This window comes from Schistocerca serialis, chromosome 4 (assembly GCF_023864345.2).
Source record: "Schistocerca serialis cubense isolate TAMUIC-IGC-003099 chromosome 4, iqSchSeri2.2, whole genome shotgun sequence".
Taxonomy (NCBI): domain Eukaryota; kingdom Metazoa; phylum Arthropoda; class Insecta; order Orthoptera; family Acrididae; genus Schistocerca; species Schistocerca serialis.
Window position 1 is genome coordinate 887,036,103 of NC_064641.1, and position 72,089 is coordinate 887,108,191.

General features: G+C 39.4%; 1 protein-coding gene across 1 annotated transcript; it reads right to left on the reverse strand.

Moving 5' to 3' along the window:
• Positions 1-18,591: 18,591 nt before the first annotated feature.
• On the reverse strand, positions 18,592-55,077 carry LOC126473558 (leucine-rich repeat-containing protein 38-like). The gene is made up of 4 exons (XM_050100691.1): positions 54,925-55,077; positions 54,198-54,444; positions 44,989-45,263; positions 18,592-18,985 (listed from the first exon to the last, which is right to left on the reverse strand). Coding segments are annotated over exons 1-4 (723 nt in total). The 5' UTR covers positions 54,927-55,077; the 3' UTR covers positions 18,592-18,786.
• Positions 55,078-72,089: the final 17,012 nt, after the last annotated feature.

The window sequence follows — 72,089 nt, forward strand, 5'->3', positions numbered from 1 at the left end:
TCAATGCTCGTGCTGCGAGTCTAAAAGAGTGACTTACACACAGACACGAACTCGTTTTTATGTGTGGGTACGATGAATTGCACTTACCTTTTACTCCTCTTAGATATGTTGAAAGAGACGTATAAAGCCTAGCTTGTGAATACGTTATCGATTATCCACAGGAAACAGAAGTAGAACTAAAAGATGAGTAGGGCCACTCAGTACAACTGACGCTTGACAAAAGACCTGCAGAGACAAAAACAAAAAGAGGAACTGAAGGAGGTATCGTACAAAGTCGCAACATGACCGCAAGCCGTCGCACATGCCCTTCTGCAGCGCTCGGCAGAGGTGAATCAAGGTTATGTTTGTTTCTGTTTCGTACTCATTATCAGTAGCGACTGCTTTAGTTTCGAAGTAGACAGAGGCAATCTGTTTACTTTTGTCAAAAGTAAAAAAAGACATATAAAATAACTCTTCCATATGTATTAAAAACAACTAAAAATGTTTTAATTTTTCCTCTTTTTCTGTTTTTTTCCTTATTTGTTCAATTTTTTCAATGTTTGATACGAAATTAATTTTTTTCCGCCGTTTGACGTCCCTGAAATTTTCACGTCCTAGGCGGCCGCCAAATCTTGCCTAATGATAGAAGCGGCCGCGATTAGTTTGAGAGGCACTCACATGCCTTGCTCATACTGTGGTATCAAGCAGTCAGGCCTGCAAGATGAGTGGTCTGCCAAGGAAGTGGATTTATTCTTACTTATCGCAAAACATCAATGACTGATTATGAGCTCTAGTGCTCAAAATTAAGCTACAAATTATTCTCATGTTTGAATATTACGCAACGGAAACGGATAACGCACGTCTGACTATTAGTAATTTACACAACTCTGATTGTTCACTACGCACTGGCAATACCACATTTTCTTTCTTAATCAACGGCTTTTATCAACACGTGGCCATCGCACTCAATGTGAATGGCGCACACATAAATTCTGGGTAGCATGACGACACACTATTTGAAGAATAAGGCCACCAATCTTTTTCTTTTCACTACCTTTTTTATTCCGATAAATTCTATTATGGTTCAAAGATAACCTAAACACACCATTACATTTTATACAACAATTACACATGAGAAACTCCGCCCAGTGGCTTTACATTGGAGATTCTCTACCTTATGGTCTCGCAATTATCTAACGCTACAGTGCACTTTCTGGATAGGATGGTGGATCTTTTGCTATATCGCACACTCCGACTCTCACACCCATCATCACGAAAATTTACTCAAAAAGGAACATGCATAACCCACTGCCTCTGAACCTATCTTCCTACTCTCCCATGCAAACCACACATACTTAAATTACATGAAATACATCACACTGGCAACATAAAATACGACACAAAGAATAGCCACAACCTTAGAATCACATCACTTTCAGCTTTCCCACTTCAATCAGTATTCATCCCAGTTTCACCCGAGACTGCACCACTTCGTAAATTTTCTTTCCTACTACGAACTCCGGAGGATATACAAGGTGTTACAAAAAGGTACGGCCAAACTTTCAGGAAACATTCCTCACACACAAATAAAGAAAAGATGTTACGTGGAGATGTATCCGGAAACGCTTAATTTCCATGTTAGAGCTCATTTTAGTTTCGTCGGTATGGCTTCATTCCAACGTGATCAAATTGCAAATTTTCACAATCAACATGTGTGGGCTGACGAGAATCCGCACGGAACTGCGCAATCACGTCATCAACACAGATTTTCTGTGAACGTTTGGGCAGGCATTGTTGGTGATGTCTTGATTGGGCCCCATGTTCTTCCACCTACGCTCAATGGAGCACGTTATCATGATTTCATACGGGATACTCTACCTGTACTACCCCCATGAACCATGGACCTTGCCGTTGGTGGGGAGGCATGCGTGCCTCAGCGATACAGATGGCCGCACCGTAGGTGCAACCACAACGGAGGGGTATCTGTTGAGAGGCCAGACAAACGTGTGGTTCCAGAAGAGGGGCAGCAGCCTTTTCAGTAGTTGCAGGGGCAACAGTCTGGATGATTGACTGACCTGACCTTGCAACACTAACCAAAACGGCCTTGCTGTGCTGGTACTGCGAACGGCTGAAAGCAAGGGGAAACTACAGCCGTAATTTTTCCCGAGGGCATGCAGCTTTACTGTATGGTTGAATGATGATGGCTTCCTCTTGGGTAAAATATTCCGGAGGTAAAATAGTCCCCCATTCGGATCTCCGGGCGGGGACTACTGAAGAGGACGTCGTTATCAGGAGAAAGAAAATGGCGTTCTACTTATCGGAGCATGGAATGTCAGATCCCTTAATCGGGCAAGTAGGTTAGAAAATTTAAAAAGGGAAATGGATAGGTTAAAGTTAGATATAGTGGGAATTAGTGAAGTTCGGTGGCAGGAGGAAAAAGACTTTTGGTCAGGTGAATACAGGGTTATAAATACAAAATCAAATAGGGGTAATGCAGGAGTAGGTTTAATAATGAATAAAAAAATAGGAGTGCGGGTAAGCTACTACAAACAGCATAGTGAACGCATTATTGTGACCAAGATAGACACGAAGCCCATGCCTACTACAGTAGTACAAGTTTATATGCCAACTAGCTCTGCAGATGATAAAGAATTTGATGAAATGTATGATGAGATAAAAGAAATTATTCAGGTAGTGAAGGGAGATGAAAATTTAATAGTCATGGGTGACTGGAATTCGAGAGTAGGAAAAGGGAGAGAAGGAAACATAGTAGGTGAATATGGATTGGGGTAGAGAAATGAAAGAGGAAGCCGTCTGGTAGAATTCTGCACAGAGCATAACTTAATCATAACTAACACTTGGTTCAAGAATCATAAAAGAAGGTTGTATACATGGAAGAATCCTGGAGACACTAGAAGGTATCAGATAGATTATATAACGGTAAGACAGAGATTTAGGAACTGGGTTTTGAAGTGTAAGACATTTCCAGGGGAAGATGTGGACTCTGACCACAATCTATTGGTTATGAACTGTAGATTAAAACTGAAGAAACTGCAAAAAGGTGGGAATTTAAGGAGATGAGACCTGGATAAACTGACTAAACCAGAGGTTGTACAGAGTTTCAGGGAGAGCATTAGGGAGCCATTGACAGGAATTGGGGAAAGAAATACAGTAGAACAAGAATGGGTAGCTCTGAGGGATGAAGTAGTGAAGGCAGCAGAGGATCAAGTAGGTAAAAAGACGAGGGCTAGTAGAAATCCTTGGGTATCAGAAGAAATATTGAATTTAATTGATGAAAGGAGAAAATACAAAAATGCAGTAAATAAAGCAGGCAAAAAGGAATACAAACGTCTCAAAAATGAGATCGACAGGAAGTGCAAAATGGCTAAGCAGGGATGACTAGAGGACAAAATAAGGATGTAGAGGCTTATCTCACTAGGGGTAAGATAGATACTGCCTACAGGAAAATTAAACAGACCTTTGGAGAAAAGAGAGCCACTTGTATGAATATCAAGGGCTCAGATGGAAACCCAGTTCTAAGCAAAAAAGGGAAAGCAGAAAGGTGGAAGGAGTATATAGAGGGTCTATACAAGGGCGATGTACTTGAGGACAATATTATGAAAATGCAAGAGGAGGTAGATGAAGATGAAATGGGAGATACGGTACTGCGTGAAGAGTTTGACAGAGCACTGAAAGACCTGAGTCGAAACAAGGCCCCGGGAGTAGACACCATTCCATTGGAACTACTGACAGCCTTGGGAGAGCCAGTCCTGACAAAACTCTACAATCTGGTGAGCAATATGTATGAGACAGGCGGAATACCCTCGGACTTCAAGAAGAACATAATAATTCCAATCCCAAAGAAAGCAGGTGTTGACAAATGTGAAAATTACCGAACTATCAGTTTAATAAGTCACAGCTGCAAAATACTAACGCGAATTCTTTAGAGACGAATGGAAGAACTGGTAGAAGCCGACCTCAGCGAAGATCAGTTTGGATTCCGCAGATATGTTGGAACACGTGAGGCAATACTGACCCTACGACTTATCTTAGAAAATAGATTAAGGAAAGGCAAACCTACATTTCTAGCATTTGTAGACTTAGAGAAAGCTTTTGACAATGTTTACTGGAATAATCTCTTTCAAATTCTAAAGGTGGCAGGTGTAAATTACAGGGAGCGATAGGCTATTTACAATTTGTACAGAAACCAGATGGTAGTTATAAGAGTCGAGGGGCATGAAAGGGAAGCAGCGGTTGGGAAAGGAGTGAGACAGGGTTGTAGCCTTTCCCCGATGTTATTCAATCTGTATTTTGAGCAAGCAGTAAAGGAAACAAAAGAAAAATTCGGTGTAGGTATTAAAGTCTATGGAGAAGAAATAAAAACGTTGAGGTTCGCCGATGACATTGTAATTCTGTCAGAGACAGCAAAGGACTTGGAAGATCAGTTGAACGGAATGGACAGTGTCTTGAAAGGAGGATATAAGATGAACATCAACAAAGCAAAACGAGGATAATGGAATGCAGTCAAATTAAATCGGGTGATGCTGAGGGAAGTAGATTAGGAATTGAGACACTTAAAGTAGTAAAGGAGTTTTGCTATTTGGGGAGCAAAATAACTGATGATGGTCGAAGTAGAGAGGATATAAAATGTAGACTGGCAATGGCAAGGAAAGCTTTTCTGAAGAAGAGAAATTTGTTAACATCGAGTATTGATTTAAGTGTCAGGAAGTCGTTTCTGAAAGTATTTGTATGGAGTGTAGGCATGTATGGAAGTGAAACATGGACGACAAATAGTTTGGACAAGAAGAGAATAGAAGCTTTTGAAATGTGGTGCTACAGAAAAATGCTGTAGATTAGATGGGTATATCACGTAACTAATGAGGAGGTACTGAATAGAATTGCGGAGAAGAGGAGTTTGTGGCACAACTTGACAAGAAGAAGGGATCGGTTGGTAGGACATGTTCTGAGGCATCAAGGGATCACAAGTTTAGCACTGGAGGGCAGCGTGGAGGGTAAAAATTGTAGAGGGAGACCAAGAGATGAATACACTAAGCAGATTCAGAAGGATGTAGGTTGCAGTAAGTACTGGGAGATGAAGAAGCTTGCACAGGATAGAGTAGCATAGAGAGCTGCATCAAACCAGTCTCAGGACTGAAGACAACAACAACAACAACAACAACAACTCTACCTGTGCTGCTAGAACATGTGCCTTTACAAGTACGTTACAACATGTGGTTCATGCACGATGGAGCTCCTGCACATTTCAGTCGAAGTGTTCGTACGCTTCTCAACAACAGATTCGATTACCGATGGATTGGTAGAGGCGGACCAATTCCATTGCCTCCACGCTCTCCTGACCTCAACCCTCTTGACTTTCATTTATGGGGGCATTTGAAAGCTCTTGTCTACGCAACCTCGGTACCAAATGTAGAGACTCTTCGTGCTCGTATTGTGGTTGGCTGTGATACAATACGCCATTCTCCAGGGCTGCATCAGCGCATCAGGGACTCAATGCGATGGAGGGTGGATGCATGTATCCTCGCCAACGGAGGACATTTTGAACATTTCCTGTAACAAAGTGTTTGAAGTCACGCTGGCACGTTCTGTTGCTGTGATTTGAAGAGAAGTAATAAAATGATATCTAACATGGAAAGTAAGCGTTTCCGGACACATGTCCACATAACATATTTTCTTTCTTTGTGTGTGAGGAATGTTTCCTGAAAGTTTGGCCGTACCTTTTTGTAACACCCTGTATGCACGTCTTCCTGTGCAATGCAAGCCAAGAGGCGTTGCTGGATAGACGCCTGACTCATCTTGCTTCACTCTCAGAGTATTAGAGTTTGAATCCAGCGTCACACGGAAACATAACACGCAAAGTAATATTAAGAACATATTCGTCACATACGCGAGTCCTCAACTGATACCATGGACGAGTACTTCTCTTTATCCTTTGTCTCATACACAGATTGAGACTCACACAGTACTCACCACGTGGAAGTACTCGTCTCTAATTTCAAGTCCTGCGCACGCCACTTCTTAAATATTACCAACTTATAGTACACACGCTAGTAATTCAGCTTAACTTAAGCACTCGGAAGTATTTCAACTTATTGCTACACGTGGTTTCATTGTGACCGTTGGTCACTTCCGAAGATTACTACGATCCCCTTAATATTACCTGCCTGACATTTAATTCTACCCCCAAAAGTTCCTGAAATAGAGAAATAATTATTCCAAGCTACTCTTAAGTATTTCACATGCATACCATTTTCTCCACTCTTTTGTCTTTACGGAGCACACCTAAGACAGGTCTTACCAACACAAGATCCAGCGCCAGAGTGCTGGAACATGGCCGTTCTTCAGGTCAGCTCGCACCTCCGTCGAGGTGAGGGAGCAGCATCTTGCCGTATTGGTCAGCCACATTTCAGGCGCTCAAAGCTCAGGTAAATTTCATCTCTTTGGTTCCACCAAAGGTGACCAAAGGACCGTCTCAAAGATGATCATATACTCACATTCACTATCTGCGGTTAGCAGACGACCATACATTCATTCATTCGCAGATCTCATCAAACTGGACGTAGGGATTTATTTTGTGGGAGTGCACATGTGATCTATTAAATAAATAAATTGCCATTCTTTCCTACACTGGTATCCGGCTTCAGTGTATTAAGTGAAATTGAGTTATTATTACAAAAACTATGTTGTTCTAACAAGACTAATGAAGAATGTTGTACCTATTTTCAATGTCGGGCGGTACTGTACACTTTCAAGTTTGCATTACTTGCCGCTGTGATGGTTGGAGAGGAAGCTAGTATGTGTCCATACTGATGGTGAACACTGCAGCGCCCTTAGCGACCAGATTTTTTTTTTTTCATTAACGTTCAGCGTAAACACTGAGTGACTGGTAGTTCCAAAGACTGCGTTGGACGCTTGTTAGATGCTATGAACCGACGTGTTGCATTGGGGTATTGCGCACGGTGGCCTAAATACGGGGCAACCACATGTCCTCTCTTGCTGTAAGCATAGCATACTGCACTCTGATGCGAGCAGTAGTTACGGCTAAGCGTATTAACGACTGTTCGGTCACGACTTGCGTGATGTTGCACTGCATTGTCTACTCCGAAGTGGTTTTGTTTTCAGCGTCATGGAGGAACTGTATTTAAGTGCTGTTTGTCAGTACCTAGCGACGTTGAGGGGGTTTTACACTAATTACTTCTCCAATAACTATTCTATAACATGTCGTAACCTCATTGGTTCATGATGGGCTTCTTACAGTGGAGGATAAACTGTCATCATCTGTTGAATGCTGAAAAAAAAATGGCTCTAAGCACTATGGGACTTAATATCTGAGGTCATCAGTCCCTTAAACTTAGAACTAGTTAAACCTAACTAACCTAAGGACATGACACACATCCATGCCCGAGGCAGGATTCGAAACTGCGACCGTAACAGCAGCGCGGTTCCGGACTGAAGCGCCTAGAGCTGCTCGGTTACAGCGGCCGGCTCTGGTCTGTGTAGTACTTTTGTAAGCACTTCATCATCAGGGGGAAAACATCTCGGATAGGAGGTTCAACGATCACATAGATAATGTTGTGGGGAAAGCAAACCGAAGGCTGCGATTTATTGACAGAAGACTTGGAAATTGTAACAGGTCTACTTAAGAGACTGATTATACTACGCTTGTCCGCCCCCTTCTGAAGTATTGCTATGTGGTGTGGTACCCGCATCAGACAAGACTGACGGAGCACATCGATAAACTCCAAAGAAGGGCAGCTCGTTCTGTATTATCGCGAAATAAGGTAGGGAGTGCCACGGATATAATACACGAATTGGGGTGGCAAGCATTAAAACAAAGGCGTTTTCGCTGTGTCAGGACCTTCTCATGGAATTTCAGTGACCAACTTTCTCCTCAGAGCGTGAAAATATTTTGTTAGCGCCCATGTACATCGCGAAAAATGATCATCATAATAAAATAAGAGAAATTAGAGCTCACACGAAATGATTTAAGTTTTCGTTTCTCCCGCTCTCTGTTCGAGAGTGGAACAGTAGCGAAGTAGCTCAAGGTAGGTCAACGAACCCCCTGCTATGTGCTTAACTGTCAACTCCAGAGTAATCATGCAGATGCAGATGATACCTCACAGGCTTGTCATTTGAAGCAAATCCTTGTAAATGAGCTACCGAGAATGAGTAAGATGGCGCTGGTTAAATCAAAGGCGATCAACTAGTACATAAGTTTACTGTCCATTATGTTTGGACAACAAAATGCAGGTTTATGAAAACGATAAACTTCTAGAAACTAAGAGGGGCCGTAGCTTTTGCACCACCTCATATAATTCTCTGCTAAAAGACGGCAAATGGTTCAAATGGCTCTGACAAGGGGGAGGCCGCCAATTGTGAAATTCAGATTCGATTCATACTGCGCATAATAAAAGCTCATGGCCAGAGGTGTAATGTGGCAAAGCACCAAGATGCACTTCTCAGCCGTTGTCGAGAAAATCGACAGTTAAAAGAAACCGTTGCGGTGAAATACTCTCTACGATTAATGATTTTCTACAGCGTCATAGCGCAGCGGTAAGCGCTGGGGTTCGTAATCCGAAGGCCGCCGCATCGAATCTCGCGCCATGCAATATTTTCTTATTATTAGTTTTTTGCAATTCAAATATATATATATATATATATATATATATATATATATATATATATATATATATTAATGAATTGCTTATGCATGTTGGTGAAGGCGGGTCGCTCTCCAATTGTACCGCCTCCATTTTTCCGTTTGTTTAACAGGGTGTACCAAAGCTCTCACGTCCGCACTGATTTTCGACGTTGTTGTAAGTTGCGCTAGGGACCGCATCTACCTTCTTTCGAAGTTAGCAGGCAACTACGCTGTTATGGGGCGGCTCGTTTCGGCCCATTCAACATCTGTCCTTCAATTGCAACGAGCGAGTAACGGAGTTTATATTTCAAACCTGCCACAGCAAGTTTGTGTTCGTGGGGTCTCCATTCTAATTCGAACGTTTGACTTACGCTGTACGTATTCGTTTCTACGTCTTCCGTTAACTATACGTGGTTAACATTATAAAGACAATTAATAACATTTGTGAAATACAACTTTGTTTGCGGAAAACATAATGATGTTCGAAGTCGCCAGTTTTTCCACGACAAACGACTTTCAACAACTTATTATATGTATAATTGTTGCAACTGATTGCCGGGATATATATATATATATATATATATATATATATATATATATATATATATATATATATGAATTACAAAAAACAAATACTAAAATAAACGTTGCATTGGACGAGATTCGATCCGGCGACCTTCGGATTACGGACCCGAGCGCTTACCGCTGCACCACCAGGCTGTAGAGAATTACTAATCGTAGAGAGTATTTCACCGAAACGGTTTCTTTTAACTGTCGATTTTCTCGACAACGGCTGAGAAGTGCTTTGCCACATTACACCTCTGACCATGAGCTTTTATCATGCGCAGTATGAATCGAATCTGAATTTCACAATTGGCGGCCTCCCCTTGTGAGCACTATGGGACTTAACATCTGAGGTCATCAGTCGCCTAGAACTTAGAACTACTTAAACCTAACTAACCTAAGGACATCACACACATCCATGCCCGAGGCAGGATTCGAACCTGCGACCGTAGCGGTCACGCGGTTCCAGACTGAAGCGCCTAGAACCGCTCGGTCACAGCGGCCGGCCAAAAGACAGCAGTTATGCCCTTGATGAATAGGATCTTGAATCATTTGCCTGATAGTATGGCAAAAAATCAAAGAGGTGAACTTCACAGGCCTCCTTCATTTCGTCGAAACTTGATCAACGTGCTGGCAGCGAAGAGGCTGGTGATAGCGTACCTTGAGCCTTGTTCTGCTGCCTGATAATCTACAGCAGCTGCAGTGACTGTTGTCGTTGTTGACGCAGCGGCCTTTTCCTGGGGCTTCTGCAGGTACAACACCACTTGCTGTTGTCAGAACTTTAAGAACTCCGGACCCGTGCTGTTTTGTTTTAGCACGGGTCGCAACATTTGTATCCCGCAAGATACAAACAAACACTACCAGTATCTGTTACACGCGCGAAACAAGAGACCCGGAAGGCACTGGGAGGGTTCGACTCCACAACCATTAAATGCAGATGGATTGGCTGGGGAACGTGACGGTCACATCAGATCCGTGCTTGCCTGGCCGTGGGGGCGGCGACTTCACAGGAAATGCTGCGAGCCAACTGATTTGTAAACACGGTGAAGTCGATCAACAGAAGAGTACGAGCCGTCTCAAGTGAAATTCAGTACAAAATTCAAGTACACAATGAGGTGGTCAACACTGGGCTGATTCGACGCGTTCTGAACAGCTGTCGGACACTGCAGGGAACTTTACAGACCACTTGACGCCCGAGTGTTTGCTCTGCAAGAGTCGGCGTCTGCTCGACTCTGCCTCCCAGCGAAATGCCCTGTGTTGGTCATATCGATGTCCAGTGGCGGCTCGGGATTATACAGTATATTCTGGGTGTTCACAAATTTTTACATTCAGATAAACGTGAGAGTGTGAAACTAATATCATTTGCTGTACAACAGTTATGCTTATCAACAAGTTCATACAAATATAGTCACTGCCAATAACAATAACAAGAGTAATTATAATAATAATAATAGTAATAATAAGATGCATAATTTATCTGACAAAAGGAATAATTGTTTTTGTAGAATTTTGTTGTTTTGTACATAATTAAGTACATTTTAGGACAGTAACGAAATAATGTGTAAGCTTTCGCAGTTCTCCATTTCGTATTTTTCTGTAAGTGGGAGTCTTCGTGTTTTTCCAATTTTTTTTTTCGGACAAATCTCCAAGATCCCCCAGAGAGGTGTTAGTTCACGAATTTATTTCTAAACTGAAAATCAGATATGTTTACGCTGGACGCACACAACAACTTGTGTTAACTGTACACTTCCCCGATAAATGTTCGCTTGTAGTAATGCTTATTTGATTTCGTCACTCAATTAAAGGATCTGTTCTAGGAGGCCCTATTCCTTTGCGGTTAACTTTTCCTTGTAATTTACTTTTCTATTTCCAGATTGAGATTTTCACTCTTCAGCGGGGTGTGCGCTGATATGAAACTTCATGGCAGGTTAAAACTGTGTGCTGGACCGAGACTCGAATTCGGGACCTTTACCTTTCGCGGGCAAGTGCTCTACCGACTAAGCTACCCAAGAACGACTCACGACCCGTCCTCACAGCTTTACTTTTCTGTTAGCATTTAAAGTACATTCAACATAGTTCATGTTTACACTGCACACGAAATCCCATTCCGCAAGGTAAACAACCAACTGCAAACACAAACTACCATTTGTGGTAATGATTAAACTCAAGTAGTAATGTCTACCAACATAGTCAGTTGACTACAATATAAATGAGGTGCTGAGGTCCATAAGGGCCTAAAGCACACCACCGTCGATCCCGCATTTAAGTGGATATCGGAGAAACTAGTGATACAGCTTTTCATGAATTTTCATATACACAGCACAGATAAACCTCACTCACCATAAGATCAACAGATTTCCGTAGCACGAATAAATGCTACAATCTCAAAATCGATGGTGGTGTGCTTTAGGCCCTTATGATTCTCAACGCCTCAAATGGATTGCTGTCTGATAAAATTCATAACTTAATATCCTATAACTCATTCAAAGACCCATAAAATAGGTTTACTGTCAGTATGCCTTTATTATATATTGACATCTGGACTGTGCTATCATCTAGCAGGATTTATGCCGAGCGAACGGCGATAAAAGTCTTCGACAGTATGCTACCACCTCCTGGCACTGAAATGAAGTTTTAGTTCAGTGACAAGGACTACCTGTGTACATCGTGAACCGTGCGTGTTGTTGATAAAATCCGTATGTATTTGCCCCGTAAAGCAATTACGCCATGCGAGTTGCGCACGCGCAAAAGCTCCTTAAAACATTCGCGGGGAAGCCCCTTAAAAGATGGGCAACTGAAGATTAGATTAGTACTTGTTCCATAGATCATGAATACGACACTTCGTAATGATGCGGAACGTGTCAGATTAATAAAAGGTGACTATACAAGATAAGACATCACACAAAATATTACATGACACTTAATATTATTAATTTTTTTGTGGGGGTTGGGGAAATTACCCACTTATTATATCCAAAAATTCATCTAATGAGTAGAAGGAGTTGCCATTAAGAAATTCTTTTAATTTCCTTTTAAATGCTATATGGCTATCTGTCAGACTTTTGATGCTATTAGGTAAGTCACCAAAGACTTTCGTGGCAGCATAATTTACCCCCTTCTGAGCCATGTTACATTTAACCATGAGTAGTGAAGATCATCCTTTCTCCTAGTGTTGTAGCCATATACACTGCTATTACTTTTGAATTCGCTCGGATTGTTAATAACAAATTTCATAAGCGAATATATATACATTGTGAGGCTACAGTGAAGATCTCTAGCTCTTTAAATAAGTGTCTGCAGGATGATCTTGGATGAGCTTCAGCAATTATTCTGATTACACACTTTTTTGCAATGAACACTCTTTTACTCAATGATGAGTTACCTCAGAATATGATGCCATAGGAAAGCAGAGAATGAAAGTAGGCATGATGAGCTAATTTACTCAGATGTATATCACCAAAATTTGCAATGACCCTAATAGCATAAGTAGCTGAACTCAAACGTTTCAGCAGATCCTCAGTGTGTTTTTTCCAGTTCAACCCCTCATCAATGCATACACCTAGAAATTTTGAATATTCTACCTTAGCTACCGATTTCTGATCGAAGTCTATATTTATCAATGGTGTCATTCCATTTACTGTGTGGAACTGTATATACTGTGTTTTGTCAAAGTTTAATGAGAGCCCATTTGCAGAGAACCACTTAATGATTTTCTGAAAAACATCATTTACAATTTCACCAGTTAATTCTTGTCTGTTAGGTGTGATAGCTATACTTGTATCATCGGCAAAAAGTACCAGCTTTGCATCTTCGTGAATATAGAATGGCAAGTCATTAATATATATGAAGAACAGCAGAGGACCCAAGACCGAACCTTGCGGCACCCCATTCTTGATTGTTCCCCAGTTTGAGAAATCACCAGTTTTTTTGCATATTATGTGAACTGCTTATTTCAACTTTCTGCACTCTTCCAGCTAGGTGTGATTTAAACCATTGGAGCACTGTCCCATTCATACCACACTACTTGAGCTTATCTAGAAGTATTCCTTGATTTACACAATCAAAATCCTTTGATAGATCACAAAAAATCCCAATGGGTGACTTCCGGTTACTCAGAGCATTTAATATTTCATTAGTGAAAGTATATATAGCATTTTCCGTTGAAAAATCCTTTTGGAAACCAAACTAACATTTTGTTAAAACTTTATTTTTACAAAGGTGTGAAGCTGCTCTACAATACATTACTTTTTCAAAATTTTTGGATAAGGCAGTCAGAAGAGAGATTGGGCGGTAGTTGTTGACATCAGACGTATCCCCTTTTTTATGCAGTGGTTTAACAATGGCACACTTCAGTCTATCTGGGAACACACCCTGCTTCAGAGAGCTATTACATATGTGGCTAAGAATCCCACTTATTTCTTTGGAACAAGCTTTTATTATCCTGCTGGAAATGCCATCAATTCCATGTGAGCTTTTATTCTTGAGACAGTTTATTATCTTCCTAATTTCAGCAGGAGAGGTGGGTGGAATTTCAGTTGTATCAAATGTTGTGGGTAAGGCCTCTTCCATTAACTGCCTTGCTTCTTCTAATGAACATTTAGATCCTATTTTCTCTACAACATTTAAAAAATGATTATTCAAAATGTTTTCGGCTTCTGGCTTGTTGTTTATCAAGTTTCCATTCGCTTTGGTGGTGATGCCATCATCCTGTACTCTTGGTTGCCCTGTCTCCTTTGTAATAATATTCCAAATTGTTTTGATTTTGTTATCAGAGGTATTAATTTCAGACATGATGCACATGCTTCAGGACTTTTTAATAACCTTTCTTAATGTAGCACAGTAGTTTTTATAATATTTGGCGGTTTCTGGGTCATTACTCTTTCTTGTTGTTAGATACAGTTCCCTTTTGTGGTTACAAGATATTTTTATTCCTCTAGTAAGCCAAGGTTTTTTGCATGATTTCTTATAATTTGATTAACTACTTTCTTGGGGAAACAGGTTTCAAATTCTCTTACAAGTGTATCATGAAATAAGTTATATTTTAAATTAGCACCGGGTTTCTTGTACACCTCATCCCAGTCTAACTGCTGAAGATTTTCTCTGAAATTTCTAATTGTTGTTGTGTTCGCGACCCTGAGAGAGTCTAGAGGAGCAGTAGCGCGGTCGATTTAAGTGCCATACCTTTCAGATGGCAGTGTCTAAGTTACATTTAACAGCATTCAAAGAAAAATAACCAATAAATCCGCAAGGTGTCGAAATTTAGGGTGCTCACGTGCTTTTGTGCTCTTACGCAGCAGCGGGTACTGTCGATATCTTCACCCGATGGTAGATCAAACACCTCTGCTTCTTCGTCACTCAAGGATGGGGATACAACAGTTTGTGTTTTCATCAGGTTTCAAGCGATGTTGAGAGAGAAGTTATTAAAGGAGTAGGAGGAGGAGATGAGCATTTACCTGAAACGATTTGGGGGAATCACGGAAAATCTAAATCAGAATGACCGGAGATGGGTTTGAACCGTCATCCTCCCGAACGCGAGTCCAGTGTGCTAACCACTGTGCCACCTCGCTCGGCATTAAAGAAGGAGTCGTGGCAATACACATGATAAAGGAGAACAGTGTGGCTATCTGTCTAAACATCATGAAATATACAACAGGACATAAATAGGTGAGGGAACAGTTGCCAGTTAAGTTTAGAAAAGCCAAGGAATTCCTAAATTATAATGCCTAGACGGGAATTTCGATCCTGCACTTCCTGAATGTTAATACAGTGTCGTAACTGCTGGACAACCTGACCAAGTGACATAATAGAGTCACCCAAATAAATACATTATATTTATGTAACTGTCGGTACTCGACCTGTGATGCATATTGAAACCTGTTTCTTATATATTTCATATACAGTGTACATAGTTACAACACTAGGAGAAAGGATGATCTTCACTACTCAAGGTTAAATCTAACTTTGGCTCAGAAGGGGGTAAATTATGCTGCCACAAAAGTCTTTGGTCACTTACCTAATAGCATCAAAAGTCTGACAGATAGCCATATAGCATTTAAAAGGAAATTAAAAGAATTTCTTAATGGCAACTCCTTCTACTCATTAGATGAAGTTTTGGATATAGTAAGTGGGTAATTTCTCAACCTCCACAAAAAAGAAAATTGAGTGTCATGTAATATTTTGTGTAATGTAATATCTTGTATAGACACCTTTTATTAACCTGACACGTTCCACATCATTACGAAGTGTCGTATTCATGATCTATGGAACAAGTACTAATATAATCTAATCTGTACCGGTACCACCTTAGATTTTTGTTGGTACATGCATACTTCTAATGAATAACCCGTTCTACTCGGATATTTACATCACATAACTTGTCATTTCAAATTATTGGCAGTAATATACAATTTTTTAACTATTGGCATTAATGTACAATTTTTGAGTAGAAAATTAATACTTTTGGTAATGATTTGAGTACTTTGTCTTGTCCTGAATTTAAGTACCAAAATTTGCGTAATAGACAACCTATAATATTAATATGCAGATGCCTTATTATCTTAAGTCATGTAGATTCATAATTTATCATACAAAAATAGTGTCATTACAACTGGGATAAAACAGAGCTTGAGTGATCTTATATAATGTGCAATTGCTACAAACATGAAATAATTGAACAAACTTTAAGACAAGTACAAATTTAAATAAAACTGGAATAGTTTGTGAATATTATGCAAAGCATCACTTCTCTCAGAGAGACGAATTTTGAAGACGATTTTGATGACGACAAATTTAAACGAGAATACTTAAATGCTTAAAATTGATTGTGAGAATAAAATCTTAAAAAGCAAAAATTTATTTTTGCCAAATAATGGCGGCTGCGGCCATTGACTCTTTATTATTTTAAGCGCAGTTATAGTTCAGCTGTGTGTCAGTTTTGGTTCATTATCGTCACACTCTCAGCAACAGCTCATTGTTCTCTTTCTTCAGTTTTGCTTCGCACACTCTTGTTTTAGATGGTCTCAGAGTTTGTTTGTTGTGATATGCATTATTCAGTTTTTAGTGCTTTGTTGAGTTATTGTTACAAACGCCTGAAGTCAAGTGAAGCAGAAATGTTTTTTATTCGCGTTTTTACTCATGTATCAATATCCGAGGACAGAAGATCAACCCCACAAATGAGCTAAAAACCACTCTGCAAATAATATTAATGCACTAAATAAATATTAAATTTTCTAAAAGTTGCAAAGGTTTAATGTGATTTGTATGTGCAAACAAACAAATGATTATGATTTCAAACAAAGTTTCATGATATATTCAAGAGAAAGAGCTTCACAAATTGAGCAAATCAATAATGTGTTGGTTCACTTCTGGTCCTTATGCAAGCAATTATTCCGCTTGGCACTGATTGATGTGTTCGCTGTTGCCCTGGGGGATACCGTGGCAAATTCTTTTCCACTGGCGGGTGAGATCGTCAAAATCTCGAGATGGTGAGAGGGACCTGCCTATAACGCTCCAACGTACCCAGCTGGGGAGAGATCTAGCGACCTGGCTGGCGGAGGTAGGGTTTGGACAAGCACAAAGACAAGCAGTAAAAATTCTCGCTGTGAGTGTGGGCGGACATTATCTTGCTGAAATGTCAGTCCAGGATGGCTTGCTATGAAGGGCAAACACACTAGGTGTAGAACATTGCCGATGTACCACTGTGCTGTAAGGGTGCTGAAGATGACAATAACAGGGGTCCTACTACGAAAAAAAAATGGTACTGCAGACGTCACTCCTGGTTGTCAGGAATATGGTGGACGACACAGTCGGCTTAGTATCTCAGTCCTGTCCGGGGCGTCTCTAAAACACTTCATCACTGGTCATCCGGTCTTAATTCGAAGCGGGACTCGTCACAGGAGACAATTCTACTGCAATCAGTGAGATTCCAGGCCCAAGACGTGTTTAGAGATGCGCCGGACAGGAGTGTGAAGCCAACCAGACTGTCGTTGTGGTGTGCGTACTGTAAGACCTTCGGTACACACGCCATCAGATTATTTGACTTGTCGCTCTAACGAAGTAGGCGAGTGTCAGCAATATGTCTCGTGGTCTTATCGTGGCGTGTTTATCTTCTGCCGTTAGGTCAGACAATAGAAATGCCACTTGCACGCTTACAGTAGCAGATCGACGGAGACCAACTTTAAACAGAACTTGATTATTAAAATAATAAAAAGCATAGAAATTACTTAACTTGATTCTGGATGCTATTTACAATTGACAATCTGAAGTTCCTTTGGTCTTGGTACGTTAATCTTATTCTCACATATCTCTGATACCTGACAATGTGTCTATACATTTCTCTTCATGGCTTTGTACAGGAATATGATAATCTTATTAGATGCAGACTGAAACTTGACTATAGACTGGTACAGACAAATGAAGACTAATGCAAAATGGTACAGACTAATGCAGACTGACTAATCGGAGGTCTGGACACTTGTTATAATACCTCGCGCGTTCATGTATCACTGTGCGAGTGTGATCCGCGAGGAGAAAAGGTTCTACGTTAGCAGCAATCTCATTGGCTGCGTGACATATTGATACGTGGATCGGCGGAAGCAGAATTTGGTCCATCTCTATGACAGCGCCATCTCATAGTGCGTAGACGAGCGCTGCGCCTGCGCTGTTGTGCTTACCGGGGCGCGCTCTGGTGGGAAAGTTGTGTACGCGCTGACTACGCGGAACTATGTACACAACAGTCGTGCACCATACGGCCCGACAACCGAGAGTGATGGTCTGTAGTGGCATTTCTTTTCATAACAGGAGACTTTGGTTGTCATCCACGGCACCCTTGCAGCACAGCAGTGTGTCGACGATATTCTACGCCCCATTTTGTCGGCCTTCATGGCAAGCCATCCTGGGCTTACATTTCCGCAGGATAATGCTCGCCCACACACAGCAAGAGTTTTACTTCAGGTCTCCATGCTTGGCAAATCCTACCTTCGCCAGCAAGGTCGCCGGATTGCTCCTAGTTGAGAACGTTTGGATCATTATGGGCAGGGGCTTCCAACCATCTCGGGATTTTGATGATCTAACTCACCAGTTGGGCAGAACCTGGCACGATATCCCTCACGAGGGCACCCAACAACTTTTTCAATCAATGCCAACATGAATAACTTGTTGCGTAAGGGCCAGGTGTGGAGCAATGTGTCACTGACTTGATCAACTTGTGAAGCTCTTTCTGTTGAATAAATCATTCAGTGTTTCTCAAATCTGTTTTTTGTACGTCTACATCGAATCTAGTAATTTTGGTCTCATTCGTATATTCCCTAGCAGTGTGTACTTCTTTTTTTCGTCTTCTTCCTCTTCATGGAGTGTATGTCGTCCATTGGAAATTTGCACAAACCCACAGATAATATTACAACAAGAACGATGATATATTTCTGGCATTGATTTTATAACAAGTTAGCAGTCAATCAGAACATTTTATTTTATTGCTTAAGATTAATGGCCACTAGCTTGTAAACAAATAAAAAAGCACGGTGTGGTCAGCCTCCGTCTTGAGGCACATAAGATGTCATGATGACGATGATGATGATGAGGTCCCATCACACTAAATTAAGAGCCAAGTCGTTCGAGAGTTCGCAGTCCATACTGGAGAAAGCGTAGAGCAAGGTTCGCCCCTGCAGGCTGTCTGGCGTCTCGCACTGGGCGGTCAGTACGTGGGTCACGTTGCGCTCCTGGGCCCACTGGAAGACGGGCTGCAGCCCGCAGTCACACCGGAGAGGGTTCCGGCGCAGGCTCAACCTGCAAAGCACAATACCCGCACCCCATTACTTGTTGTTGTTGTTGTGGTCTTCAGTCCTGAGACTGGTTTGATGCAGCTCTCCATGCTGCTCTATCCTGTGCAAGCTTCTTCATCTCCCCGTATTTACTGCAACCTACATCCTTCTGAATCTGCTTAGTGTATTCATCTCTAGGTCTCCCTCTAAGATTTTTACCCTCTACACTGCCCTCCAATACTAAATTGGTGATCCCTCGATGCCTCAGAATATGCCCTACCAACCGATCCCTTCTTCTAGTCAAGTTGTGCCACAAATTTCTCTTCTCCCCAATCCTATTCAATACCTCCTCGTTAGTTATGTGATCTACCCATCTAATCTTCAGCATTCTTCTGTAGCACCGCATTTCGAAAGCTTCTAATCTCTTCTTGTCCAAACTATTTATCGTCCATGTTTCACTTCCATACATGCCTACACTCCATACAAATACTTTCAGAAAAGACTTCCTGACACTTAAATCTATACTCGATGTTAACAAATTTCTCTTCTTCAGAAACGCTTTCCTTGCCATTGCCAGTCTACATTTTATATCCTCTCTACTTCGACCATCATCAGTTATATCGCTCGTCAAGTGGCAAAACTCCTTTACTACTTTAAGTGTCTCATTTCCTAATCTAATTCCCTCAGCATCATCCGATTTAATTCGACTACATTCCATTATCCTTGTTTTGCTTTTGTTGATGTTCATCTTATATCCTCCTTTCAAGACACGATCCATTCCGCTCAGCTGCTCTTCCAAGTCCTTTGCTGTCTCTGACAGAATTACAATGTCATCGGCGAACCTCAAAGTTTTTATTTCTTCTCCATGGATTTTAATGCCTACTCCGAATTTTTCTTTTGTTTCCTTTACTCCCCATTTCTTAGCCTCTAAGTAAGTAACACTGGTTTAGCTTTACGGCAGAGCCCTGTGAAGGAGGACATCCAGATGTCTAATTTGCAAATATTACTTCAACTACAATACTGCTGAATCTCGGAACTAGTGTAGCATCTATTGCGACAGAAGAAGAAAACAGTAGCAACAGCCCAGCAAGCCACAACAGCCTAGCAGCCAACATACTAGGTGTGTTCAAAAAATAATGGGAATTTTTGTTTTGCGGAAAGAGTTATTCATCTACATCAATGTCATTACCTTGAAAATATCCCCAGGTTCACATTACACACTTGTGCCAACGCTATTTCCAATCGCCAAAACACTTCTGGAACTCGATCTTTGGGACAGTGTTTAGTTCTTACAGCTACGCGTTTCTTTATCAAGCCTGTGCTTGCAAAACAACAGCCTTGCAAAACAACAGCCTTTAAGATTTTCTTAATTTTTGGGAAAGGAGAAGTGTCTCGCGGGGGCCACGTCTGGTGAATATAGAGGTATAAATATAGTTTTTTTTTTTAACCAAAAATACGCCAACAAGAAACGACGTGTGAGCAGGTACATCATTGTACCAGTACGGCCCTTCAAAGACCATGAAATGTTTCGCCACAAATCCGGGTGTTATTTTCGGATTGCATCAAGCAAACGGCATTGAATCTGTAAGCAGTACTCGTTTATTCACCATTCGGGTTGTGTCAAGAACTAATGGTGCACTATGCCGTTAAAACCCGCAGACCGCAGTGAGCATAAACTTCACTATTGACTGCACTCGTCGATCTGTTTTCGGTCCTGTGAATCCAGAATTCTTCCAGCGGACGATTGTCGTCATATCCGTAAACTCACGTTTCGTCGTCTGTCATGACATTTTTCAGTGGTTTTGCATCATTGTTAACTTCGTCTAGCAATAGACAGCCGCCGCTGATTTTGTTCGAAATTCAACAATTTTGTAACAAATTTTACTGTCACACATTTCATACCCAAAACATTCGACAAAAATGTCGCGGCATGAGCCAGTTGATATGGCACTATCACTAATAACTTCTCTGACTATGATTAGACGATCGTTCATAGTCTTTTCTTCCGCTTTTTTCACGGTTTCATCATTGATTATGTGCTGCTGTGTCTAGTGCGTTCGTCATGCTGGACATCTTCATGGTTTTTTTTCGAAACACTGAGACGACTCGCAAACCGTTGTTTTACTCTTATCAGACTCACCAAAAGCAGTATTTAATATTTCCAAAACTTAACTGCACTTTACCTCAGTTCGTATAGCGAAATTTTATTAGACATCCTCTGACCCAATTTTATACAAAATATATAACCACAGATACCACTATAACGTGCAATCTTTCTGGCAGCTGAGAAAGACTAATTCATTGCAGTGTGGAAGTGCTGTAACAAATACGTCTGAAATAGCCACATGCTGAATCGCTGTATCGGGTGGTGGGTCCTCGGTTCCTATTTGAGATAAGAACAAGGAGTAAAAAATTTTTGGTTTAGCTCGGACTAGTGGCCATTTCATTTGTATGGCCATTCAAACATCTGTCTTTTGTTGTAGCTATGTTACAGTATATTAAAGGAAGTTTGAACGACGAATTGGCAAATTGTGCAAATCGATTAATTCCTCTCGCAAAAGATTTTAATTTGACGGAAACTAATGCTCCGCTGATGACAGCATTTGAATGTGCACCGTTCGTATTTTACGTGCAAAAACAAGCAAAAAATGAGGTTTTTGAAGCACGCCACTTCTATACTTTAAATTTATACGAATCGGTTCGTACTTTGTACGAATGTATAAAGTCAAAAAGAATTTTTTTTAATCCAATAATCTTTATCCGTTGTCGAGATACGATGATTTGCTTAAAGCGAATCCAATGAATAAAAAATGCATTCTCCTGCTAAAATTGGAGACTCGCTTTCAAAAATTTAACTTCATTCGGATTTTACGTGCAAAAGACATGTTCAAATATTGTAATTATTGGTCGATTTGTTTTTTGTGAAGCTACACTCCATACAAATACTTTCAGAAAAGACTTCCTGACACTTAAATCTATACTCGATGTTAACAAATTTCTCTTCTCCAGAAACGCTTTCCTTGCCATTGCCAGTCTACATTTTATATCCTCTCTACTTCGACCATCATCAGTTATTTTGCTCCTCAAGTGGCAAAACTCCTTTACCACTTTAAGTGTCTCATTTCCTAATCTAATTCCCTCAGCATCATCCGATTTAATTCGACTACATTCCATTGCTTTGCACGAATGTATAAAGTCAAAAAGAATTTTTTTAAATCCAATAATCTTTATCCGTTGTCGAGATACGATGATTTAAAGTTGAGCTAAATGTAGACTGTAAATTTTGTACTTGGTGAACTGCTTAAAGCGAATCCAATGAATAAAAAAATGCGTTCTCCTGCTAAAATTGGAGACTCGCTTTCAAAAATTTAACTTCATTCGAATTTTACGTGCAAAAGACATGTTCAAATATTGTAATTATTGGTCGATTTGTTTTTTGTGAAGCTTTATCCATCGCCACAATACAAACAACATGGTTCGAAAGACAACTAAGGAGAAGCATATACCGGATCAGTCGTCGCTCGAGCTAACAAAATCTTCAATGAATACCAAGCTACGGCACTCTGACTTCAAAACTGTGGTAGAACAAAAGCTGATAACCAGAATGAAAAAAGGCTCTTATCGTAGAACAAAAAAAGATGGATATGTCCTGAGCAGAGTTAGTGTTGTAAAAGAAGTGGACTAGCTTTTCGACTTAACTGGCAGATTCAAAGTCATTTAAATCAAAACATCTTGACACATTCATTCTTTTTTACGAGTTAACCCCACGTCCCCAGCACAGCACAGTGAGCTCTTTTGGCTGCAGGGTGTTGGCACACCTGCGTCTTGCAATTTATGGGCTAAGGTCTCTGATCCTGAGCCCAAAGTCTAGAAGATACGCTGGCAACAGTAAACAATATGTAAAGTCATATGTATAAAGAGCGCACATGTTGCAGCTAAAAAAGTTTTTCTGAGGGGATAGAATTTCTGAGGGTCTATTTGTTCCTGGGGGGACGCTATATCAGTTTTTTGATTTTTTTTTTTTTGGGGGGGGGGGGGGGGGGAAGGCGATCTTTTTCAGTGAGGGGACCACCTTTCCTCCAAACTCACCCCCTGTTACAAATATGTTGAGAGGTGTAAGAACAATTAGTCACAAATTTATGTGCTTCCAAAGAGTTGGATGCATGTGCTACAGGAAGTATCCGAAAGTTGGGATCCATTTGCAATAGAACGTACCTCAGAGTGGGGTTTTATGATTCCTAAACTTTAATGACACATCGTGTCATATTGTATGACATGACAAATGCCATGTTGGATGGCGTAATGGCATGTGTCATGTTATACGACATTACATCATGTATCATGTTACTTTGCTTAACACGATGCATTACATGTATATGGTTACTAATACTTACTAGCAAAAAACCACAAATATGTCAAGATTATTTGATTCAAATGTCTTTGAAGCTGCCAGATAAATTGAAAACCTAGTTCTCTTCTTTTATATCCCTAACTTTGTCCATGACGTCTTCGCCTTTATGTTACGATAAGAGCATTTTTCATTGTGTTAGTAATAAATAGCCAACACTGTATAGCCTCAGCACTTAACGACATATTTACCAACACAAAAATTGCGCATAACAAACCCTGCATTACGTACTTTTAGAACACACATAGTAATAGCCTATACATCATGAACTCCTCAAAACAGTATGTGCAGGAGTCAGACACAAATATACATTCATTTATTTTCTTTAGATACATCCAGTGCATACAATGAACTCAGTCAACTGTCTGTCCTAGACTGACGATTGACTGGTTGATATTTTTTTCATTCGTAGAACAATACAAATCATATGGCTGTCATCAGTTGTTGGTATAATGTTCCCTATGAAATAAGCGTACATAAATTCTTACAATTTTTGCTGGTTGAACGCCTTTGATAAATCCATTAAAATTCTAGTCACACGGTCACCTTTGCCCTGTGCCTTAAGTCTGCTTTTGTGATCTGTGCAATAGCAGATTCTGTACTTCTTCGAAGTCAAAGCATTATGAAGGCTGTCTGCCTCGAGATTAAATGTTGCCTCTTGGCGCTGCAGATACGTGACATGTTAAATAAAGTTCGTAAATGTAGTGGAGGCAAGTGGGAATCATTCTAGCAGTGATACGGGTCGCAAATGTGGAAATCCGCTGATGAAAGCGACTTGAACAAAGGGCAGATTGTTATAATCCAGTGCCTGTTGTTGTTGTTGTTGTTGTGGTCTTCAGTCCTGAGACTGGTTTGATGCAGCTCTCCATGCTACTCTATCCTGTTCAAGCTTTTTCATCTCCCAGTACCTACTGCAACCTACATCCTTCTGAATCTGCTTAGTGTATTCATCTCTTGGTCTCCCTCTACGATTTTTACCCTCCACGCTGCCGTCCAATACTAAATCGGTGATCCCTTGATGCCTCAGAACATGTCCTACCAACCGATCCCTTCTTCTGGTCAAGTTGTGCCACAAACTTCTCTTCTCCCCAATCCTATTCAATACTTCCTCATTAGTTATGTGATCTACCCATCTAATCTTCAGCATTCTTCTGTAGCACCACATTTCGAAAGCTTCTATTCTCTTCTTGTCCAAACTATTTATCGTCCATGTTTCACTTCCATACATGGCTACACTCCATACGAATACTTTCAGAAATGACTTCCTGACACTTAAATCTATACTCGATGTTAACAAATTTCTCTTCTTCAGAAACGCTTTCCTTGCCATTGCCAGCCTACATTTTATATCCTCTCTACTTCGACCATCATTAGTTATTTTGCTCCCCGAATAGCAAAACTCCTTTACTACTTTAAGTGACTCATTTCCTAATCTAATTCCCTCAGCATCACCCGACTTAATTAGACTACATTCCATTATCCTTGTTTTGCTTTTATTGATGTTCATCTTATATCCTCCTTTCAAGACACTGTCCATTCCATTCAACTGCTCTTCCAAGTCCTTTGCTGTCTCTGTGCCTAGTAAAGAGTATCTCAGAAACGGCGAAGCTGCCGACTGTTCATCTGGTACTGTAGGGAGTACCTATAGGATGTGGCTTAAGGATGGTGAAAGAAGTAGGTGACAAGATGCTGTATGTCCACACCCCAACATGGAACATAAAGATTGGAGGTTTGCATGTTCTGTAAAGCTGGATAGGTGGCTATTGTGGCAGATCCAGTGACGGAGTAATGCTGGTGCAGGCACAAATGTTTCGAAGAACACTGTTTAATGCACATTGTTGAGCATAGGATTCCGCAGCAAATGACCCCTTTGTGTTTTCATGTGTTAACCCATGCCGTTTTCGCTTACGATTGCAGTGAGCACATCAAATTGAGATAGGTGTTGGATCAATGATAACTAATTGCCCAGTTAGATGAATAACATTTCTTGTTACATCAAGTTGATGGTCATGTCTGTGGACACCACCATCCAAGTGAACAGTGTCTCAAAACATACAGTGCACCACTGATGTAGGTAGTAATATGCTATGGGGGACATTCACCTGAAATTACGCGCAGCTAGTGGTAGTAATGCAAGGACCACAATAGCTGTGGAGTATGAGAACATTACTGCAGACCACCATCATCCCTTTATGCATAATGTTTATCCAAACAGCAATGGCATCTTTCAGCAGGATAACTGTCGGCATCACAAGTTTAGAATCATACTTCAGATGTTTGAGGAGCGTGATACCGAGCTCATATTGATGCCTTGGCCTCCAAATTCGCCTGATCTGGAACACTATTGGGAACCAGCCCATAATTTATGGGAATTAAGCAACATGTACATAGACATCGGGTACTACATACCTCTGGAATATACCAAGGACTTATAGAATACATGCCATGCATAATAATTGATGTATTGCATTCCTAAGACATAATCCCTCTTGTATTGCATTCCAAATGCAGAGTAACATTCTATTAAGAAGGTGGTCATAATGTTTTGGCTCCTCAGGTTATTTGTCATCAATTTATTGAAACGCTCCTACCATTATATCCTTATTACCTACTGGTTGGCAGTCAGTTTTGGCAATACTTCTTGCTGTATATTTGTTTCTTCTTCCTCTCCAACTTTTTTCCCCCAGCTGTACAGAAGTCATGAGTGGTGAGTAATTCCCCACTCATGATTTCACAGTTAGTTTTAGTTGCATTCTTTTGATAGTCAGTGTTCTATGATTGTTCTTTTAAACTGGATTGTAAAGATGTGACACAATACTAACAATAACAAAGGAATACCTTGAAATTTACTCACATACTAATCCAAAATAAAAATGAGTAGGAAGAAGATAAAAAAAATGTTTAGTACTAGCTCAGGTTGGACACAGATGGGAAAGAAAATCACTTACAGTTTTTTAAAAGGAATAATCATCCTGGAATTCCCTTGAAGTGATTAAGGAAAACCTAAATCAAAGTGATCGGAGCAGAATTTGAGCCTCGAACCTCAAGAATGCTCCAATGCTAGACCCTTGTCACTGTGCCACCTCACACAGAAAAATAAAAGTGGTGACAATAAAAAAGATATGATTGTGAAAAAAGTAATATAAAATCAACCATAGTGTCATTAATGAAAACGCAGGTTCTGACATTCAGGAACATATGAGAATATAGGAGGAAGAGGAAGCCTCACATACCACAGAAATATCCAGTATGTTCATGCTCTTTATTACGTTTATGTACATAGAACATTTTAGTAGGACATGGTCAAGTGTATCTGAGTGTTCACAGTAACACCAAAAACAGATCTTTCAATTCTGAATATGTATAATGGGCAAGGACATTCCCTGTCATATGCATTTAACAAAATCGTTTGTGAAAGATATGTAATTTGATTCCTTGGTATCTAGAAATAATAATGCATTTACTTTCTCGTAAAGGAGAAATATTACCTGTTTAGTCCCTTTAATGTACAAACCAAACCAAGTATTATCTGCCTTACCTGATGTCTATGATATATTCAGAGAGAAAAAATACCCTTTACTTACTTTGTTTTAAATCTTTGTTTGAAATGTATGGATTACATTTCTGCAATTATTATGATGCTGCTTTTTTCCTCACTCATGACTCAAGTCTAAAAAATTCATACAAAACTGACAATCCAACAGTCCATGTTGTACACAAAAGATATAAGCAGAATATAACTCACTAACTTATCTGCAACATGAAGTGCATTTTTTCCTCCTACTCACCATTTAAGGAAGCACAATGGTTATAACATGGGGCACATATTGAAGATCTACATCTACATACATACTCTGCAATCCACCATATGGTGCGTGGTGGAGGATACCTCATACCACAACTAGCATCTTCTCTCCCTGTTCCACTCCCAAACAGAACGAGGGAAAAATGACTGCCTATATGCCTCTGTACAAGCCCTAATCCCTCTTATCTTATCTTTGTGGTCTTTCTGCGAAATCTAAGTTGGTGGCAGTAAAACTGTACTGCAGTCAGCCTCAAATGCTGCTTCTCTAAATTTCCTCAGTAGCGATTCACGAAAAGAACGCCTCCTTTCCTCTAGAGACTTCCACCCGAGTTCCTGAAGCATTTCTGTAACACTCATGTGTATGGCACTCCAGATGATACCCTCACCTCTGATGAACACTCACCATTGAGGACAACATACTGGGTTCTATTACTTAAGAAGTCTTCGAGCCACTTACATACTTGGGAACCAATCCCATATGCTCGTAACTTATTTAGGAGTCTCCAGTGGGGCACCAAGTCAAACACTTTCCGGAAGTCAAGGAATATGACATCCATCTGATACCCTTCATCCATGGTTCGCAAGATATCATGTGAAAAAAGGGCGAGTTGCATTTCACAGGAGCGATGCTTTCTAAAGTTGTGCTGATGCATGGACACTAACTTCTCTGTCTCAAGGAAATTCATTGTATTCTAACTGAGAATATGTTCGAGAATCCTGCAACTAACCGATGTTAAGGATATTGGTCTGTAATTTTGAGGATCCGTCCTTCTACCCTTCTTATATACAGGCATCACCTGCGCTTTTTTCCAGTCTCTCAGGACTCTACGTTGGGCAAGAGATTCGCGATAAATGCAAGCTAAGTAAGGAGCCAATGCAGTAGAGTGCTCTCTGTCAAACTGAATTGGAATCCCATCGGGACCCGGCAATTTATTTATTTTCAATCCATTCAGCTGCTTCACAACCCCAGGGATGTCTATCAATATGTCCTCCATACAGGAATCTGTACGAGACCCAAACGGTGATTTGTTTGTACGATCCTCCTGCGTGAAAGATTTCTCAAACGCTAAATTTAAAATTTCAGCTTTCCTTTTGCTGCCTTCCATTGCCAGGCCAGACTGATCAGTGAGTGACTGGATGGAAGTGGATTCATTTACTAAGTGGGATGCTAACAACTGCTTATCTGATCTTTCTAGTAAGAATACTCTCCTAGCCTTCTTGACTGACTTTTTAACTTTTGTAACCATAGTCATAATGACAGCATCATGATCACTAATCCCTGTCTCAACACTGACACCGTCGATGAAGTCTGGTCTGTTCGTGGCTACCAGATCTAAAATATTTCTATTACACGTTGGCTGTCAATTTAGCTGCTCAAGACAGTTTTTGGATAATGTGTTCAAAAGTAATTCACACGACAGCTTTGTCTGTACCACCTGTAATGAATCCATAGACATCCCAATCTATACTAGGTAGGTTGAAGTCGCCTCCAACCAATATAGCATGATCCGGGTACTTCTGCGATACAGAATGTAGACTCCCTCTGAATGATTCTAGAACTGTCACGATGGAACCTGATGGGCAGTAATAACATCCCACAATTAACTTTGTTTCCCCTAACCATGGTAAACATGTCCAGATAACTTCACAATCACACTCTACTTCAACCTCAGTAGACACAATATTTTTGTCAACTGCAATGAAGACACCACCTCCTACGGTGTCTAATCTGTCTTTCCGATGCACGTTCCAACCTTCACTAAATATTTCAGAACTTCCTATCTCAGGGTTCAGACAGGTCTCAGTCCCGAGAATAATTGCTTCCTGGAGGGCAGTAAATTCAGGAACTTTATTCTGAACACTCTGAAAATTTACTGCTAATATCTTGATAGTTGAAGCGTCTTTACACTGAGCGCATTTTGATTTCCCTGCCTGCACGTGGACTGGTGAGTGTTCATCAGGACACCTCGCACTACTGCCTAGCCTAAAAAACCCCCATGTGCACACCACAAGTACTCTGCTACACGGGTAGCCGCTTCCTTTGTGTAGTGCAGCCCTGACCTATCTAGGGGTGTCCTACAATTCCCCACCCAATAGCGCAAGTCTAGAAATCTGCAGCCAAGACCGTCACAGAGTCGACGAAGCCTCTGGTTGAGACCCTCCACTCGGCTCCAAACCAAAGAACTCCGATCCACTCTGGGAACAACGCTGCAAATAGAGAGCTCTGCTTGCACCCTGCATGCAAGGCCAGTGGTCCTCACCATATCCGCCAGCCAAACTGAGGATCGGCTCAGAACCCAAGTGACAGGCATCATTGGTGCCAACATGAGCAAGATAACCAGGTTTCAAATTCCCATCCAGTTATCCTGATATAGGTGTTCCATAGTTTTTCTAAAGTGCTTCAGGAAATTGCTGGAATGGTACTTTTCAGACAACCACAGCTGACTTTCAGCTTCAAGTTTGTACAAGTGAAATAGTGATTCACATAATTTCTGGATTCCACATTCAAACTGTTGTGAATGATCATGAAACAACTGTAACAGCAATGACTACCAAAGTACGAAGGCATCCAATACAAGTTGTAATGTTTAATATGTTCAGTAAATTAGATAAAGACTGAGTAGTGTCATATCTCAAGGAAAAGTAGTTGCCAGGCATAAATGCAAAAATGGTTAAATTTGTTTTCAAAAGTTCCTTCAGAAAGAAAGATTCAGGAATACTGTTCCAGTTTAGTTCAGGCTCTGCTGCAGAGCTGAATGATATAGATTTTAGTGTCAATGCTGTTGAGAAATAGCTGAAATCATTAAACCTGAAAAAGTCTCCAGGGCATGATGAAATTTCCATAAAATTTTATATCCAGTTTGCAGCTGAATTAAAATCTCTTTAAGCCCTAACACATCATAGCTGCCACAAATCAGAAACTGTGCTCAGTAATTGGGATTGGCACAGGTCACACCCATCTGCTGAAAATTCGGGCTTATATGAAGGCATATAGATAGTCATTTTTCTCTCACTCGCTTTGTATGTGTACACTGCTCATACAAAACAGGACATCTACATTTCTCACATCACATCCTGCTAGCTACAGTACAAGACCCAGTAGATGAAGTATTTTTTCACTTCCAAAAAGTGTTTGACCAACACTTATTAATGAAAGTATGATTATACAGAGTTTCAAATGAAATTTGTGATTTAATTGGAGTTTTCTTGGTAGAAAGGACACAGATATTATCTTAGATGAAGAGTCACTGACAGATGTAACTTCAGGAGTACCCCATAGAAGTGTGTTGGGACCATTGTTGTACATGCTGTATGTTGATTACCTACTAGGATATATTAATATTAACATCAGACTTTTTCTGTAGACAATGCAGTTATCTGTGCTGAAGTATTATTAGAAATAAGCTGTATAAATATTCAGTCAGCTTTTGATAAGCTCTCACAGTGGAGCAACGATTAGCAACTTTCTTTAAATGTTCACAAATGTAAAATTTTCACTTCAAAAAGTGCAGAAATGTAGTATCCTATGACTACAAGATCAGTGTATCACAGGTGGAACCACTACACCTGCATGAATACCTGGTTGTAACAAATTGTGATGTCAAAGCATTTGGTGATGTTCAGTTAATTGGCATAGTATAAAAATAAAGAAAATAGTTTAGCACCAATCCTGATTTTTATATAGACTGCTAGTCATTTATAATGCAACAGCATAAAGGCAGTATGCAATCAATGTTTAATTGGTATGAAGTGTACTACTAGCTTTTTATGCAATTTCTGTGTATCTGTTCAATGTAGGTAGGAGTAAAGTCATCTACATACTGTCTCTAAGGAAAGATCATGCAGCAGATTTTGTATTCCAAAATCACATTTGAATGCTGTTTGCTTCTAAAAAAAAGTGTTATGCTGCATGTAAGAAGAAGGAAAACCTACCAGTGAATGCTGAAATTTGATAGCAGTAGGGTCCTTGCCTGTCAGAGCTGCAGCTTATCATTCTCTCAAGCCATTGCTCTCATTGGTAGGGATTCCATTACTGTCACACAAATATTGAATCAGTAGGTTCAGGAAGCCCATGGTCGTGTCCATCTAGAATCTCAACAGCCTCACATGACTAGCACCTTAGAGGCTATGCGAGATTGTATGGGCTCATCAGGAAAGGGGCTCATGAATATCATCACAGACAGTGTGAAGATATTGTGGGCATTGTGGACTGTCAACCAGAAGCAGAGACTGATGCACTGACAGTCATGCACCTCAAGACTACATTGGATGCAGTAGGGGCACCATGTCATCTTTCCAATTTATTGTTTCCTGTACATCAACACAATAGGAAGTATCATGTATAGAAGCTTTGATAAAAATGAATGTTGCTGGATTGCATTCATCATCATCATATGGGCTAGCACCTAGCGTGATGGTATGGGATACCACTGACTACTTATCACCCCAAAGCTGGTAATATGGACAGCTGCCCTTATGCCCTTAAATTCTTGATGTATTGAGGCTGGTCACTGTATCCTATTTTCCAAGTCTCCATGATATTATCTTTCAACAAGATAATGCAAGACTACACTTTGCCCATTCCATCCTGCCCTACCTTTATACAGAGAATATTTCACTGTTGGCCTGACCAGCACATACTCCAGGTCTCCCACGCACTAAAAACATCTGGTCATGGGTTACCAAGAGACTGGCATGCCAGGACTTCACCAGCCATTGTAACTGATGAACTTTGCATAGAGTTGTAGCGGCAACAAATGACCTACTCGTGTATGTCACCTAAGCTCAGTTCAATTCTGTGCATAACTAGCTTAGAGCCATTATTTCTGCCAGAGATGGGAGTTCCATGTAATAAATTTCACACCCTGTACACCTCCAGGTCAACTACAAACAAATTTAATGATGTATTCTTCTTACTGCACTGTATACGTACAATAAGTAACATTCTGTTTATTGTCTATACCACCTGAAACTGCAGTTGTATTGACCAGCAATTTATGTCTGTGATTTTCCAGATAGTATCTGCTATAAAAAAAATTGTCTGCAGATGTTAGTAATACAATCAGAGCGAACAAAATAATGGAAGGGCTACAGTCAAAAGTAAATTAGCATTCTTTGATCCTCACAAAATCAGATTCTGATGAATTAACAATCAAAGCTAAAAAGTCAAACAGAACAATTTCTTAGCACTCAAAAAAGAGAAAGAGATTGTAGATCAGACAGAGAAAGAAGAAACTGAATGTGTAGCAAAAATGAAATTTCTAGATGTGGCTATTGATTATTGACTGAAATAGGATTGGCATGTTTTGACAATAGCAAAAGTATTTTCGTGGCTTGTTATGCTCTAGGAGTCTAATGTAGTACTAACAGTGTTTGCCTCTAAACCAAACACCCTATTTTTCACACAATGATTTGTTCCAAAGATGTGGCATTTGCATTTGGAGAAAAAAGTCCTTACAATCTTTTCACCAATCTCAATTAAGTGAAACAGTAAGAATCATAACAAGAAGAAAAAGAAACGTATGGTACTAACCTCTTCAGAATACCTGGTATCCTTGCAGTCCTTTTGCACTTATTTCCTTCAAAGCAGGGGCCCGGCGCAAGGCATGTGTGAAACGTGTGGCCGCACGGGGTGGCAACCCCAACCCCCCCCCCCCTTTTTTTTAAGAACAAACTCAACATTCATGCCCAAGAGGGGATTCGAAACCAAACCTCAGAGCGAGCGGCTTTGGGAACTGTGGCATGGCACCTTGTTTATCCGCCAGCCACCCCTGTTGAACAAGGGGAGGGAGGAGGACTAATTTCTTCCTTGTCATTGTGGCAGCACCATCATGTTTATGCCAGAGGAACAGAGACAGGGAAGCAGTCTGGCATACACGCCAGTATTCTTATGAGTGCAGCGCTGCCAGCCTGTTTCGTGCCATGCGTTTACACACAACTAATTTTGCAGAAGACGAAATCTAATTTGGAAATTCGAATGCAATGTTCAATACTGCAGTTAAATGTTAAGCCTGAAGCAATTTTGCTAAGCCCTTCAATGGCAGTTTCCGAGTGTTTTATTCTTCCCGCATTATGGAAAAAAATGGTTGAACATTACTATAGTCAAACAGATCCAACACCTATAATGGCTAGAAGTATTCCAAATGGGTTAATAGACTACGAGTAATTACAAGGGATAAAGACATTGCTAAGAAGCCTGGCATAAGTTGGGTTTTGACGTATTTTTGAAAAATTTTACTATCCGTTTCTGAGAGATAGTCGAACATTTTGCTTTTTGAGCCATGAAACACCTGTCTCCGCCTGCATGACCAACAATTAAACTCTGACCAGCACTTTTGTTTGACAATACTACTTGCACACTATCACTTTGCCAACATTTATTTACTGTATAATGCATGTGAATCCATGTTTCATCTTAGTAAACTACTGGTCGCTTTGATTCTGATGAAAACCTGAGAAAGTATGGTATTTTAGCAACAATGCCCTCTCGTCTTCACACAATAAAACGTTCATTTTGACACCTTCTAAAACGAAAATCCATCGATAGAACATTGCTTCTAAGGGTTTCCTTGCTAGCTTTGAAGCTCATTTCTGTTTGACAAAAGTTGTGCAGTTTTTGCCAAGTTCGTATTTCTTTCTATTGTTCGTAATGCCATAGAAATTGCTGCCTGATAATACATTTATCCATATCATCAGCACATACTTATTGTGAGCTTCTTGCTTCTTCTTCTTGGGCACTAGTTTAACCGTAGCCTCGCTGTACTTCGTCACATGACCTATGGCACTGTCGCATCACCACCTTTCCAGGCAATAGGTATTGTTGCGTTCTCTACAATAAAAACTACAGAATTCATTTCAGTAGTTGGCTGAGGGAGTCAATATTGGTCATAAGCACTTTCATTGTGTTCCGTAAGAACAGAGGAATTGGTGCATCCGCATTTCTTGCAACTTGGGATGTAATAGGTAAGTGCTTTCCATATAACGTGCAATTAGTATTGCGCATGCATGTTACTCATAAGTTAGAATTTTTCAACATCAAGATTGCAGAATAGGAAAATTTCAGTTCTGCCTGATGTTTCAATCTCGGAGCTTTCATAACAAAGCAGGTCTTGCATCCAGACGAGGTTCTGTTGAACATGTTATGGATGGCCCACCATCAGCATTGCTACTGTATGCAGTAGTTGCAGTACTGTGTTCATCAGCTTTCTGGTCATGTCCAGAAGATAAAGATGTAGCTTCAGTAGCTCCACTAGTTTCTGTACTTTCAGGAACTATTTTTCCACCGTTGCCGCTGCTAGGTCATTTTCTCTTTGGCTTGAAATATTGTTGTAGTGCATCCTTTTGCTTCATATTGTCATCTTACTTCAGCACCTGTCTTTTCCTGTATTCACTGCCAGGTCATCGGACATGTTTCAATCCAGCCTGTGGCCGGCCGGGGTGGCCGAGCGGTTCTAGGCGCTACAGTCTGGAACCACGCGACCACTACGGTTGCAGGTTCGAATCCTGCCTCGGACATGGCACAGCAAATAAGCACATGTCATTCCAATAGCTAGAATGAAAATAAACCGAAGAAAAGTGAGGTGATGACTAATTTGTTACTCCTCATTCCATAATCAGACACGAAAGAAGTGACACATGGAAATTATGACTGATGTCGAGTGTCAGTTCTTTGAAATGAACAACCACAGTGCAGTGAGTTAATATATTTTGACTAGCATTAGTACCCGTCAATGCCTGGGTGTGTATTTATTGCATTATTCTGTTACTCCATCTCCTTATTCTTCATCTCTCCATTGTCTTTTGCCCCACTCTTTGACCATTTCACCTGCATCTGTAGTGAAATTCGGCCTGAAAATCAATTTCACGAGACTCAATTCTTATGGCATCATCTCCTGAACAGTGTATCCTACAGTAATATAATTTTCCATTTACGTGCAGTGGAATATCAGGAAATTGTCTGTGAAGTGTATTGCAAATAAAGTTAGTACACTGACATCAACAGTTAGTTTCATGTAATCATTCTTTACAGGCTGGATCAAATGGTTCAAATGGCTCTGAGCACTATGGGACTTAACATCTAAGGTCATCAGTCCCCTAGACTTAGCACTATTTAAACCTAACTAACCTAAGACCATCACACACACATCCATGCCCGAGGCAGGATTCGAACCTGCAACCGTAGTGGTCGCGCGGTTCCAGACTGTAGCACTTAGAACCGCTCGGCCATCCCGGCTGGCCACAGGCTGGATTGAAACATGTCCAACAACCTGGCAGTGAATACAGGAAAAGACAGGTGCTGAAGTAAGATGACAATATGAAGCAAAAGGATGCACTACAACAATATTTCAAGCCAAAGAGAAAATGACCTAGCAGCGGCAACGGTGGAAAAATAGTTCCTGAAAGTACAGAAACTAGTGGAGCTACTGAAGCTACATCTTTATCTTCTGGACATGACCAGAAAGCTGATGAACACAGTACTGCAACTACTGCATACAGTAGCAATGCTGATGGTGGGCCATCCATAACATGTTCAACAGACCTCGTCTGGATGCAAGACCTGCTTTGTGACGAAAGCTCCGAGATTGAAACATCAGGCAGAACTGAAATTAATTGACCCAATTTGGAAAATACCAGAGGAACATCAGCCGAGGTACTCACCACCAGAGAAGGGATTGAAGGTGAGCCTAAACTGGAAGACACAATTGACTCAGATACCAGAAGATGGCTGGAAATTATTACCGACTGCATTCGAACGACTTTGGTCATGCGAGGTCCTCCCGAGTGCATTAAAGAAGCTGAAGAATGTCCTAAAACATGGACAACCCGCGTTTCAGCCCTATGCACTACAGCTATTCTTTGAAGAATTTAGAACAAGCAGATAGACATTGGTTGGTGTACTCAAAGAGCAAGGATTCTGTGTTCTGCTTTTGTTGCAAACTTTTTGCGTCATCTACAGTAAAAATTGCAAAGAACAGTATAAGCGACTGGCGGCACCTTGCTTCATATCTCAAAAGTCACGGGAAGTCTACCAAGCATTTGCATTCACATAAAAAGTGGATCGTGTTTTCCGAGGGACTGAAAAAGTCATGAACTGTTGACACCCATCATCAAAGGCTTCTGAATACTGAAAGTGAACACTGGAAACGTGTCCTTGAGCACTTAATAGCAATAATTCATTTCCTGGGTCGGCACTGTCTGCCTTTGAGAGGAAGTAGAGATACACTCTTTCAACCTGACAACGGAAACTTCTTTAAACTCGTTGAATTATTCGGAAAGCTTGACGCTGTGGTGAGGGAGCACCTGCACAGAACAAAGCAAGGTGAGAACAAGGGTCACCATTATCTTGGAAGAGAAACACAGAATGAAATAATTCTTCTTATTGGATCATCTATAACCTACAACATTCTATTAGTGATGAAATCTGCAAAGTATTACAGTATAATTCTGGACTGCACACCAGATATTTCAAAAGTTGAGCAGATGACAGTTGTGGTACATTTCGTCCAGGAGACAAGACTCGATGGGGTATAAGATGTCCGAATTCAGGAGCATTTCCTGGGATTTCTTCCAGTGCCCGATTCTTCAGGGTCCACTTTGACACAGGTCATACTCAAGTTCTTTGAAGATAAAAAAATCCTATTGTGTAATATGAGAGGGCAAGGATACGACAATGGGGCAAACACGAAAGGAAAGAAGTCTGGTCTCCAAAAAATAATTTCAGATAAGAACAAGAGAGCATTTTATGTACCATGTAGCAGTCACTCATTTAATCTTGTTGTAAACAATGCCGTTATGTCTTCTAAATATGCTGTTTCCATGTTTTTGACAGTGAAAAGCTTGTATGACTTCTTCTCGTCCTCCATTCGAAGTTGGGATGTCTTGAAGAAGTATCTACCTAACCTGTTGCTGAAGCCACTGAGCGAAAGGGCAACAGCCTCAACGGGTGCGGGGCAAAGTCAGGACATGCGGGGACCAAGCAGCAATCGGTATTGTAATTGTCAACTGTCGAAGCTGCGTTGGTAAAGTACCGGAACTTCAAGCGCTGATAGAAAGCACCGAAGCTGAAATCGTTATAGGTACAGAAAGCTGACTTAAGCCAGAGATAAATTCTGCCGAAATTTTTACAAAGGTACACACGGTGTTTAGAAAGGATAGATTGCATGCAACCGGTGGTGGAGTTTTCATCGCTGTTCGTAGTAGTTTATCCTGTAGTGAAGTAGAAGTGGATAGTTCCTGTGAATTATTATGGGTGGAGGTTACACTAAACAACCGAACTAGGTTAATAATTGGCTCCTTTTACCGACCTCCCGACTCAGCAGCATTAGTGGCAGAACAACTGAGAGAAAATTTGGAATACATTTCACATAAATTTTCTCAGCATGTTATAGTCTTAGGTGGAGATTTCAATTTACCAGATATAGACTGGGACACTCAGATGTTTAGGACGGGTGGTAGGGACAGAGCATCAAGTGACATTATACTGAGTGCACTATCCGAAAATTACCTCGAGCAATTAAACAGAGAACCGACTCGTGGAGATAACATCTTGGACCTACTGATAACAAACAGACCCGAACTTTTCGAATCTGTATGTACAGAACAGGGAATCAGTGATCATAAGGCCGTTGCAGCATCCCTGAATATGGAAGTTAATAGGAATATAAAAAATGGGAGGAAGGTTTATCTGTTTAGCAAGAGTAATAGAAGGCAGATTTCAGACTACCTAACAGATCAAAACGAAAATTTCTGTTCCGACACTGACAATGTTGAGTGTTTATGGAAAAAGTTCAAGGCAATCGTAAAATGCGTTTTAGACAGGTACGTGCCGAGTAAAACTGTGAGGGACGGGAAAAACCCACCGTGGTACAACAACAAAGTTAGGAAACTACTGCGAAAGCAAAGAGAGCTCCACTCCAAGTTTAAACGCAGCCAAAACCTCTCAGACAAACTGAAGCTAAACGATGTCAAAGTTAGCGTAAGGAGGGCTATGCGTGAAGCGTTCATTGAATTCGAAAGTAAAATTCTATGTACCGACTTGACAGAAAATCCTAGGAAGTTCTGGTCTTACGTTAAATCAGTAAGTGGCTCGAAACAGCATATCCAAACACTACGGGATGATGATGGCATTGAAACAGAGGATGACACGCGTAAAGCTGAAATACTAAACACCTTTTTCCAAAGCTGTTTCACAGAGGAAGACCGCACTGCAGTTCCTTCTCTAAATCCTCGCACAAACGAAAAAATGGCTGACATCGAAATAAGTGTCCAAGGAATAGAAAAGCAACTGGAATCACTCAATAGAGGAAAGTCCACTGGACCTGACGGGATACCAATTCCATTCTACACAGAGTACGCGAAAGAACTTGCCCCCCTTCTAACAGCCATGTACCGCAAGTCACTAGAGGAACGGAGGGTTCCAAATGATTGGAAAAGAGCACAGATAGTCCCAGTCTTCAAGAATGGTCGTCGAGCAGATGCGCAAAACTATAGACCTATATCTCTTACGTCGATCTCTTGTAGAATTTTAGAACATGTTTTTTGCTCGCGTATCATGTCATTTCTGGAAACCCAGAATCTACTATGTAGGAATCAACATGGATTCCGGAAACAGCGATCGTGTGAGACCCAACTCGCCTTATTTGTTCATGAGACCCAGAAAATATTAGATACAGGCTCCCAGGTAGATGCTATTTTTCTTGACTTCCGGAAGGCGTTCGATACAGTTCCGCACTGTCGCCTGATAAACAAAGTAAGAGCCTACGGAATATCAGACCAGCTGTGTGGCTGGATTGAAGAGTTTTTAGCAAACAGAACACAGCATGTTGTTATCAATGGAGAGACGTCTACAGACGTTAAAGTAACCTCTGGCGTGCCACAGGGGAGTGTTATGGGACCATTGCTTTTCACAATATATATAAATGACTTAGTAGATAGTGTCGGAAGTTCCATGCGGCTTTTCGCCGATGATGCTGTAGTATACAGAGAAGTTGCTGCATTAGAAAATTGTAGCGAAATACAGGAAGATCTGCAGCGGATAGGCACTTGGTGCAGGGAGTGGCAACTGACCCTTAACATAGACAAATGTAATGTATTGCGAATACATAGAAAGAAGGATCCTTTATTGTATGATTATATGATACCGGAACAAACACTGGTAGCAGTTACTTCTGTAAAATATCTGGGAGTATGCATACGGAACGATTTGAAGTGGAATGATCATATAAAAGTAATTGTTGGTAAGGCGGGTACCAGGTTGAGATTCATTGGGAGAGTGCTTAGAAAATGTAGTCCATCAACAAAGGAGGTGGCTTACAAAACACTCGTTCGACCTATACTTGAGTATTGCTCATCAGTGTGGGATCCGTACCAGGTCGGGTTGACGGAGGAGATAGAGAAGATCCAAAGAAGAGCGGCGCGTTTCGTCACTGGGTTATTTGGTAACCGTGATAGCGTTACGGAGATGTTTAATAAACTCAAGTGGCAGACTCTGCAAGAGAGGCGCTCTGCATCGCGGTGTAGCTTGCTCGCCAGGTTTCGAGAGGGTGCGTTTCTGGATGAGGTATCGAATATATTGCTTCCCCCTACTTATACTTCCCGAGGAGATCACGAATGTAAAATTAGAGAGATTAGAGCGCGCACGGAGGCTTTCAGACAGTCGTTCTTCCCGCGAACCATACGCGACTGGAACAGGAAAGGGAGGTAATGACAGTGGCACGTAAAGTGCCCTCCGCCACACACCGTTGGGTGGCTTGCGGAGTATCAATGTAGATGTAGATGTAGATGTACTGGGTTGGAAAGTCACATCGATGCACTTACTCCACTAAGGTTCCAAATTGGAGGCGTTTATGATGCACTGGATCAGATATCAGAAGAATTCTATGGTATGACTGCTCATGAAGCAACGTCACTTATGAATCAAATAAAAAATTATACCTTTCTCACTTCTCTGGTAATCTGGTAGACATTCTGCTTCGCATCAGTGTAGTCAGTAAGACCTGCCAGACCACTGACATAAATGTTTCTGAGGCCATGGAAATGCTTGAAAAAACATAAGCATATTTCGAGAACAGAAGAAAAGTTTGTGTCTTTCTTGATGGATTCCAAAGGATTGGCTACAGAATTAGAGCTAGAAGATCTCACGTTACCACAGATAAGTGTTTCCAGCGATGAAGTAAGAAGCCAATACACTTTACCTATGAAGGAAGGGATGCGACAATAGATGACCCAACAAAATGTTACAAGATTGAATTCTGATATTATCTTTTAGATATAGTAACCACATATTTGGATGAGAGATTCAGTCAACTGAAATCTCATTGTGATTATTTTGATTTTCTCTATGACATCGGCGAGCTGAAGAATGCACCTGCTGACAGCCTGGACACAAAGTGTAAAAACCTCGCAGCGATTTTGCAAGATCATGAGTCAAGCAACATTGATGGACTGGAGTTGAGGGAAGAACTAAAAGTGCTTTAAACATTTTTGAAACCTGGAATAGGTCCAGAAGAGACTCTGAAGTTTATCGGAAGACATAATTTTTGCCCTAATGTTAACATCACTCCGAGAATTCTCCTAACACTCCCAGTGACAGTTGCGAGTGGAGAGAGGAGTTTCTCAAAACTGAAATTGATAAAGACATACCTCCAATCAATGATGAGCCAAACTTGTTTCATTGATCTTGCAACAATATCGATGGAGCACGAGCTTGCAGAGGACTTCACACAGATCGTGTGAAAGAGTTTGCACAATCAAAAGTCAGGAAGATTCGATTTGTCTAGTATTTTTTCAGATTTTTATATTATGATCAGTGTCTTGGTTATTTACTGTGTTGTTTCTTATTTTGTTCAACATTAAATAGTTATTGTAAATATTATTGTTCAAACCAAATTATCATTAAATTGTAAGTATATTTTGTTTTCTCTTGAATACATTATCTGTTCACAACCACTGAAAAATGTTTATTTATGTTAACTGTAAGATCATGCCGCTGGGATTAGCCGAGTGGTCTAAGGCGCTGCAGTCATGGACCGTGCGGCTGGTCCCGGCAGAGGTTCAAATCGTCCTCCGGGCATGGGTGTGTGTGTTTGTCCTTAGTATAATTTAGGTTAAGTAGTGGTAAGCTTAGGGACTGATGACCTTAGCAGTTAAGTCCCATAAGATTTCACACACATTTGAACATTTTTGTAAATTCACAAGGCTTATTAAAATTAGCTAGATTTCTTCAATCAGGTTTGACTCCATTTTTGAGCTGTTTTGCACGAATCTGTAGAGAATGTCATCAATCAGTCACAATTTTTGTCTTTATTTCCCAGATATACATAGATTTCGGACACAGTGTGGCTATGGTCAGTGGTTTGAGTTATGTTTACATCTACACAGTCATGCTGAACTTAACTGTCAACATGACGGTTTAGATGTAAGCACATATTAAAAGCTTTGAGACTGGCCACTCAGTGGCCAGAACCTAGGTATATCTGAGAAGTAAAAACAAAAATTGTGATTGTTTGCTGACATTTTCTACAGATTTGTTTAAATAAAATTACACAACGTTTTGGGGAAAAAAAAATGGTGGGGGGGGGGGGGGGGGGGGGGCGACGAAATTTAGCAGCTCACATGGAGCAGCACTTGGGCTTGTGCCGGCCCTGATTCAAAGTATAACATACGGTATAATCATATGAGTAGCTGTTCTGTTTACTACAAGTGTAGTCCAAAAAGTCCCAGTGTGGATCGAAAGAAACAACCTACCTCAGTGAACCTTTTCTAATTTTCAATGTAGGCTCCCTTTACACCAATGCCCTTGGCCTGGTGATGTTCCAATGCTTCTAAAAAAAGTGTTCAATTCCTTTAGGCCTGCAAAATACCCATCAACTTTGTCTTTAACTGAAGAACTGACAGTCAATCATCATCCACAGAGGAAAATTTTGAGATTCAGGAAGAAATGAAAATATAATGGACCCAAATCAGGTGAATAAGAGGGGGATGTGACAGCAATCCGTATTTTAATTCAAACAATGAAAAATCCAGGATGTAATAATGACAATGTTATGAAAAGAACTGATTGCTACTCATCAGATAGAGGAGATGTTGAGTCACAGGTGTGTGCAACAAAAAGATTTCTAGACCACTAAGTGTTCGGGGGAAAGTCCTTCTTCTGAATTACACATTATACACACACACACACACACACACACACACACACACACACACATTCATGCAAATGCAACTCACACAAACATGACCACTGTCTCTGGCTGCTGAGACTGGACTGCGAGCAACAGAACGTGATGGGATAAGCAATTTGTGTGGTGGGGGTAAGGAGGAGTCTGGGTGGGGAGGTAGAGGGATATGCTTGTGGGTCCAGAGAGGAACAAAGTGGGAAGAGGGTAGGGCAGCTAGTTGCAGTCGGGAGGTTAGGTAGAGTATGGAGGAGGGGGGGAGGGGGAAGGAGAGAAGTAAATAGACTGTGAGTGGTGCGTTGGTGGAACAGAAGGGTGTGTAATGCTGGAGAGGGAACACTGAAGGGGATAGGTGGGTGAAGGACAGTGGCTAATGAAGGTTGAGGCCAGAAGGGTCATCTACTCAACCACAATTACTTCTCTTTTGAGGACATCTCATACAAACAAATCCACGGTATCGCAATGACACCCACATGTCTCCCCCCTATGCTGACTTGTTCATGGGCCATCTAGAGGAATGGTCTCTAACTACCCAGAATCCCAAACCCTCACCTGGTTCAGGCTGTCTACCCGCACGAATGGCCACTGATAAACTGTGGTCAAGGCACAGCTGGACCACCCAACTGCTGAGCATGCTCCCAGCACAGTCTTCGTCATTTTAGTGACTGTTTCACAACCTGTGCCTTCTGCATCCTTCCTACCAACATAAGATTTTCTGAATTGTGCAGGTGGGAACTCTCCCTGTGATGTACCTACCTCCCTGTAACCCTCCTGGCCGCAATCTTCGTTAGTCACTGTCCTTCACCCACCTATCTCCTTTGCTGTTCCCACTCCAGTAGTACACAGCCTACTATTCCATCAATGCACCCAAAGCCTTTTTACTTCTCTCCTTTTTCAACCCTCCCCACCCTCCACCTAACCTCCCGACTGCAATCAGCTGCATTACCCTCTCCCCATCTCCTCATCCCTGCATGCACCCACATGCAGCACTTTATCAACCCCCACCCTTACCCTGCTATCCCTTCCCTCTTCACCCCAACCTTCTCCTTATCCCCACCATCCAGACTGCTTCTCCCATTATGCACTGTTGCTCACAGTCTGTGCTCAGCAGGCAGAGACAGTGGTCATGTGTGTGTGTGTGAGATGCATTTGTGTGTATGTTGTCTAATTCAGAAGAAGGCCTTTCGACTGAAAGCTTACTTATCTAGCAGTCTTTTTGTTGCACTCGCCTGCTACTCAGCACCTCCACTGTGTGGTGAGTAGCAGTCTGTCCTTTTCATAATGTCTTAGTTCATGTATTTTTGTCATGAGAATAACATTTGTGTGTGGGTGTGCTTGATGAAACATGACTTTCTTCCTTGCCAAACCTGGCCTTTTTTTTTTACTGCAAAAAATCTTGTTGGTTGCTTTGAAAATGGTTCAACGTTGTTTGGACATTTTCATTCTGATGCATTTGTGATACTGTGTTAAGAATAGTGGCACCCATCTAGCAGATAATTTACTCATATACAATTCCACAGTTACAAAGCGATATGCCCATTCAGATGACATCCGTATAGCTTCAGCAATTTCTTGTACTTTCATTCAGTGATCGTTCATGATCATTTTATGCACTTTTGCAATAATTTATTGGGCAGTAGCACATCATGGCCGAGAGCTATGCAGATCATCATCTAACCTGTCCCTATCAAATTTAAACTAGCTCAAATTCAAACTAGTTTGTCCACTTGCCCACAATTTAATATAAAGGAGAAGAGCCCCCTGTGTTTTGAAAATTGACATGAATTTCCTTTGCTTTCAAACATTTCTTTAGAAAGTATTTAATCACTGCTCGAATCTCAATTTTTTCCATCATCGCAAATCACTACATGGAAACAACAGAGTGATATCCACACCATGGATTTTACCCAGAGCACTGACACATCACATTTTTATTCATATAAGGATGACCTATTATGTTGTGGGCACTTGTGCTGACATGTGGTTGTGATTCCATGAACTTTTCAAATTGCCCTCATATCATAAGGTAATAACAAGGAAGGCACTCATATTCCAAAGCGGGAAAAACCTAAAATCTTGAAAAACCTTTCCTACTAAGCGATAAAATTTGTTAATAATCTTCAATGATAACTTAAATGACTGAAATAACACATAACTTTTAGAAAAGCTTTTAAACAGTGTTTAATGGAAACTCGTTTTATTTGGATCAAGAGTAAGTCTGCATGATTGTGTGTAACTAAATGGAGAAGAACTGCTGAACAAATTAAAAGGTGATAAACCTTATGTGGATATCAGGCATCTTTTATAAAATGTGCTTTGTTTGTATTGCATAAAAAAGTAACAATCAACCCAAAATTGAAATCATTTGAGTTCATTTACTCATATAACTGTGGAAATTTCTGTGTATGACTTCTGTATATGTGTTGATAAACAATCATGTGTGATCTTTTAATCCAATAAATATTGTTTATAATTATTAGAAAAATATAAATATGCACAGACTTAAATTTTGTGAACTGACAAAAACCATGCAAAGTAAACTGTTAATAGACAAATTCTAATAAGCCATTTCAGGTCTTGTATTTGGTCATTTTTGTTTCCTTCACTTCTAATTGAAATGACTGTTACCTTTAACATACCTCTTAAGTGAGGAAAGTGGGGCCAGCATTTCGACGTCCAGTGTCTCAATCTTATTCCGATCCAGGGTAAGAATTTCAAGAGATGTTGTGGTCCTTACAGCCAGTGGTATTTCTGTGAGTTCATTTGCCCACAAATCCAAGTTCTTCAGCCAAAGCAAGCCAGCAAAAAGGTTGTTTGGCAATGATTTTAAATTATTCCAACCCATTGATATCCACTCTATATATGGGTTTCCAGAAAACAGATTCCCTGGCAGATGTGTGTTTACTCCATTTACCTGTATCAAATGTGAGCAGTTACAAAATTATAAATTGTGGCACATAGTATTTCCAAACACAATGGTACAATAAATAATTCATTTTTTATTATCAGCATCTCCTCTATATCATGAGTAGCAACTTTCCTTTTCATAATATTGTTACACATTTTATTATATGCATGATCTTTAACTTGACTTAAGAGAGGGGTATGGAGGGCAAAGGATGAGATGAAAGAAATCTTGCCCTGATTGCAGACTGCTGTGGGAAAATTAGGGGCACAAGCAACACACCTGTGCTTTTTGCTTCATAGCAAACTGCTACAAAAGCTGAAATGACACCAAGAAGTTAACAAAGGTTTAAGTGTTTATTAACTGCAAAAGAAACTGCCTTATATATTGGAATGTTAAGTAATTATACACACTGTAGCAAATTAAATATCACTGAAATGAAATAATAATAATAAACAATAGCTATTACACTGTTACTGAACACAGTTTTGTTTGGTAGCTATGATTTGCAGTGGCCAGTGGTAGATATAATTTGCAGTGGCCATGCATAAAATGACGCCAGCCAGAAGTACCTCGAATGTGAATCCTATGTGTTTCGGACAAGTAATGGTAAGTCTCCATATTAGTGTTGTGTTGCAAAACCGTCGAACAGTGTTTACATTTCAGTAGCACATTAGATGGATATGCCGTATTCGAAGAATATTTACTTATTTGCATGATATACGAGAGAGAATTGTCGGAGCATGTGCTTTGATAAGTGCTGAAGTGATAAGCAATACCACTTAATCCATGATAAGAAGATTGCAGCACTGCATTGATACCAATGGTCATCACTTCGAAAACCTTCTGCAAATGGTTGATCATGCCACCTTTGTGACTTTTGTTGACCTTCTAAGATCTTACTGTTACACATCAATGGATTCATCTTGATAGCCGTTATCAGAAAATAGGTACCAAACTATAGAATCCCATTTAAAAAAACAAAGTTGACCTTCATATCTCTGAAGCAACCCCACCTAGCAACAAAAAACCAATGTCATATTATGGCCCCTGTTGTCCCATGCAACATTTGTCCCAAAACTTTTCAGCTCCTATCATAATTTCAGAGTTATTCTTGGTGGTAATAGTTAGTGACTCATCCTGTATGCAGTAGAATCATCTGTGAGTAGTCTCACAATATTGTAAGCAGTAACAGTCCTACAACACATCTTTAGTGTACTCCTGTACACATCTGTTAATTTTGCCCCATTAAATCTAATCTAAAAAAAAAAGAACATGTTGCATTCAATAAACAACATTTTTGAACAAAACTAACAAAATTACTACTGAAGTTTAAAATGAACAACATTGCAATATGTGGAGACAACAGTAAATAATCAAAATTCCAACAAACAATGGAAAATCCAGGATGCAATAATTACAATGTTGTGAAAAGGATAGATTGCTACTAACCATACAGCACAGATGTTAAGTCACAGACAGGCATGACAAAAAGGCCATTATACACATAAGCTTTCAGCCAGAGGGCCTACTTCCAAACTAGACATCACACACACACACACACACACACACACACACACACACACACACACAGTCACAAACATAGCTCACACACGTGTCCAACATCTCTGCTATAAGGAGAGTAACAATCTATCCTTTTCATAATATTGCCGAAAACAAAACAATATTAAAAGAAGCATTATTACAGTGTAATATAAAAATAATAGTAAATGTACCCACAAGACTGACTGATAGAAGCCAGACATTCATTGATATTGTTATCACCATTATTGATAATAGTGACTGTGGTGTAAAAGTTCTGCAAACAATAATCTCCACACATTATGGGTTTATGTGTTACATTTACAAAAATAGGAGCTCTATAACAAAAACAATGGTACAAAAGAGAGAAATCAGAGTTATAAAACAATAAAAAACGACAGTTTTAAAATTACACTGAGGTAGGAAAAGTCGTACTAAACCTGTTCGAGCACAAGGCACAACTGAGAAGTAAGATTCATTTCCTAGCACACTAATGTGCCATTTTCAAGTTGCATTCCAAAAACAACCTCTCAGAAAAAGCAAGGTCACCATAGACAATGGATTACCAAAGAAATAATCAAAGTCGAATATAAACCAAGGGAATTACATCCTTTAGTCAGGCACTTTATCATATGCCAAGATTTTTTGTTTGCAGATGATAAACACAAACATGACAGCAAACAGCGTCAACTACATTTTAAAAACGTTGGTTAATGATATATTCATAGATGCAAATAAATGATTCCTAGCCAAATGTTGTCAGATGTAGGTAATATAAAAATTTTAAAAAAAGCTAACACACTTCATTTAGGCCCTTTCATTCCATAATGCATACAGATTCATTTGTTGGGGATAGCTCATCAAACCAACCTAAAGTTTTCCAAGTCCAAAAGTGTGTAATATGATCATACAGTGTAAGCTTTAATGGCTGCTACAGACATTGCTTAAAACTTTCAGGCTAACTGGCTATGTTCACTGTATAAAAATGTTAGGAGAAAGTTTTGTACATCAGCCATGGCCTATTAGCCTGGAAGTTTTAAGTGGTGTGTATGAGTTATTGCTTGTGTGAAAACAGAAATTACCTGCAGAGGGAGTGCGCTCATGAGACTTTTAGCGCTGTTCACAACTCTATGATGCAACTCTGGGAAGTCAGAGCCTAGGTTTTCACAGAATCCTTGAAGTCTCTGGTTGAAGCCTTTCACTTAACTCAGAACTGGAAGGCCATGATCAGTTCTGTGGACAATGCTGCAAATTGTGAGCTTTGTTGAAATTCCTACCTGTCTTCAGCAAAGTATTTGAAGTTGTGCTGCTGACACAACTTAGTGACTATTTCTTGAAAAATAAGTTCCTAACAGACACACAACATGGATTCCGAAATGATCATAGTACTATCACAGCAATTACGGAATTTCTTCACAAAATGTATGGTGCCTTTGATCAAGGAATGCAAACAGCTGGCATATTTCTAGACCTCACTAAAGCCTTTGACTCAGTAAACCATGAGTTACTTTTAAGTAAACTTGAGTCATACAATGTAAATGCTGCATCCATGCAATTGCTGGCTACATATTTATTTAACCGCAAGCAGTGTACAAAGCTGACTTACAAAATCAATAATCAGATCATTAATTTCCAGTCCAAATATGAGACAGTCACACAAGGTGTACCCCAGGGCTCAATTTTGGGCCCTTTCCTTTTCCTAGTGTTCATAAATGATATAGAGCAACCTTTCAACTCCCAATTGGTAACCTATGCAGACGATACATCACTGTTATTTCTTGGTAAACAAAATGATGAGTTAACGTTGGTAGCAACTGAGGGCCTACGTCAAATAACTACTTATTTCCAAGATCAAGGTTTGAAAGTTAATATCAGTAAATCTCAGTTATTGCCATTTAAACTTACAAACTCACACCAAACCTCTATCAGTGACATAGGTGGAATTGAAGTAGTGGACACAGAAGGCTGCAGATTTCTAGGTATTCACCTAGATGAAAATCTAAGATGGGTAAGCCATGTCAAATTTTTATGCAATAAAATCAGCAGTTCATTACATCTAATCAGCCAGTTATCAAAAGTAGTCCCACATCAGACATTAAAAACAATTTATTATGGAACCATTTTTGCACAGATTAATTACGGGATAGAGATATGGGGTTGTGCTGCCGACATACGTATGAACAGAATATTAACCCTACAGAAAAGAGCAATCAGAATTATCCATGGATTAGGGTATAGAGATTCATGCAGGGAAATCTTTGTTCATCATAAATACCTCACAGTCTACTCATTGTATCTTTACAAATTAATTATATTTTTTGTGAGACATCAAAACAAAGCCACAAAGTGCTCTGATATGCATGCCTATAATACAAGAAATAAAGGCTGCTACTACAGACAAAGAACAAAATTAAAAACAACAGGCCATAGTCCATGCATTAGTGGTCAAATATGGTACAGAAGATTACCGAGCTCTATAAGGTGCCACAAAGGGAACTTATTCAAAGTGAAGCTGAAATATTTCTTGATTGACAAGTGTTTATATTCTTTAAGTGTCTGTATATGTGTGGATGGATATGTGTGTGTGTGCGAGTGTATACCCGTCCTTTTTTCCCCCTAAAGTAAGTCTTTCCGCTCCCGGGATTGAAATGACTCCTTACCCTCTCCCTTAAAACCCTCATCCTTTCGTCTTTCCCTCTCCTTCCTTCTTTCCTGATGAGGCAACAGTTTGTTGCGAAAGCTTGAATTTTGTGTGTATGTTTGTGTTTGTTTGTGTGTCTGTCGACCTGCCAGCACTTTCATTTGGTAAGTCACATCATCTTTGTTTATATATACATATATATAGTTGTGTAAAATCTGAATATTTGTAATAGGTACGATGTAACACCCAATATTGTGCCTTATTAGGTACAATGGTACATTTGTATCATGTATATGTAATCACATATGTATATATGACTGTACTAAAATTCTATGACGTTTGCAAAAGACACCAGTTGGTGTCTCCATGCAAAAAAAAAAAAAAAATACAATAAATAAATAAATGAACATGACTGGTCTTCTCAATCTTGTCTGCCAGTTGCTGGAATATTCTAAGTGTGGCGTCAAAGCCCAGATCACAGCTTTGTTCATTCCATCTGCTATACTTATCAAATGGCTGGTGGTGCTGTCTCTTTAACATGTTGAATGAGGCCTTCAGAAATACACATTCAATGCATAGGGTGATCCTTTCTAACTGTTGCTAACATTTCTCTTAGGGGTCCCTGTTTTTTGTAAGTTCATACTTCTAATGATTAACAGAAAAAAACCTACTATGCTTGCTTTCCCTTGAAATGGGAATTTGTTTAGCATATAGATCAGTTTATTCAATATGAATAATGCTGTGGTGAGACTAAAGATACACAAATTAGATTGTTTGATTTTGGGTTTCATATGGCATGAAGTGCCACCTGGTAGATGAGGTTGCTTGTTCTCTAGTTTTGGTTCCTATGAAATACAGACAGCAAAAGAGACAGTCAAATCTTATAGGATGAAGACCTTAGAAACATGATTACAAATTACATACTTTAAGACTTGTACTGAAGTTACAGTTTCCACAGAAAGAAAATGCAGTTTATTTCTGCAAAAGAAACATAGAGTTTGCTAGTTGTGGATAGGAAAAGGCACATCTTGTGAATTCTTTATCAGTTATTTGAGACCAGTGATGTAAGATTGTAAAAATTCTGGCCACTTTTGGCATATTTTATCAAAATACAAGAGGGGTCTCCTTGTCCACGGTGCACTACCTAGAGATAAGTGCAGATTTCATGGGAGAGGAACAACTCATTATACATACAGACAGAATGTGAAGTTGTTCTACTGTTGATAATCAAGTTAGGGGGAACATTTTCAACAGAGTGCAGAGAATGATATTAATGATATGTTTTTAAGTAAATATTTGTCCATCAAAAGCTGTGTTCTATTGCATAATGGCATTTAATGGCGTTATATTAAGAGGACTTTAACGAGAGTTGGGCCAGTAGTGCCTAGAGACCAGCAGATATATGTAAAGTTTTCTTAATTTGTTAAGATTGTGCTTTTGTTCCTTGTGGATGTAGAAATAGATGTAGGTTGTGGTGTGCTACACAACCTATAGGCTAGCATTTCCCTACACAAATATGCCTGCAGCAGCTGCACCCCCAACAAATCTGGCTGAAAAGTTGGTGGTTAAAAGTAGGCTGTTGTCAATCATGTAGACTACACTAAATTTACAGTTCAGCCAGTTTACTTGCACTGAGATGTTGAATGAACTATTGTTAACAACCAGATTGAGTCTCATCTAATTAAATTATGCACAGAAAAATGGATACCCATATACTAAACTCAGCTGATGTTCTATAATGTGATTGTTCGAGTGCAGTAAACTAACATTTTTTACAAAATTAACACAATCCGAAATTAAAACTCTTAATTCACTGTCTTTCAGATCCATCCTTAAAATAGATATGAACAAAATGTGCACAGGATTATCATTTGGAAATAACACAGTTCACAGTGTGATCCTATTGTCATAGCGAGCAATATTGAAGTTTGACACAGTCCATAATAATAATTACACACTCTATGTCCCATTAAGCAATTAGAACAGTTACTGGATAATTGAATGAACTCCTGGACATGAAATCTAGACAAATCACATTACATTTTCTCACTTTTAATTTATACTGCATCGTCTGTGGTACATTTTCCCATACTGGCTACTTTCAAATTCACCAGTCTGACCTTACATGGCTTACAACAAGCTTCCTTAATCAAAACTGAAATTAGCTACTGCTGTTTATTAGATTTTCGTAAATTACAATTAAAGATTTGCACTTCTGAGTAACTGAATATCAGAGGGAGATTCATTTTAAAAAGGATTTACTGGATAGTTTGTCTAAATATGGGATTCTATTTCCGTAATAATGTTTTGACTAAGGATCTTAATTACTCTGGAACTAAATGAATGCAAGAGTGCCAACATATTTTTGTCACAGATTGTATGAATGTTTTAGTTATTTGTGTAGCTTTTTCACCTACTTCATCAGGAAGTTAGTACTTGAGTATATGTTTACAAAGGAACAATGAGAATGAAATCCGAAATTACTGGTATTTTGTAATTAACATGGTTTGTAGGCAAACTAATTACACTTATGGATTCTAAATAACCAAAAGAAGGAAGCAAAGCAGACAATAAAGTTAAGTTGAATAAGCCCTGAGTCAATATTTGAAATATTTATAATATTTTGTAGTCAGTACATGGGTGGGATATGAGCTCCCAATCCTGAAGGCAGACATTAGTAATTTTCAAAACTTTTCCATGATTTCTTATTGATCTGTTACTGTGTGGGACCAGTGATAAATGAGAATAAAATATAACAATGAACACAATCGACTTTTGACAATTAATGTAATGGGATAGATAAAAAATCTACTCACCAAGTGGTGCCAGTACATACACATAAAAGAAGGTTATAATTAGGCAAGTTTTCAGAGCCAGTGGCTCCTTCTTCAAGCAAAAGAGGTGAAAGGGAAGGAAGAGGGGTGAAGGAAAATGACTGAAGATGTCTAGGAAAAGGGGTAGATTTCAGAAAAATCACCCAGAACCCTGGATCAGAGGTAAGTCTCTGCTACCCTGTGGTTCTGGGTTACTTTTCCAAAATCTACCCCTTTTCCTAGACCTCTCCAGTCCTTTTCCTTCATCCATCTTCCTTCCACTTCAACTCTTTGCCTGAAGAAAGAGACACTGACTCTAAAAGCTTGCATAATTATAACCTTCTTCTATGTGTGTGTCCTGCCGCCGCTTGGTGGGTAAACTTTTTATCTATCCAATTACCTTAACTGAGAATAAATTATGACAGTTAAGAAATGATTCGACAATCACACTAGGTCTCTCAGTGAACAATCTAGCATCTTTCCACTGGGAATGACAGTATAAAGCTTGACTCCATTTCATATGTTGACAAGGTTGATTATATGGAGAATACCCAAATATCAACATATGGTCTGATTCGTAATTTGTATCTGAAGGTAATATCAATAATAGCTATCATCAAAGATATTGTTTTACTGCATCCACATTTCGAAAGACTAAATTGACAACTTACACATTTGCCAGGAATGCAGGTACTATAAAGAGTGCTTTTAGTTTTGCAGTCACATTATTCAGTTGCTGTTTAAGTACTACTGCAAACTTAGAATTTACAGGAGTTCTCTGATAATTTTCAGAGGATAACAGTTATAAGCATCCTATTATCTGAGTCCTATTTTTACAGTTAATTTCTCTCATTATTTACCTTTGTTGTCTTTGCCTCTTATTTGCAACTTTACCTATTCAATTCTAGTTTTTTGGACTGAGACCCAGTACAATAATTACCATACTAAGATTTACTAAATGTGAATATTACTTAGACAGAAAAGGAACCAATTAGAATAACTGTAATATAAAAATATATCATTCTTTCTTATAATATTTTCAAGCACTACAGTTTTCAGGAAGGTCTCTTGTTTTTGAAGACAATAAAACAAACTGGCATATTTAATACATAATTTTGAAATATTGAGAAGTTCCAAGTTTCCTGAACAATGTTGACAAATTTCTAAAAAATCTGTTGTATCATTACAATGAATTTCATCAAGTTATAAGTCGATTCCACTATTTTGATAAAATGTATATTTTTCTTAATGGCAGGTGGAATTTTACTGTTTGTAACAAATATACAATTTTTCAGTATAATTTTACAAACAATATTAGTCTTTGTGCCAAAATGTACAACAAAAGTTTCTCTTTTTCAATGTTTTCCCTCACTTAATACTTCCAACTGTTCAGAATCACTTTCCCTTCAGAACAATCCACAACATGTTAAACAAGAAATTGAGAATCTCTATAAAGTCAAACAATACTTAAAACTGCTCTTTATAGGAATTATCTGGTTATCTAGATTCAAGAATTGAAGATTCTGTTACATGCATGTCAACTAACAGTGTTCATTGTAATTAGGCTTCTTTCCTTGCAGGATAGATAACTGTTGACATATGATAAATATCAGTGTTTGTATGTTGATATTAAACTAGTGATAGGAAGTACAAACATGAAAGCAACTCCCCCCCACCCCCACCCCCCCTAAAAAAAAGTGAGCGACAGTTTACAATAGTTCAATTATAGTTATTTATTAATGCAGTGTCTAGCTGCTGCTTCATTGTTTAAGTGTGTAAGTTACTGATTCCACATTCCAATATGATGTATAATTTAACACTTTTTTAATTTTATGATCTATGTTGTTATTATTTGCTATACAAAATATAATACAATTAGCACTGTCATAACACAACTTGAATCAATTTGTTACAAAATGTGTAGATATGGTTGTACTCAATACTTACTTTTCGCATGATAAGTTTTGTCAGGTTTTCAAAACGATGGAAAGTCTCTTCATTTAAAAGCAGTGGATTTCCTGAGACAAGGAGCATTTGGACTTCATGGGGAACACAGTCAGGCACAGATGTTAAGTTACGGTACTCGCAGTTTGCTGTGTGACCGCTAGGACTCACATCACATATACAGCCCCCATCATCAACAGTATTACTCCCAGCAGAGAGTACGGCCAAGAACAGTATCAACAGGTGCTTCCTACATTATAAAAAATATTAATGTTACACTTCTAAGCAACTTAAGTCTAAGTTTGTTAATGTGATGATAAAAAATCCATTTGTCAATAATAATGGTGAAATCGTATTTCAATGAGTTCATATGTTTACCACATGCACCATACAGATGAATGGAGAATATAACGACAATGTCTTTAGTCTGTATTAAACACACAATCTTCACTTTTTTATTCATAATATTTTGTGCAAGGATAAACAGCAGTGTAACATTTAAAGCAAATAATTGTGTATTCTATTACAGCTGTATCCTATTCAATTATTTCAAGTATCACATGCACATATGTAAGTCACTTTTATGACACTTTTATTAAATCAGAAGACTGAATTATAAGCTACTCTTAAATTCACAGCAAAATTGTGCAAAGAAAGTGAGAAAAACAAAGGGATGGGTGCAATAATCATCAGAATTTATTGAAAACTCTAATCTCTATAACGTACTTACATCTTAAGTGATGTTGCTAACTATCCAGATTCTATAATAACAATACTGTGTGAAGCACAGGACTTTTATCTAGACAGGCGCCATGAGAGATAAGAAAGGTTATCCAAACAGTAGCTGGTTTTCCCCTCTTATAAAACAAAAATTAAAATGACCTAAAAACAAGGATGCTTCATTCCACGAAATACTCATGCATTGGAAATTCCTGATATTTCAAGTAGCCAACAAACAACATTTGCTGTTGGGATAAATTACTAGTACTTCTTCATTTTATTGTATGGATTATGATAAGTGGCCAAGAGAAACTTTGCCTTCTGGGAAATGATAATTTCATTTCTGCAAAGCTGAATAATTATTCTATCAATCGTTGATTATAAGTAATCCATTTTATTTATTTATTAAATGAAGAGTGGAGATAGTTACTTCTTATTTACTAAGCAAAATGCTTACTGGGTAGTTTACTTAGTTACCATTTAAATGACATGAAAACTCATGTTTTGTTGTGTTTATTGTTTTGTTGTCAGAAGTTTAACCAAATGTTTTCCCCCTTGTATTTGCTACAGAGAGTTATGAGACTACCTCAGACAATGAAATTTTCCAATCATGATTACCAACCAGCAGCTTCTTAGCTGAATTTAATTTGAAGTTTAAACTGTTTTTCTTCAGTAAAAGGTACTGATCGCACACTTTAACTTGGCACCTGTAAGGAGGAATTCTAGAACCAGAAGTTATCATCAGCTTATAGTACATTAGCTACTTGGAGAAGCCCCACCTCCTTCTTCCAGGTCAGCCTGTTTTCATCTTGTAAAAGGAATGAACATGTAACAGTTTAATGTGAAAAAAGTTGATGGCAAGTCACTAAAAAGGATCAGGTACTGGTAAAGCCTCTTTACTGATTTTTGTAATTAATAGTGAGACTCACTACACACAATGCCACACACAAATAACACTATTCACTTATTGCTATGGCACACAATACTGCCATGTATGTTGAATCAAGAATTTTTATTCGCCATTGATTATTTTGCGTGAAATAGGCTTTGCCACTGGAGTAAAGTACAGAACATAGTAACACTTACTGGTACATAATAATAAAAGAAACTAATGTCAATAAATTTCAGTACATATATTAAGCATGTAAATAATAAAATACACTGCAGAAAAATTTCTAATAATTGGACAGAGTATACAGGACATAATTATACACCACATAACCACAGCACACAATAATACAATAAACTATAGGAGAAATTGTTGAATGCTAATAACCTATTCAGGGAGCTCAAAGAATTCTTTAAAATGGTAAAATGGATGATCTGATAGTCATCTGTACTACCACTTAATTTTAAAAACTTTTAGATCCATAGACCAAACAAGGCACAAGTTCTTGCTAACTTGTGCCTTGGTTGATGTGTTCATTAATTCCTCCCCCGCCTCCACCCCCCACCCCACCCTCCACTCCCCAATCAGCAAAATCTGATCTCTCTTTTTTTTTTTTTTTTAAAAAAAATAAAGCACCGAACACAAATACACAACAGATGTATAAATTTGTAGTTGTGAGTATTCTGAGCCTGGGAAAAAGAGGATGACAGTGTTCCACATGACCTGTTTTACACATTATGGGTAACACTTTTCTGTATTTTTAACATACTCTTGCTGTGAGAGAAGTATCCTGACACAATCAGACCTTATGAAACATGTCACTTGAGTAGTCCAAACTATGTCACCCTAGGGTAAACCAAACTCACTACATTTCTAAGTTTCAAAATGAAGTACGACATCTGAGATATTTTTTAGATATGTGATTGATATGTTCTTCCCAGCAGTGTTCGGAGTCAAAGCAAACACCTAAAAGTTTTACTGACTTATTTTCTACTTCATTTGACACTCTCATCAGCAGTTGTTGGGTTTTATTGGATTACACAGGAGTTAATTGGTTGTAAACTAGCCCAAGTCCATATGAAAAGTTTCTTTTGTAATTCTATTCAGGTCTGAAATTCTCTGATGTGTGGTAATTAGTATTGCATCATCAGCATATCATTGACCTAGTGAGCAATGTTGTTAGGCAAATCAGCAGTGACAGTAAACATTCCAAGGTGCCCAAAGTCAGCTTACTTTCATCAATAAGATAGGCGCCAAGCGAAAGTGTGTGATGTACATTTTGAGAAAAAAAAAGAGAAGAATAAAAATTAAGTAACTATAACAGTTCTCATGGAAAATTTGCATCTATTGCAGGAATATAGTAATGAAAGCAACTTTCCCATTACAATGCAATATCTGTTTTTCAGTACTGTAATTAAAGACTGTACCCTGATCAGAACAGGAAGCAGGGGAGGACTCATACTACTTTTTCTTTTATTTTTTTTTTTTCTTTTTTTTTTCTTTTTTTTTTTTTTTTTTTTTTTTTTTTTTTTTTTTTTAAGAAGGAAAAGAAGTGAAGGAAATGAAGATAGTTTCTTACTAAATAATATTCAGAACCACTGTAAAACTATGTTTACCACTTATTAAAAATACTAATTGTGGTATTGAAGCTGTGTTCTTTGCCAGCACTCAGCATGTTAAGTGTCACTCTCACTTTCATTGAAAAATTTTTTAATTGGCTGCAATGAACCAGTGCTGCAGAGGGGTCTCCAGATGCTGCCAGATGTCACTACATGTGGCACCAGAGGAAGGTGACTTCACATCATCTCACTGTTTGCAAATGTGACTGAGCCAAGCATCTTTTTAAGGCAACACATTCAGCACTCCACTTCAGATTGTCCTCAAATTATGTCTGGCTTATCATTAGACTACTGTCTGATAATATCAAGCATGCAGGCTACACTGCAGTGAGATTTGAGATGCAGCACGAAGCCAGAGAGAACTTACAACTCTGGTTTGACACCATTGCTAGTCAATACTGTAAATCCAGTGTTGGTGGAACAGAGAGAGAGCAGTAGGGGGGGGGGGGGGGGTTACTGGATACAAACATGAATATGCATATTGAATATATTGTAAATATATGGATTTAAGTTTCAATCCTTCTAGAGTGTTTGATGTATTCTAGAATGTTTATCCACCTCATTATACTGACAGACACAACAGACATTTCTATGAAAATGTGATGTCTTTGCATACTACACTAATCAATATTTCTTTCCATGTTGATGCAATTAATTCAAGTTTTTCTTTCCCACAAACAGCCAGGAGCATAGATAGTCTAGATATCTTCATTTTTTCATTATTATTACCATGTTCCTAATTTGTTATCTCTACTCTTGAGGAGATTTAAATTTTGTATGCAATGGTAATTTCTGGAGAACAAATACTCACTGATCTTATTCAGTTTCAGAGCCAACATATTCAGGCTTTGCTAAACACCATAAGTAAACTGGTGGAAGCTCAGTGATCAACAAAAAAAGCAGCACAGAATGCCAAATGAAAAGTAAGAGCAATGAATGGAGTGCCATATTCAACTTGAACAAAATCACGGGTGACTCACAATGCTCTTTCTTCTTTTCTTGGATAGAAGTGTCAATTTTCATGCTATGTCAGAAGTTGTTCCCTCAAGTAGAGCCCCAAACCCTACCCTATGAGGAATTCATTAGCAAGCTTGCTGAAGTTTTGGAAGCACAGATTCGTGTAGCTTCTGCTCATTTCAAATTTTTTTGTATGTAGCATCATATGAGGGTTGCCCAGTTTCAAAATGGCATCTACAGGTGATGTACATTATAAGCAAAGTGCCATCATTGAATTTCTCACTGTAAAGAAAGAAACTGTGCAGAATATTCACAAATGCTTGTTAAATGTCTATGGAGCATCTGCTGCCAACAGAAGTACAGTTAGTCACTGGGCATGGAGGGTGAGATCTTCAGAAGGCAGTTTGGCCGAGCTCCACAATTTGCAGTGGAGACGATCCACAGCTGTCACACCTGACATGTTGCAGTGAGCTCATGTTGTCATTTGCAAGGATAGACACATTATGACTTGGCTATTGGTGCTGCATCTGTCAATCAGCAAAGGAACTGTGGTCGCAATTATCTGCAGTGTTGGATATTCAAAAGCGTGTGCAAGATGGGTCCTGCACTGTCTAATGGTGGATCACAAATCACACAGAAAAAACATTTTTGTCTTGATTTGTTGCAATGTTTTGAAGCTGAGAGGGAGGCCCACTTGTCCCAGATTTTGAGGACAATGAGGAGGTAATTCACACAGTGAAGCACTAGCTCCACTACCAGAACAAGGATAGGTACTGACAGAGCATACACACCCTTGTTTTGCACTGGAGGAAGGCCATAGAACAGGATGGAGATTATGTGGAAAAATGGGGTGTGTAGATAAAACACCATTCTTTCATGTGTGTAATTCTCCTTATGTTCAATAAAGAACTGTTGAAAAAAATATGGCACATTACTTCCTGGGCAACCTTCATAGCAATCAATTTTATCATAGTAACCAACCTTACAGGGAAATTTACGGCATGACCAGGAACTGTATATTTCATTGCACTTGTGGACCTTCTTTTCAAGATGAAATGCTTTGCAATCCCATTATTCGAAACCCTGCAGACAACAGAATGTGGGCTGAGATTCTAAAGCATTACAACTCTTGTCTCTAAGTACTCAAAGTAATCAAAGCTCAAGAAGTACAAGGCTTCACAGAAACTGATTTTCATGTGCCTATGGTTGCAACACTCACTGCTGCTAGTTCTAAGTGGTCTCTGCCTCAAATACCTCGTGTCTGCTGAGTAAATTGAGGTTAATATTATCTCACAATCTGAATCTTAATATTTACCTGCTCTTCCTGGCACTTCTCATAGAAATCTGAGACATAGCATGTTGAAAACCATCTGTTATGTTTTCTGCTCCAAAGCATAACTACATTTTTTTCACTTTCTCATTCTACATCTAATTCAGGTGCACAAGTAATATACAATATGCACAGAATGTGTAAAATTATAATTTATGCAAAATCTTATTTAAACTTATAGCTGAGTTGTTTATATTTATGTTCCTGAATATAATGATGCATTTTACTGAAACACTGAATAATTACAAGTGACATCTAATTGAAGTTACAACGGCATCGTACAGAAGGAAAAGTGTTGTGATCAAATAATCAGTAGAGGAAGTATTGTTACCCCACATTCGAAAACAGGGACTTCAAATTTTTTGAGAACATGTTTAGAATTATCTGAAATGAATCAAGTTACAAAATAATTGGCGTCAAAAATCTGGACACTCAGAATGAAATTCACAAGATTCTGAACTTAGACGGCACTAATTTTCTGTATTTTCTCTGAATCGGAGAACACCTCTCACTAATTAATTCAGTCAATAATTAAGATTTCAAATAATTTAGAATCATAAAGTATTTATTTGAAGATGGTTGCCATGCTCGTAATAGGGGAATTCAGAAGACCCCTAATAATAATGTTCCATGTACTTTTGTGAATCACTAACCTGACACCTTTTTCATAAATCAAACAATAGTAAAGTCTTAGAGTCCATACAAAATATTAAAATCTGACCTAACGAAATTTCAAAGCACCAAGTGAGGTGATGCAGGGGTTAGTACACTAGACTCGCATTCAGGAGGACAGTTCAAACCCGCATCCAGCCATCTCGATTTAGGTTGGTATCATTTTGAAATTTCAAATTGGTTAACTAATTGCTACATCACTATTGCTGTAATACGTAGAGCCCCTATACGAGAGAAAATAAATAATCTTCGTTTTGGTTTTCCACCTTATATTACAATTCCTATGTTGCCTCTTTATGTTTAATGAAGTAATCACCAACTTGCTCCTGTGATTTATACATAGGCCATTTATATTCCTTTTTAATGAACATCGCTTCATCATGTGGGGGAACCTATGCACTGTGAGGTAATCACAACCCTATATTATCAGTCATGGAACTTGGACATCTGGTTTTAAGTTCATATATGTATAGACATTCCTCACTAACCAGCATGATCAATTTAAGTCTTCCTATACTTTACTAGTTTAGAGCACTCTTCACAAATGGCAAACAAAATTCACTACCACTTCTTACATCTGTAAGAACTATTTAAACACTTTCTTCTGTATAAAGATGCTTCTCAATCAGTTACAATCCTTACACTGCTGTTGTTCCTCTCAAAATCTATTTCCCTTAACACAGTACAGGTCAGCCCTCCTATGGGTCCACCTAAGTCAGTATAGGTCCCCCCTTCCCTGGGTCCATCTAATATTTACCTCCAATGTATAATTTATTCAAGGTACAATATGCCAATTAAAAAAAATAGAGATGAAGTACCCTCCTCCTTCCCTATTCATCAGTCTGAAGGACTCTTTTTCTTATCAGTATGACTTCACCCGATCTATTAGATCTATTTACAAACCAGTTTCCTCCCTCCTCTGTAACACACAACCTCCTCCACCTATGTTCCTCCTCTAATATTCTGAGATGATGAATCTTCTCATCTCTTTGGTAAGGATCTACAGAACACTCAAAAATAGAGGGATATACTTCACCATTTAGTTTAAATTTAGGAAACTGTTTTGACAAATTCATCTCATTTCCCAACTGAATTTCTTCTACTGTGAAGTCTCTTCAAAAAATTCTGGAATTTTGTCCACAAATTTTTTATACACTTACCTTTTATTTATTGTGCATGGTCTCCTCTGAAATATTCTCCTCAACAATTAATGCACAGCTCCTAATGCCATTTCCACTTTTGGAAGGGGACTTGGTATTCCTCTTGCTCGATAGCTTGAAGTTCCATCTGTAAATTTTCTTTTATCTTATCTATTACTGCAAATATTTGTCCTTTCAATGGGGTTTTCAGCTTTGGGGGAAAAAAAACAATTCACAGGTGCCAGATCTGGAGAGTACAGAGGATGAGGCAGCACAGTGATTTCGTTTTTTGTGCAGTAGTCACACACCAACAGGGATGAATGTGCCACTGCATTACCATGGTTCAGGAGCAATTACTTGCCTCACCACATTTTAGACTTTTCCCACATTTTCTCGCAGGCATTGCAACACATCCTGATAGTACCATCAATTAACAGTTTGTCCCTGTGGCATAAATTCATGATGAACTAATCCTCCAAAGTCAAATAAAATTATTAGCATGGTTTTGACACTTGACCTGACCTGCTGAACATTTTTCGGTCTTGGAGAATGTTCCCTGACTCATTGTGGAGACTAAACCTTGGCCTCAACATCATAATCATAGACCCACATCTCATTACCAGTTATGATTCTCTTAAGGAGCATCTAGCTCTTATTTGCATGACCCAAAAGTTCTTCACAAATTGTGAGGTGAAGGTCTTTCTGGTCTTGACTCATGAGCCGTGGGACGAACTTTGCGGCAACATGATGCATTCCAAGATGCTGTGACAGGATTTTATAACTTGATCCAACTGAAATGTTACATTCTTCTGAAATCTCTTGGACAGTCAGTCTACAATTGGCTTGCACAATTTCGATGAGATTTCCGACATGAGCATGATTGGTAGATGTCAAAGGGTGTCCTGAATTAAGGTCACCTTTAACTTTCATCCAGTCATTTTGAAAGCATGTGAACCACACATAAAACCAAGTACATCTTAAGCACACATCACTGTACGCTTCCTGTACATTTGGTTTGTCTCTATAAAGGCTTTATTGAGTTTCACACAAAATTTAATGCAGGTGCTTTGCTCCTTTAACTCTACCATCTCGAAATTCAAAAACTGTGTGACACGACATTCTACTCAATGCAGCACTGAACAATAACTAACAGATGTACAACAATGAAACTTCTGGCAGTTACACATTAAACTCAGGCATGTGTAGGGATGCCAACTGCATTTTGCTCCAATACAGTACACGTGCAAAGTTACGAATGTTCCAGAATTTTTTGAAGAGACCTCGTGAATCTCTTGATAATCCATTATAATCTTTAACTTGCTTTTTGCTTAATTCTTCTTTGTTTCCTCCAGTTCCTCACAGATCTTCTGAAATTCCCTTTCTTTTTTAACAGTATCTTTAGCACAATTAGGTGTATTAATAGGAGAATCAATTCTATCCTTCAACTACCATTCAGCTAACTCATTTAAACATTCCTCAAAACAAGCTAACATAGGGTGTGGATATTTGTTACATTCCATTCAAGTTGTTAGTCTCCTCTATGTTCATCCCCACCTTGGCATTGTTGAACATTGTTAAATTGCCATTCCACACATCATCTCATTTGTTTCAAGTCATTATTTAATTCACAAAATTGCTCATTGACCTCATTTCACACTAAATCACATTGCTTGTTCCCCTCTGCATGTAACACCTCATTCAGCTTACTTATAGCTGTTAGCAATACTGAAATCTTAGCATTACTCTCTTTCTTTCCTGTCTGCACTCCTTGATGTTCTCCAGGTTCGCCTTTGTTGCACCTAGCCGGCCGGACAATTCATCTTTACTAGTTTCTCTCTTAGTACTTAAGTTATTATGAACGTCATCAACCTAGATTTTCACACTACAAGTTACCTCTTTTCTTAATCTAGCATTGGAAATATCTATTTTATTGTTTATTTGGTTAGTTTGTTCCTCAATTTTTTAAAACAATTCCAGTAAATTCAGCAATATGCTTCTAATAACAATTAACTTAGTCTTATAGCAGTATAAAATCACTAATCAGTACTATCAATTAAAAATTTAACTCATCATTAAATTGCTAAATGCTGAGCTACTACCACACAACCACACTCAATAACACAAAAACAACTCATTCATCACCAACACAGCTCACCTGAGTTGTGGTGAAATGCTGACCTGAAGGTAACTCATTGCTGCTCACAACTTGTCAGCAGGCTTGAAAGTGTCACCAAAGTCGGAACAGTGCCAGGTTCCAGCATGGCTTCACAGCAGGCCATTAGCAATGTGTTGTGGCAAAGCTGTTGCAACAGGCAGAGGTTGTACAAACTGCCGTCATTGCTTTTCCTAGTCATGAACTGGTCAAACCTCTTCCACGCTGTAATCTGTAGTAGTATTAAAAAAGACTTTTAGCCAATCTACTACCTATAATTTCTTCTCTTTCTTCACTGGCAGTGTGTTTTAATAGTGTTCACGTAGAAACTTATCTGTTGCCATTGACCCTCATTTTCAAGGACAATAGCGTACTGCTCTAGTTTCTTCTCAATAAATTTCTCAAAAAATATCCTTCCCCCTCCCTCCTCCCCCTCTGTGTAGCACCACTACACTCACATCCTTCACTAGGAAGCCAACAATACACTGTCCGAAACTTGACTATTGATAAAAAAAAATGTATTAAATATCACACTCAACTTTCATCGTTTAGAAGGACAGTGAATATAACCACACATTTTCCTTAAAATGATGTGCTGCCACTCAAACTATACTATAAATAGCATCAAGTCTCACACAACTTTTTTTGCTGGCATGTTAGCTTACCTTGAGATGACCAGAACTTCATTATCTCACATACTGTACTGTACACTAAACAAGAGGATCAGCTTGAGTGTTCAACATCACTCATCTGCTTTCATCCATGTCATAACTGTATTGTTTTTAGAGATGTCTTGGTGGCAAAGTGTATTTGAAATTTATTATGTTCAGAGGTCATGTTTGTGTTCTTTAATGCAAAGTATTTATGTTCATAAATTGTTTGTGAGTGATATTTGACACTTTGAGTGCTGTTTGGTATAATACTATTGAAAGAGTTTGTGGTGGTTTGCTAGAGAATTACTTTAATGTTGGCAGTTATGTACACCAGATTCAATCTTGGGTTCATATTATTAGTGCAGTATGTTGTTTGTGCTTGCATATTTAATTTTTTTGTTTGTTTTTTATTAATTATGGATGTGACAATGAAGTGCACAAGTAGGACCCTTCATCTCACAGTGGGAGGACAACATGTTGAACATGACTAAATTCCTATGTCCACCTACAATGATAGTTCAGGTGCACATGCCGACATCACAGACTAAAGATGAAGAGAGAGAAAAAGTGTATGAGGATATTTAAAAGATAATACAGGATGTAAAGGCAGAGGAAAATCTGATAGTCATGGGGGACTGGAATCCAGTTGTAGGGGAAGGAGTAGAAGAAAAGGTTACAGGAGAATATGGGCTTGGGACAAGAAATGAGAGAGGAGAAAGACTAATCAAGTTCTGTAATAAATTTCAGTTAATAATAGTGAATACCATGTTGAAGAATTTCAAGAGGAGTAGGTGTACTTGGAAAAGTCTGGGTGATACAGGACGATATCAGCTAGATTGCACTGTGGTCAGACAGAGATTCTGAGATCAGAAACTGGATTTTAAGGCGTACCCATGAGCAGATATAGACTGAGATCACACTGTAGTACTGATGAAGAGTGGGATGAAGTTTAAGATATTAGTCAGGAAGAATCACTACGCAAAGAAGTGGGATACAGAAGTACTAAGTAATGTTGAGGTAGGTTTGAAGTTCTCTAAGGCTATACATACAGCAATAAGGAATAGCTCAGTAGACAGTACAGTTAAAGAGGAGTGGACATCTCTAAAAAGGTCAGTCACAGAAGTTGGAAAGAAAAATATAGGTACAAAGAACACAACTGCCAAGAATCCATGAGTAACAGAAGAAATTCTTCAGTTGATTGATGAAAGGAAGTACAAAACTGTTCAGGGACATTCAGGAATACAGAAATACAATGATATAAATAGGGAGTGCAGGGAAGCAAAGACAAAATGGTTGCATGAAAAATGCAAAGAAATTGGAAAAGAAATGATTGTTGGAAGGACTGACTTTGCATACAGGAAAGCCAAAACAACCTTCAGTGACATTAAAAACGAGGGTGGTAACATTAAGGGTACAATGGGAATTCCACTGTTAAATGCACAGGAGAGAGTGGACACATGGAAAGAGTACATTGAAAGCCTCTACGATGGGGAAAATTTGTTTGATATGATAGAAGAAGAAACAGGAGTCCATTTAGATGAGATAGGGGATCCAGTAAAATACTAACGTGGATTCTTTACAGACGAATGGAAAAACTAGTTGAAGCCAACCTCGGGGAAGATCAGTTTGGATTCCGTAGAAATGTTGGGACATGTGAGGCAATACTGACCCTATGACTTATCTTAGAAGCTAGATTAAGGAAAGGCAAACCTACATTTCTAGCATTTGTAGACTTAGATAAAGCTTTTAACAATGTTGACCGGAATACACTCTTTCAAATTCTGAAGGTGGCAGGGGTAAAATGCAGGGAACGAAAGGCTATTTACAATTTGTACAGAAACCAGATGGCAGTTATAAGAGTCGAGGTACATGAAATGGAAGCAGTGGTTGGGAAGGGAGTGAGACAGGGTTATAGTCTCTCCCTGATGTTATTCAATCTGTATATTGAGCAAGCAGTGAAGGAAACAAAAGAAAAGCTTGGAGTAGGTATCAAAATCCATGGAGAAGAAATAAAAACATTGAGGATCGCTGATGACATTGTAATTCTGTCAGAGACAGCAAAGGACTTGAAAGAGCAGTTGAATGGAATGGACAGTGTCTTGAAAGGAGGGTATGAGATGAACATCAACAAAAGCAAAACGAGGATAATGGAATGTAGTTGAATTAAGGTGGGTGATGCTAAGGGAATTAGATTAGGAAATGAGACACTTAAAGTAGTAAAGAAATTTTGCTATTTGGGGAGCAAAATAGCTGATGATGGTCGAAGTAGAGAGGATATAAAATGTAGACTGGCAATGGCAAGGAAAGTGTTTCTGAAGAAGAGAAATTTGTTAACATCGTGTATAGATTTAAGTGTCAGGAAGTCGTTTCTGAAAGTGTATGGAGTGTAGCCATGTATGGAAGTGAAACATGGATGATAAATAGTTTGGACAAGAAGAGAATAGAAGCTTTCAAAATGTGGTGCTACAGAAGAATGTTGAAGATTAGGTGGGTAGATCGCATAACTAATGAGGAAGTATTGAATAGGATTGGGGAGAAGAGAAGTTTGTGGCACAACTTGAGTAGAAGAAGGGATCGGTTGGTAGGACATGTGTTGAGGCCTGAAGGGATCACCAATTTGGTATTGGAGAGCAGTGTGGAGGGTAAAAATCGTAGAGGGAGACCAAGAGATGAATGCACTAAGCAGATTCAGAAGGATGTAGGTTGCAGTAGGTACTGGGAGATGAAGAAGCTTGCACAGGATAGAGTAGCATGGAGAGCTGCATCAAACCAGTCTCAGGACTGAAGACCACAACAACAACAACAGGGGATCCAGTATTAGAATCAGAATTTTGGAGGACTTAAGATCAAACAAGGCAGAAGGGATAGATAACATTCCATCAGAATTTCTAAAATCATTGGGGGAAGTGGGAACAAAACAGCTATACACATTGGTGTGTAGAATGTGTGAGTCTGGCAACATATCATCTGACTTTTGGAAAAATATCATCCACACAATTCCGAATACTGCAAGAGCTAACAAGTGCAAGAATTATCGCACTGTCTCCTTAGCAGCTCATGCATCCAAGTTTCTGACAAGAACAATATACACAAGAATAGAAAAGAAAATTGAGGATGTGCTAGATGACAATCAGTTTGGCTTTAGAGAAGGTAAAGACACTGGAGGGGCAAGTCGGATCTTGCAATTGATAATGGAAGCAAGACTAAAGAAAAATCAAGATCCGTTCCTAGGATTTGTTGACCTGGAACAAGCATTTGACAATGTAAAATGGTGCTAGAGGTTCGAAATTCTGAGAAACATAGAGGTAAGCTAAAGGGAGATATGGGTAATATACAATATGTACAAGAACCACAAGGAAATGATAAGAGTGGATGACCAAAAACGAAGTGCTCAGATTAAAAATGATGTAAGACAAGCATGTGATCTTTTGCCCCTACTGTTCAATCTGAGCATCGAAGAAGCAATGATGGAAATAAAACAAAGGTTCAGGAATGGAATTAAAATTCGAGGTGAAATTATATCAATGATACGGTTCGCTGAAAACATTGCTATCCTGAGTGAAAGTGAAGAAGAATTACATGATCTGCTGAATGGAATGAACAATCGAATGAGTACAGAATAAGGAGTAAGAGTAAATAGAAGAAAGATGAAAGTAATGAGAAGTAGCAGAAATGAGAACAGCAAGAAACTTAACATCTGGATTGATTGCTATGAAGTAGATTAAGTTAAAGAATTTTGCTACCTAGGCAGCAAAATAACCAGTGACAGATGGAACAAGGAGGACATCAAAAGTAGACTAGCACTGGCAAAAAGGCATTCCTGACCAAGAAAAGTGTACTGGTATCAAACATATACCTTAATTTGAGGAAGAAATTTCTGAGAATGTACATCTGGAGTTTACTATTGTATGGTAGTGCAACATTTGAGATGTGGGGCTATATATGAATGCTGAAAATTAGGTGGACTGATAAGGTAAGAAATGAGGAGGTTCTGTGCAGAATCGGAGAGGAAAGGAATATGTAGAAAACACTGACAAGGAGAAGGGACAGGATGGCAGGACATATGTTAACACACCAGGGAATGACTTCCATGGTACTAGAGGGAGCTGTAGAGAGCAAAAACTGTAAAGGAACACAGAGATTGGAATACACCCAGCAAATAATTGAAGATGTAGGTTGCAAGTGCTACTCTGAGATGAAGAGGTTGGCACAGGAGGGGAATTCATGGCAGGCCGCATCAAACCAATCAGAAGACTGATGACCCAAAAACAAAAACAAAAAAGATTTTTAATTGCCAAGTACATGAAGTGTTATGTTTGTGGATAAAATAGAGACTGACCAAAGGTTTTGCAACTAGAACTAGGGAGCAGTATATGTGTCATCATCAACAGAACGATGTACAGTGCTCTAAATAGAGGTGTGCCTGCTTTGAGAAATCTAGACTTGCTATTCAAGAGATGGTGTGTCATATTGTTTTTGCTACTGCCAGGTTTATGTGTCTATTGACTTCGGTAGGTGTCCTTTTTTTTTTTTTTTTTTTTTTCTTTTAAATGTGTGGGGTGTGTGTTTATTTTCATAACTGTATTTATTGTCTATATTGAAACTGGTGTTAGTCCAAACTTTTATAAACATTTTGGTTGTGCTGGTAATTATCTGCGATTGTGAGTGGCAGGTATTGTGGAGTTTATTTTAACTACATTGGTGAGGTAGGTTTTTAATGTTAGTTATATGGGGAAGTTACGGATTTGTGGTACTATGGACAGAATGACAGATAACAAAACATCCTGGCAGATTAAAACTATGCGCCAGAGTGAGACTCAAACTCGGAACATTTGCCTTTCACAGGCAGGTGCTCTACTGAATGAGGTACCTAAGCATGACTCACAACTCATCCCCACAGCTTTACTTCCACCAGTACCTGATCTCCTACCATCCGAACTTCACATACGTTCTCCTGTGAACCTTGCAAGACCCACACTCCTGGGAGAAAGGATATTGCAGAGACATGGCTTAGCCTTAGCCTGGGGGTAGTCAGTAGAACACTTGCCGCAAAAGCCAAAGGTCCCGAGTTTGAGTCTCGGTCTGGCACACAGCTCTAATGTGTCAGGAAGTTTCATATCAGCACACACTCTGTTGCAGAGTGAAGATTTCATTCTGGAGATTGACAGATCTTTCAATACTGCCTGTTGTTAGTTTTTGCAGTTTTTTGCTATGTGTATTGGTTTTACTTTTCAGCTTTTTGTAGTGTTATTTCTTTCAGGATTTTTGAATTAATATTGGCAGTTCAAATTGAGCTACACAGCTCACCTCATTTCATTGACACTATGTTTCATTATTTCTTGTTGGTTTTTGCAGTGTGTGTAGTGCAAGCTTTTTTAGGACTTCTTTACTGGTTTCACATGATATGTAGCTCAGCTGATGTTTTTGATTTGAGTTATTGTTTTTTTGCTATTTTGGTGGGTTTTTGTATTTCTGAAGTTATTTTGCTACTAATGTGATTTTCCAGTTCCCCCTGCCCAAAACCTCAATCTTCCCGTGGTTGTTTCATTAGTTTCAGTATTTATTATTAATAATTTGCACTTTTGTGGGATTGTATTTGCACAATAAGGTGCACTGTTGGGAGACTGTGGGGAAGGGGATGGGGAAATGAAATGGGGAGTGGAAAAAAAGAGGAGCAGAGAAAGGGAGAAGACTGGTGTGTGCATTAGCAGAGAGTGGAGCACATCGCTGGTGAGGGGACATGAAGTGGGATAAGGTGATGGGACATAGGGGGCAGAAACCATTGGGTGGAGAGTGTGGTGACAATAAGTTTTCATGGGTGGAAGACAGGATAATTTCGGGAGTGGAGAATGTGTTGCAAGGAAAGCACCCATGTGCACAATTCAGAAAAGCTGGCATGGAGGGGTAGGTCCAGATAGCCTGGGTTGTGAAGCAGCTATTGACATCAAGCACGTTATGTTCAGCTATATGTTGTGCCACAGGGTGGTCCACTTTGCTCTTGGCCACAGTTTGGTGGGGACCATTCATGTTGGTGGACAGCTGGTTTGTAACCACACTAATAGAAAAAGCTATGTAATGGCTGCAGCAAAGCTGATGTATGATATGACTGCTTTTGTAAGTGGTCTAGTCCCTGATTGGGTAGGATAAGCTTGTGACAAAACTGGAACAGGAAGTGCTGGGTGGGTGGATTCGGCAGGTCTTGCACCTGTGTCTTCCACAGGGATACGATCCCTATGGCAAGGGGTTGGGAATAGGAGTGACATAGGGGTGGACTAGGACATTATGGGGGCTGGTTGGTTGTTTGATTGGGATTGGAGGGACCAAACAGCAAGGTCATCAGTCCCTTGTTTCAAATGTGGTCCATTCAGATGGACTGACATCTCAGAAAAATCAAAACGATAAAAGGTAAAAGGCTATAAACCATAAAAGTGCCATCGTGTTGTCAGTGGTGAATACAAAATGAGGGAAGTCAGCAAGTGAGCAACCCCAAGGCTATGCTAGAGGCAGGAAATATCCCACCTCTGATGCAGTACAGGCAAGATCACCTGATATTCAAAAGCGTTCAACAGCTAGAATGTAAAAGTGTGTATTGTAAAAGAAGACTAACCAAATCTAAAAATTTATAAAAAACAGAGTAAAAGGGAAAGAAAAGAGGATCTTGACCAGGAAGGGGAGTCAGGAATCTCCAAACACAGCTTACAGTGGGAGACACCCCAACCCTCACCGCCCTGCCCCTACTCCAGACTGAGATTAAAAACCTTGAAATGGAGAATAAAAATCACTTTCATGGAGGAAACTGAGAATCAGTTCAACCATCCAGGAATCGTCTGCCAATTTTGAAGGTAAAGTGCGAGGAAGTCTGTATTTAGTACGCAGTGCCAAAAGAAGGGGGCATACCACCAAAATGTGGGCTACTGACTGGAAGGCTCCACAATCACAAAGTGGAGGTGGCTCATTACACAAAAGAAAACCATGGGTCAGCCTGGTATGGCCAATGCAGAGGCGACACAGGGTGGTCGAGTCCTTTCGGGAGAGGCAGAAGGAAGAATGCCATGGGACAGGTGTCACCTTACTCGCACGAAGTTTATTAGACAGTGAGGTAGCCTCCCAAGAGTTGGCCCATGATTGTGCAAAGTGGGATTTGATGTGAAGCCATAAATTCCCCACAGGAGGGGTTACAGAAAATGGGGGAGGGGGAGGGGGGGGGGGTATGTGACAGCTCCCCAAGCCAAACGATCAGTGAGCTCATTACCTGGGATACCCACATGGCCAGGGACCCAAAGGAAGTCAACGGAACAAGCAGCATGGATGGCTGAGACCGAGGGATGGCGGGAAAAACACCGGTCAATACCCTGAAGGCCACTCATTGAGACCATACATAACAAAATGCAGTGAAGTTGGGACCGTGTAATAAAGGTAAGGGCCTGGGAAATCACTATCAGTTCCACTGTAAACACCCAACATGTAGTTTGCAGGAGATGATTAGATGATTTTCTGTGCCAAAAGAGGATGTGAAGGCATATCCCACATGATCAGCAGATTTAGAGCCATCAGTGTAAAAGCAACAGCATCCCGAAACTCCCATAAAATTCGCAGGAAAAAACAATGGAACACCATCAGGGGAACGCAATCTTTTGGACCTCGGCAGACATCCATCCAAATCCAGGGCTGAGGATCTAACCAAGGGGGGATGTTAGAGTGGGAACATGGGAGACAGGACGAAGAAGGAAGCTGAAAATCACAGCAAAGAGATGCAAGGCGGAG

Excerpts from the sequence above, each read along its gene's own strand:
- LOC126473558 (XM_050100691.1), bottom strand. Across the intron at positions 45,264-54,197 it reads CAAAACTTATCATGCGAAAA|GTAAATGGAGTAAACACACA; the intron begins GTAAGTATTGAG and ends CATTTGATACAG. Across the intron at positions 18,986-44,988 it reads CCACTTTCCTCACTTAAGAG|GTTGAGCCTGCGCCGGAACC; the intron begins GTATGTTAAAGG and ends TGTGCTTTGCAG.